The sequence below is a fragment of the Gigantopelta aegis genome, chromosome 3 (genome assembly GCF_016097555.1).
Source record: "Gigantopelta aegis isolate Gae_Host chromosome 3, Gae_host_genome, whole genome shotgun sequence".
Classification (NCBI taxonomy): domain Eukaryota; kingdom Metazoa; phylum Mollusca; class Gastropoda; order Neomphalida; family Peltospiridae; genus Gigantopelta; species Gigantopelta aegis.
Genome location: NC_054701.1, coordinates 12095595 through 12167683, shown reverse-complemented (window position 1 = coordinate 12167683; position 72089 = coordinate 12095595). Strand labels below are relative to the sequence as shown.

The window sequence follows — 72089 nt, the reverse complement described above, 5'->3', positions numbered from 1 at the left end:
CTTAGTGGAATATTTTTACGATTAAAACGTTTGTTTTATTTAACGACACCGGTAGAACACATGTATTTATATATTAATCGTCAGTTATTGAATGTCAAACATTTGGTAAGTCTGGCACGTAATTTTAGTGGAAATCCGTTACATGTTTCCATTAGTAGCAAGAGGTCTGGGACGGGAAAAATATTGGAGAATGGGTCCACTGAGGGAGTTCGATCATGTGATCAAAACCTCTCGGGTGAGCGCTCTACCGACTGCGGTCCCGCCCCCTGTTTGACGAATATCCATAACATAATCATTATACACTTAACCCTGTGAACAAACAAAGTTACAGCTTGTGTTGTTTAACGACACCACTAGAGAACATTGTTTTATTAATTATCGGCTATTGGAAGTTACACTTTTGGTAATTCTGACATAGTCTTAGAGAGGAAACCCGCCACATTTTTCCGTTAGTAGCAAGGGATATTTTATATGCACCATCCCACAGACAGGATAGCAAATATCGTTTCTCAGAAACCATACACAACTCTCTGCCCCCCCCCCCCCAAACCGTCCTTGATTTAGTGGACTTGTTAGCAGTTTTATCTAAATTTATCTGATTGACTGGCCCCACCCTGATATCCATAATCTCAAATAGTAACAGTCTGTCAACGATAATTATCATTAAGGGCGGTTCTGTATGAACAGATGGGGTTGGCTGCAATCTTCTTGTTTTTTCAAGTTCAAGTTCTTTATTGCTTTAAGTTTTTACAACTTACCAGCATAATACAATGTACAATAAAGTAATAAATATATACAGGATATCTAATACACCATTAACAATATCTTTGCTTGAATAAAATAACGTAAAGCAGACTGGCGAGTGGTCAGAAAAACAATTTAGACACTGCTTGGGAACGAACGTTTCTCAGAATATTGTAAGATTTCTTTTTTTTTTTTTTTTTTTTTTTTTTTTTTTGAGTCTTATTTTTGTTCAATAAAATATACGTATGCTCATACAGAAAATAAGGATTAAAATAAAATAAGTTTATAATGGAAATAATAAAAACGAACATCTAATTATTAATAAAAATAACTTAGACTGTCACATCCATTGGCTATAGACGTCAGAGTTGGGATGTGGAGGGGAACAGCCCCCTCAATTCTGAATATAATACATTGTCCTCCACTAATGGAAGGGAAATTAATCTACTGTTACCCCCTACACTTGCTGGCATCGTCCGACGCTTATCAATTTGTATTGTTCTCACTTGGATGTGTTTATACAAACATTCCGTTCCTATCATTTGTGTATGTTATCAAACAGATATGTTTACAAATATAACATCAGACGCATTCTATTAGACAAGAAACCTACTAGCGACACATTGTTTTGATAACCACTGTCAACTATTTAACAGATTATAGGATAATTGGTTTTTAAAAATAATTTCTGATTTTAACACTAACAAAATATCTATTAAGTATCTACCGTACTTTTGAAACCATTTTTAGCTGTTTCAGAGGTTATATAGAGTAATGTGTGCGTGTGTGCGTGTGTGTGTGTGTGTGAGAGAGAGAGAGAGAGAGAGAGAGAGAGAGAGGAGAGAGAGAGAGAGAGAGAGAGAGTGTAAGGGGGATGGGACACAGAAACACACACACACACACACACACACACACAGAGAGAGACAGAGAAAGAGACCGAGTGAGTGAGTGAGTGAGTGACATAAAGAGTCAGATAAAGAGAAAGAGACGGAGAGACAGAGAGACACAAATAGAAAGAGATAAAATTCTGTGGTTCTAAAGTGGAGAGCCTAGTCTCTGCTCCTGGTTCCTACAGCCCTGTATCCAGTATGGTATTTCCGTAGGTACCGGGACAACGGGGATGATGTCAGCTAGACCGCCCAGGAACGGTCGCTAGATTGGTTTATGCGTTTCACTTTAAACCGAATGATCACACATGGGGAACCAGGTAAATTGTTTGCGAACGTTAGCGTTTCTCGTTTTTGCTGAACGCAGCTTGGTAACTGCTGTTACTGTAGATGATTGAGAGGCTGCCGGTGATAACCCTGTTTGGTGACGGTGTTTTGACAATCACGGTGTGTGGGTGACCGCGTCCCCGCTACTCGCTCAGTGTTAGCAGTCACCGGCCTGGCACACACACTGTATCAATAGTCAGGGGTCGTACACCTCTCTTACACGTTTTTTTTTTAATAATGTTATTTAATTTTATTCATTGATTTCTTCATTTTTCTTCTTCTTCTATTTATTTATTTATTTTATTTTATTTTATTTTTTACTTGTTTATTTATTTATATATTTTTTACTTATATATTTTACTTATTTTTATTTGTATTAATTTTTATAAATTATTTTATTTTACTTTATTTTATTTTATTTCCATCTTGCTTTGTACTACATGGTTATCTTTCTCAGTCGATATGAACTGTTTTTAAGATTGCTGCTATACCAATCAATCAACCATTCATTCATTTGACACATGCCTCTAACCACTAAAGGTTAAAGCATGCCTGTCTTGGGCACACTATCATCGGGAATTGTGTCCAAGACGTGGATAGGGGTGTGTTGAGGATGGATAAACTGTCGGATATAACGCCAATATGCATCCATGTTTGTCTGTTATAAGTATTTGGAAGACCTCGGTGATTTATTAAGTATTATATGTGGGTTTTATTTGGAGATTTGTTTGTGGTTGGGTCCCCCCCCCCCCCCCCTTTTTGAGGGCGGGACGTAGCCCAGTAGTAAAGCGCTCGCTCGATACGCGGTCGGTCCGGGATCGATCTCCGTCGGTGGGCACATCGGGCTATTTCTCATTCCAGCCAGTGAACCACGACTGGTACATCAAAGGCCGTGGTATGTTCTATCCTGTCTGTGTGATGATGAAGTGGCGACAACGGGTTTCCTCCCTCAATATCTCCCCTGCGTGTGCTGTAACCTCACCGTGGTCAAGGGGTGTAACATTCTCTTTGAGAATGGCCAATACAGCACAAAATTGAAGTTTTGAGTAAAATTCAGTATCCGTAAAATTCTGTGATATTTGTGTTTTTGCAGTTCTTTACACTGTTTTTGTTTAAGTCTTGAATTTTTATATTGATGTTGATCATCACTTTATTTATTTGCATTACCATAGTTTGACACCCAATAGCCGATGTATTTTTCGTGCTGGGGTGTCGTTAAACATTCATTCATTCCCTCAATATCTGTGTGGTCCGTAACCATATGTCCGACGCCATATAACCGTAAATAAAATGTGTTGAGTGCGTTGTTAAATAAAACATTTCCTTTCCAGACAGCAATGTGACAAACAGACAAATCTGACTGAATCCTCAATATCTTCTCTACCCATTCTGCAAATCAAACCTCGAGCGCACCACAATCGGCGATATGTTAGAGTATCGGCTAATACAGCGGTTTACTTTTAAACATCCATTTAGAAATGCCGGTATTACCTTCAAATAGTTGGTGAGATGTTTACTTTTATTATTTGTTTAAAATAAAGACTATACTACAGCTGTTATACAAAAAGGATCGAATCTTGACCAATACTGCATTATTTGTACAAACTGTATTCGTAACTCATCCTGCAGGCTTGAGCAAAAAAGAAAAAGGAGATGGTTTATTTAACGACGCACTCAACACATTTTATTTACGGTTATATGGCGTCGGACATATGGTTAAGGACCACACAGATATTGAGAGAGGAAACCCGCTGTCGTCACTTCATGGGCTACTATTTTTGATTAACAACAAGGGATCTTTTATATGCACCACCCCATAGACAGGATAGCACATACCACGGCCTTTGATGGACCAGTCATGGTGCACTGGCTGGAACGAGAAATAGCCCAATGGGTCAACTGACGGGGATCGATCCTAAACCGACCGCGCATCAAGCGAGCGTTTTAACACTGGGCTACGTCTCACCCCCATTGCTGTCTGAGTACAGCATTGATTTGGTGTTGGAGAACTAATATTAGCGTGGAAGAAAACGAAAGACAGTCAGGTTTGTTTGAAGTTTGTGCGAGTTATTCCCCTTAAAGGAACTGTCCTAAGTTCGCAGCTATTATAAAATGTTTTCCACTAACAGAGCGTTTCTGGTGCCTAAAATTACATGCATTTTAGTGTTCAGAATACCAGTGCCTGTATATCCAATATGTCGTGCGCTAATGGTTTTAGTAGTCTTTGCTTATGGTAAAATCCGCTTTGGGCTACTACAAACATTACAACAACAAACACCTTGTTTATACAGACACTGATATTCTGAACAGGAAAATATCTTTAATATGTAATTTTAATCATCAAAACGACTCTGTTAGTCAGAAACATTTAAGTCACTGGCGTAAAAAGCGGGGGTGGCGTGGCAAGGGTTCCCTTAGATACGATAACGTAGCGCTGTCATCGACACGGTAACTCAGATGTAGCAGCATGAATTGTTTTCTATATATTTATACAGGAATATATGTGTGTGTGTGTGTGTGTGTGTGTGTGTGTGTGTGTGTGTCGCCGCCCTCCCCACACACCACACACACTATTTGGCACCTCCCTACGCCTATGATCTTACAATGATCAAATGTTTCTCGAATGCTGTTATTCACGAAATATACATACTAGGGTTATTTATGTCTATTTACTTTAGGTTACGAGTTATTTAGTTGATCTATTACAAATCCCAATCGCAAAAGAAACAAGACGTCTATTTCTAAATGTTTATTTCATAATTCGCAGCCGCGATAAGTCAATACATTGATTAAATTAATACACAGTAAAAATAAATAACATTAAATGCATTTAACACACTTAGTGATCAGTTCGGTGTTAAAACATATCATCATTATAAAATATAATAAGGAATTTATTTTCTAATCTTATAGTGTAATATATATTACATTATGTATTACATGCTTAAATAAGTTGAAACGTAAATGAAATGCCGGTCTTTGAATTAACTCGGTCTACAAAACATATTTTTTCCTATTAGAGAAATAATATCAATACACAAATACTTAATACATTACTCAATGCAAATGATTATTCGGTTAAGCCTTTGTCATAATGAATCATAAGATATCCTTTTGTCCATTGGTGACACAGAGTAATATCTTTCTCATAGAACATTAAGTTCAAGGTCAAGCTCAATTACTCCACGTGCTAATGAACGTAATCTGTTTTAGAAGCTAGTGTCTGAGGAACTGGGCCACTGTTTGTGTTCGGGTGTCTGACCTGGGTGTGTTGCCATTGAAACATGTTTACAACATAAGTATTCAGAGCATTCTTTGAGGACTTAAATTACATATAAAAGATACTGTATTGTTTAGAGTACCTATGTCTGAATGTCCATGTGTTAAGGCCGTTTCACACTTACGCCGAAACTAAACCGAAAACAAAACGAAAAAAATTAGAATCCTTTAAACGTACGAGGGCTTTCCGTATGCCGAAACGAAAACACGCACGATTTGGATTTCTAATTATTTCGGTTTCGGCAGCCACAAATAGCCATAGTTGCCAGGCACTGCAGCATCACACACGCATATACACCACAACGTGTGTTGACCGTATATAAGTAATTTAATCATGGAAACCATGAAAGGTTTTTGGCATCTAGAGTTGATTTCATGTACCCACATTCTTCGTCGTCGACGTTTTTGTCTCTTTAAAATAAAATACCCCCATCGCGAGCATTTCATCTTCGCTGTTGTCAGTATCTACATGCATATTCCTCGGTTAAATATCACTGCATTCCAATATTTAGTCTATGCAAAGTACATGTGATTATAACAAGATAGTATTACATATTGAACAAACCGTTATGTTAACACAAGTATTTCATGGATTTCGTTCATGTACATTAAGAAGAATCGGTTCATATGTGAAAGGTCTGCCGAAAACGAAACGATATAAATCGTTGTTGTTTCGTTTTCGGTTTCTTTTCGGCGTTAAGTGTAAAACGGCCTTTAGCGGTCATGTGTTAGTTTTTGTAGTAGTCAATATTCACTGTACTTTGTAATATATATTTTTTTCGTTCGTACGAAATCATTGCCAGGTAAAATACGGTTTGGGTTATAACGTTAGGCACAACCAACAAACACATTGTCAAACATGTTCACAGACCCTGTGCGGAGATACAGACTTGATTGTGGATGATGGTTGTGTTGTTCAGATTCTAAACAATGAAATATGTTCTAAATGTCATTTAAGTTATCAAAAAGACACTGTATGTCGTAAACATTATTTATTACAATGTCAACAAACATACCCTTTCAGTACGCGAACACTAATTCAGTATAGCATATAGTTATCTCCTGGAGTGGTGGGGATCTCCATGGTGGTCCCTCGCGGTAGTTCAATCTCCTCCATCGTGCGTTCTAGCGTCGAGTGATCACTCCCGTGACGGCCTTTAGTGATGGCGTGATTCACCGTGAAGTTCAGATCGACGTCATTCGTCACCAGCGCCACCTCCGGCCTCGTGTGGGAATCTCTTAAAGCCACACTCTCCTCGAAACTCATGTTGGCCGTCAGAGTCATGTACTCTCTGAATCTCGGCGAGCTGGCTTGGTGGATGTCAAACATGTCAATGTGGCCGTCAACGTCATCTAGTTCATCCGTCCTCTCCCTAATCCTCTCCATTTCCGGCAGTACCAACTTGTTGACGCCACTGGTGCTGGCGGCCCGACTGCTGGCGTCCCTAAACACGATTGGTTTGTCCGACCTGTCGCTCTGACGTCGCGAAACCTTGGCGTACAGACCGTCAAGGTCGCCGTAAGAGGCGATGGTGTGCGCGCGCTTCAGGCCTACGTCATTTCCGTCTCTGACGAAACCAGCCGATGGGACCGAGATGACGCTGAGGGTGTCGCCTCTGATGCCTGTGCGCATGGTGTTGAGCGAGTCCCAGTCGATGTCAGACATGTGGTCGGGGTAGTAGTTGTAGGCGTTACTCCAGCGCTGGAAGCGAGTCGGGATCATGGCTCCGGAAAACAATTTCCCGGATTTTTTAAACTTTGATTTTAGCCATTGCCTGTAACAAAAATAGTGACCGACAATAGTCGTGATGGTGATGCATCAGCTGTTAGGACAGAAACTATGTATACAAAAAAAGTTATCTTTATATTCTTTGATAAAATTATCAAAAAACTTTATAACTAATCAGTATCTTGGAGTCCTCTGTAGAGGGCGATTATAAGCCGTTAGAAATTTACTGAAGTTAAGGAGTCTTAAAACACGATTTTGTCAGCATCATTCAGTGCTATTTTCCGCAGTTTGTACTTATGTGAAACTACCCCCATGATTCCTGTCTTTCTTCATTTGGGGTACACACTGTCAGAAACCCCTCTTGATATCTTTATTTCTATGGAAATTCTGATTAAAAATAGAGCAGGTTTCTTTTCTGCTGTACTACAAACCTGTGTCTGCTGTATCCGATGGTGAGAATGGCACACAGAACGATGAGTAGGGCCGCAATACTCGCCGCAATGATGGCCGCCAGTGGGAAACTACCTGTAACAAGGATAAACGTCGTTGACGAATGAATGAATGAATGTCTAACGACACCCCAGTACAAAACTACACATCGGCCACTGGGCGTCAAACAAAGGTAAGTATATGAATATGACTTATGTAACAGGCACAAACCCGAATATAAAAGGCACCGATGTTATTTACAAGGCATCGATGTTATTTACACGTGTATGCGCTGTCGATAGGCTTCAAGTACCCGTTATAAACTGGTTGCAGTTGAACGTTGAGCTACATATGGAATATCTGTTTAAGGACATCTCATTACATTCTTACTCTGCTTTCAACATATTGTAGAAAATGATATTTTATAAGCGTTTTAGATGAGATTATAACGTGATACGTTACATGAACATATAACTATGAGGGACTACAATCAATCAATGAATCAACTGGTCAATCGACTGACTGACCAACCAGCCAATCAACCAACCAATCAACCAAGCAATAGTCCACCAGCCAACCAACAACTGACAAACCAACCACTCACCGACCAACCAATCACCAAGTCAATCAATTAATCGACCAGCCAGCCAGGCAACCAACCCATCGATCAACCAAACGCCCACCCACATAACTGTAATGTATATAGCATTAATGCCAATAGCGAAATAGAAACCATTATCGTTTAGTTACTATTACCGGAAGTGCCAAGCAGACGACAAGTCTGTGTTCTCAATATGAATAAAAGCCACTATCATTTTTGAAACGAGTTTGTTGAACCAGAACATTACAATAACCAATGAACCAAATAAACAACCAACCAACCAGTCAATCAATGTACCAACCATTTTTCAGGTACTTAATCCACTGAAAGTTCAAACATATCCCTCTTAGGCATATCCGTGTAGTACCCTGAGAAACGATTCTAAAAGGGATCGTGGGGTTCGAAATCTGAAAATGTTATCATTGTGTTTTGTAGCATAAAAGTAATAAATCGCCTCGTGTGACTTTAACAGCGAACCACATACTGGTGGAGTTGTAAAAGGGAGCTGGCGTCTCGGTGTCGTTTCTCGGGGTGGATGTTGACTGTGGTGGGGGGACGATGATGGGTCTCTGTGTAGTCCGGATGGTCCACGGACAGACGAACTCGCTAGCTGTGCTGTCCTTTGGCGGAGACTGACGTTCAACTGTGACGTGCAATTACAAAAAGTACACCATAATTAATAAAATTTCTATAATTGCATCTTTATAATGTGTGAAACACAAATAATTGATAAAAGCAGTTCAGGCAAATAATGTAGGCCAAATATAATAAGCAAACATATAAAGGTACTGGGTTTTTTCTGGGGGGTTTTCTGGGGGGGTGTTTTTCTTCTTCTTTTTTTTTTCTTTTTTCATAAAAATATATTTCAACAGTTTTAGTCAAACACATCATAAGAAGTAGCATATTTAAAATATCAATTCAGCATTATTGTTTGGTTCCATTTAAATTTAGAGGCAATCCTTTCAAATATCCAAAATAATTAGAATTCTTACAAACCCCTTGGTGAGAACATCATTCGTTATTTTTGGTAACACATACTTGTTTATATATGTACGTATATTAACAATTTCAAGACATATATGACTGGCTGCCCCTAGGTGATGACCAGGTCACCAATGCCATACATCCAATAAAAAAACAGCACGGTCGAAATCGATTACACTTTGACGTATAGTTAACCCGATTCATTTGTCTGTGACGCGTAAGTTGGTTACAAGTGAAAGGGCTGAAATAACGTTTAATCGAAAAAGATGTTAAAATTTTCATAAACCTATTTTAGCGAATATGCAAGAAATAGAATAATGCATTCGTGTTCGTTAGATACCATTTATCTTACAACTCGTTGTTGAAAAACGTATCAAACTCGCTTTCGTTCGTTAGATACATTTTAAAACAACTCGTTGTAAGATAAATGGTATCTAACGGCCACTCGTGTATTATTCTTTATTTAGCCACCAACTGATAATAAAATGTATGCCATTATCCCATCGATGAACATAACTATTTATTAAGAAGAAATTTGACGTCAACTGCTATGCAATCGTGTTTCCGGTCTCTCCCTACTCACCCGCTTGGCAGACGAAAGGTTTCCTGGCGTCACACCTCGAGTCGCTCCAGTCCCAAACCGATCTGGCGGTGTCGTAAAACATGTGTCCACAGGCGACCTCCCTCATGTCGCCTGCCTCGTCCACGGAGAGGCTGTCTGAAACAACGTGACAGACCACATTCAACAAAACAAACACCCACCTAAACCAGTGTATCTATGTCTGTATTAACAAAAAAAATGAAACAACGAAATTAGTCATTGATATTTCAAAATATCGTCCGTGCGTCTGTCAGTATGCCTGTGTCGTCTGTGTGTGCCTGTCTGTATGGAATGAATGAATGAATGAATGAATGAATTAATTAATTAATTAATTAATTAATTAATTAATTAATTAATTAATGGATGCATGGATGCATGGATGGATGCATGGATGGATGCATGGATGTATGGATGAGTGGAAGGATGGATGGATGGATGGATGGATAGGTGGATAGGTGGAATGATGGATGGATGAATTATTAACGACACTACCACGCGACAAATATATTGATTAGTTTGCGTCAAACAATGATAAGTATATGAATGGGTGGGTTTGTCTGGAATACAAACAACAATATATTGTAAACAATGATCTCCTAAACAACATGAGAACAAATTGAAAAACAAATCATGACTATTCGGAAATCAAATAATGTACATTGGCGTATTGAGTAAAACCTTTTAGACTTTTGACTTCTGACTCTAACAAGAGTATAAGACTTTAACGCTATGGCAGCGCCATAAAATTTTTATCCGTGTGACATCATGAGAGATCTGAATCTAGACTCTAAAGTTGTATAAACATGGGCCTAAAATCAGACCAGAATAATACGTATATGGCCTTCCGCAGCGAGACAAAAATGACCCTTTTAGACTTAACCCGGACACATTTTGTATTTTTCGGGAATGGAACTGGCCTCGTTCCAACCATCGGTAGTTATGGTCCTCATAAGCGTATGAGACAGGAGGGCACGGGGACAACACCCTTGGGCTGGAGCAAATCCTCAAATTCAATTAAAAAAAAGATAGAGAAATTCGGACAAAATAAGCTTGCCTGAAACCTTATCACCATATATTTCTATCGTATTAGTTGTAATTTATGTAAAATTGTGCAGTGATTTCTTCACACCCTTGTATAGCTGTTTGGCAGTAATGCTAATAGGAATAAATATTTTAGTTTTCGGGTAAAAATCAGTTTGCCCGTTAAAAAAATGGGAGCCCGTACGCCTATGATGATGCTGAATCGTGGTCCATCGTGTGTTACATGCAGTGATACCTGACTGAAATTCCCAGATGTGATTGAAGGCGCCGATCCAATGATTTCTCTTCGTCTTGATGTAAGGAAGGATCTCGAACATGTCCAACAGCTGATCGACGATCAACAAGTCGCCTCCCCTCCTAATACAGTCCGCCCTGGCCGACAACCACGTAAGAGTGCTCGCCCCTACAAACACGCAGTTGTCGTTGAGGGTGAGCGTGCAGGACGACGTGGAGTTTCCTGAAAAGAAATACAAGTGATGACCTTCACCTTTAGATGTGATAAGAGGTGTAATCATATCTAGATAAACATCCAGCAGAGCCAGAACGTTTAGCAGTATTTTCTTACCTACCATAGTGGTGGTGGTAGTAATTGTTGTAGTTGTACTAGAAGTAGTAGTGGTGGTGATGCTGGTGGTGGTAGAGTTAACAACAACTCTTACGTATTTAATGTAAACACTCTCACATCGATTTCGCATGAAGCACTCACCTAGATTAGAGAGGTAGGGATTTCGCATGAAGCACTCACCTAGATTAGAGAGGTCGGGATTTCGCATGAAGCACTCACCTAGATTAGAGAAGTAGGGATTTCGCATGAAGCACTCACCTAGATTAGAGAAGTAGAGATTTCGCATGAAGCACTCACCTAGATTAGAGAAGTGGGGATTTTGTATGAAGCACTCACCTAGATTAGAGAAGTGGGGATTTCGCATGAAGCACTCACCTAGATTAGAGAAGTGGGGATTTTGTATGAAGCACTCACCTAGATTAGAGAGGTAGCGATTTCGCATGAAACACTCACCCTAGATTAGAGAGGTAGGGATTTCGCATGAAGCACTCACCTAGATTAGAGAGGTAGGGATTTCGCATGAAGCACTCACCTAAATTAGAGAAGTGGGGATTTCGCATGAAGCACTCACCTAGATTAGAGAGGTGGGGATTTCGCATGAAGCACTCACCTAGATTAGAGAGGTCGGGATTTCGCATGAAGCACTCACCTAGATTAGAGAAGTAAGGATTTCGCATGAAGCACTCACCTAAATTAGAGAAGTGGGGATTTCGCATGAAGCACTCACCTAGATTAGAGAGGTGGGGATTTCGCATGAAGCACTCACCTAGATTAGAGAGGTCGGGATTTCGCATGAAGCACTCACCTAGATTAGAGAGGTAGGGATTTCGCATGAAGCACTCACCTAAATTAGAGAAGTGGGGATTTCGCATGAAGCACTCACCTAGATTAGAGAGGTAGGGATTTCGCATGAAGCACTCACCTAGATTAGAGAGGTCGGGATTTCGCATGAAGCACTTACCTAGATTAGAGAAGTAGGGATTTCGCATGAAGCACTCACCTAGATTAGAGAAGTAGAGATTTCGCATGAAGCACTCACCTAGATTAGAGAAGTGGGGATTTTGTATGAAGCACTCACCTAGATTAGAGAAGTGGGGATTTTGTATGAAGCACTCACCTAGATTAGAGAAGTGGGGATTTTGTATGAAGCACTCACCTAGATTAGAGAGGTAGCGATTTCGCATGAAACACTCACCCTAGATTAGAGAGGTAGGGATTTCGCATGAAGCACTCACCTAGATTAGAGAGGTAGGGATTTCGCATGAAGCACTCACCTAAATTAGAGAAGTGGGGATTTCGCATGAAGCACTCACCTAGATTAGAGAGGTGGGGATTTCGCATGAAGCACTCACCTAGATTAGAGAGGTGGGGATTTCGCATGAAGCACTCACCTAGATTAGAGAGGTAGGGATGTCGCATGAAGCACTCACCTAGATATCACGGGTAGGGTTTTCGCGTGAAACGCTCACCTAGATCACACAGGTAGGGGTTTCGCGTGAAGAACCCTCCTAGGTCACATAGGTAGGGGTTTCGCGTGAAGAACCCACCTAGGTCACACAGGTAGGGATTTCGCGTGAAGAACCCACCTAGGTCACACAGGTAGGGGTTTCGCGTGAAGCACTCGCCTAGATCACAAAGGTACAACTAGATCACACAGGTAGGGGTTTCGCGTGAAGCACTCACCTAGATCACACAGGTAGTGGTTTCGCGTGAAGCACTCACCTAGATCACACAGGTAGGGGTTTCACACTCACCTAGATCACACAGGTAAGGGTTTCACACTCATCTAGGTCACACAGTTAGGGGTTTCACACGCACCTAGATCACACAGATAGGGGTTTCCTGTGAAGCACTCACCTAGATCACATAGGTAGGGGTTTCACACTCACCTAAATCACACAGGTAGGGGTTTCGCATGAAGCACTCACCTAGATCACATAGGTAGGGATTTCACACTCACCTAGATCACACAGGTAGGGGTTTCACACTCACCTAGGTCACACAGGTAGGGGTTTCACACTCACCTAGGTCACACAGGTAGGGGTTTCGAGTGAAGCACTCACCTAGATCACACAGATAGGGGTTTCACACTCACCTAGATCACACAGGTAGGGGTTTCCTGAGAAGCACTCACCTAAATCACACAGGTAGGGGTTTCGAGTGAAGCACTCACCTAGATCACACAGGTAGGGGTTTCCTGTGAAGCACTCACCTATGACACACAGATAGGGGTTTCACGCTCACCTAGATCACATAGGGGTTTCACACAGGTAGGGGTTTCGCGTGAAGCACTGACCTAGGTCACACAGGTAGGGGTTTCACACTCACTTAGATCACACAGGTAGGGGTTTCACACTCACCTAGATCACACAGGTAGGGGTTTCACACTCACCTAGATCACACAGGTATGGGTTTCGCGTGAAGCATTCACCTAGATCACACAGGTAGGGGTTTCACACTCACCTAGATCAAACTCACCTAGATCACACAGGTAGGGGTTTCGCGTGAAGCACGTTTCGCTGGAGAGTTCCTTCACGACGTTGGTCTCGACGTTCACGGTGCCGCACAGGGCTGCCGTCCTCCTTAGCGCCTCAGAACTGTCCAGAGTTATTGCTTTACCTACAAAATAATACAATTATACACAATAAGCATATTGCAAGAAAAACAATGGCGCCTGAAAGTGCCAACAACTAAGAAGGGTGAGGGTAACATTAATTCGCCTTTCAACTGCGGGGTGGTGACATATATTCTGGCCAACTCAGCTTCAGAAATATGGGACAGTGCTCTCCTTGCCCCACTTCACCCACCCCTGCTGACCCAAACATATTTATATTTCTCAGTATCTCAACGTTTACGGAATGAAAAAGTCCTGTGTTTTATCACAAGATTTTATTTTTGAAATGTATTATGGTTTTGATTTTTAACAAATGTAACTATTTGTTACTTAGCAGCTAAATAGCAGATAGTTAAAAAGAATCTGTCATAGACGATTAAAATTAATTTTATATTTAAATTTAAATTAAAAAAAAAAAAAAATTAAATAATTAAACGAATAAAGGAAATGGTGGATGAATAAATAAATTAATGAATGGATGGATGTATGAATGAATGAATGAATGAATGAATGAATAAAACAAATGAACCAACGAATGAATGATGAATTCCACCCACACCCCCACCCCCACCCCCACCCCAACCACACACTAAGATATACTTGCCTAGTATCGGGAAAAACGAGAAGATCCAGAGATTGTCGCTCTTCTCCTCCCTGTACGAGTAGGAGGGGCAGGGCGTGAAGAACCGCGTGTCTACCCCCACCCCCACCCCCACCCCACCCCAACCACACACTGAGATATATTTGCCTAGTATCGGGAAAGACGAGAAGATCCAGAGATTGTCGCTCTTCTCCTCCCTGTACGAGTAGGAGGGACAGGGCGTGAAGAACCGCGTGTCCACCCCAACCCTCACCCCATCCCCACCCCAACCACACACTGAGATATACTTGCCTAGTATCGGGAATGACGAGAAGATCCAGAGATTGTCGCTCATCTTCCTGTACGAGTAGGAGGGGCAGGGCGTGAAGAACCGCGCGTCCACCCCCACCCTCACCCCCACCCCAATCACACACTGAGATATACTTGCCTAGTATCGGGAATGACGAGAAGATCCAGAGATTGTCGCTCTTCTCCTCCCTGTACGAGTAGGAGGGGCAGGGCGTGAAGAAGCGCGCGTCCACCCAGAAACTGCACCAACACAGCGGGTTCATTCCAGTGTGCTGGTAAACAAAACATAAATACAACAACAAACTTCTAATACATATGTTATTATGTCTTATGGTTCCGCTTTTATGTACTTCAAGAAAACATCAACCATCTAATATATACTGAGAGACATAAAATAATAGATAGAATATGTCACTGAATATTTTCTAGAAATGCCATATAATATGCATTAAACATGTGAACAAATGGTGTATTTGTAATGATTGTAATCCAGGAGAGCTGGAAAAAAACCCTGTACAGTCACATATATATACATTATTTGACATATATAAATTTTACATTTCCACATCAATTCTGTACTTAATAGATCGCAACTGACATTCATACTGCGTTATGTAAGTCTCTCAGTATTTATTTACTGTTATTCTGTCATAGCTCAGCGTCCGAATGACGGAGTTATCATAGTAGTTTTTGCTGATTTATTCTTTCTTTAAAAGGACTCTTTCCTCTCGGATAATGTGAGTAATATATGTGTAAAATACAATTCGTGATTGCGCGTGGACTAGGGTGACTGCACGTGGACTGGGGTGACTGCGCGTGGACTGGGGTGCACTATAAAAGTGGCAGTCCTCACACAGACGGAGTCACCTCCCCGTCGTGGATAGAACTCTCCTGGGAAGTCATAGGTTGTGCCCACGACCGGCGTGCTTGAACAGTTCTCTGATGGTCGCATGCCAAAAGCATGCTGCTGCTGTTGTGTCATTGGATTTGTTTGTTTTGTTTGGGAAATTAATAGAGTTTTGTGTTTCTCATGTTGTTGTTGTGTTGGGTTTGTTGGTTGCTGTTTTGGGGATTTATGGTAGGTAGAGGGTGTTAAGAAAAGTTTAAACTCTATAATGGTTTTGTGATCTGGACGACGTACCTGCAGCACGGAATACGGCGCTCCGATAGACCGACACACGCTGACGCAGTAGTCGACGCTGATGTGCACGTCCATGACATCGAACGTCGGCTCAGACAGCCCCACCGTCGTGTTGGTGCAGCTCAACACCGGGTTCAGGAAAGAGCCTAAAATATTAACAATCAAATTCGCCACATTCTAGTAACCATAATCAGAGAGAGAGAGAGAGAGAGAGAGAGAGAGAGAGAGAGAGAGAGAGAGAGAGAGAGAGAGAGAGAGAGAGAGGAGAGAGAGAGAGAGAGGGAGGAGGGAGGAGAGAGAGAGGGAGGAGAGGGAGAGAGAGAGAGAGAGAGAGAGAGAGAGAGAGAGAGAGAGAGAGAGAGAGAGAGAGAGAGAGAGAGAGAGAGAGAGAGTACCTTTTTAACACTCCCCTATACCACTAAGGTTTCGGGCAAAAGAAAGAAGGATAAATAATGAAACAAAGGGAGGAAATAAGAAAGAGAAAAATAACAAAAGAAAGAAAGACTAGACAAGATAAATCCCGTCAAATCTGACTCACACTTTCATTTATATTCCTCATCTATAACATTCTGCCTATCATTCTCATTAATTTACTAAAGCTGGTCTGACCTACGGCACTAACTAACGACCGCCGGCAGTAGGGGAGTATGGTAGGTGGCTACAAGTATCTCTTTACGATGCTAGAAGTAACTACTGAAGTGGGATAAATAAATAAATAAACCCACTATGTCGTAAACGTACCGTTCACCCACATCCACTGCGGACTCCATTTACTGGTGGTTCCTATCCAAAAATTGAGGTGCCCGGATGGAACGGACCAGAGACAGTCACGGAGACTCTGTTGCGTGAGATCGACGTCATCCATCATGTAGAGGGCGCCACCTTGGCTCTCACACACGCGGGCAGCCTCGTTCCAGTGCTTAGCCTCGTTGTGGTAGATGAGGCAGTTCTTGGACCCGGGTAAGTTAATGGCATTTTTGTCATCGCAAGGATTATCTGTGAAAAGAGAATCTTTAAAATAAAGTCAGATTCTAATAAATGAAAACAAAAATCTCAGAATATAAATTTATTTTACTGGATAACTATGAGGTGAAGAAAGGGTACGAGACTTTCATAGTATGATAGACCCTGTTCTATCACATCGTATCGTGTAGAGTCGCCTTTAGAAAAATGGTTGAAAGGGATTTATTGTAATATAAGATATCTTAAATGAACTTTATTTTACAGTTCAGCCATAGTCTACGTCATATAAGAATATTTACATACAGCAATCAATATAATTAGTATAAGAAGATGGTGGGTGTACAATAATGTGCACAAGAATGAAACTACACAGAATATCAGACAGAAATGTTTTTAAATATTCATAATAAGGACCTGTAGTAAAATATTTATGTTTGATCCACGGTTTAAGCTGTCGTTGGTCAATAGCTAAATGCGGTTTAAAGTAGAATTTTATTGCTATTAAAAAGCTAACAACGGGTTTTGATATGATGTTTTACATGATGCTGGACCCATATTCACAAAAAGGTGTAAAGTTACGTCTACGTATAGCACTTACGTCTGCCGTAGATTTACGTTTACGTGCAAGGAGCAACTTATTCTCGAAGACGGTTGTAAACGTAACGTAGTTGGACGTAAATCTACGAGTGTAACTCTCACCAGTGAAATTACAAAAAAAAACATTAGAAATGTTTGTTGTCGGCTAACAATAACATCGCTGTCTATGGAATATGTGCTGATGTCCGTTTCAATCAGTGCCCCACAACTAAATTGAGTTGACTGGTACTCTCTCTCTCTCTCTCTCTCTCTCTCTCTCTCTCTCTCTCTCTCTCTCTCTCTCTCTCTCTCTCAACCAATAGTCAAAATAACCATATGCTACACAACCAACAGCCGAGGTTTAACTATCGTTAAACAAATATTCCTTTCCTTTCCTTTCAAAATAGTGTTCCAAAAAGCGCTGTATACTTTAACAGACCTGTTACCATTGCTACTTCCTTCTTCGTTTAAACTATACACCTTACCGGGAACAGAGATTGTAACCTAGTAATTGTTTGTTTTGCGGATGTTCACCATTTTCATCTTTAAGGTCGAATTTCAACATACCGACAGCTTCTTGTACAGATAATAATATATTAGCCCATACTCTCTTTGATCATGCAATTCATGTACACGTAATGTAAATTTACCTTTCAAAACAAATACTTCACTTTTGTAACAAGAGTCTACACTCACGTTTACCGGCCTTTGGTAAAAAGCAACTATGTTACTGTTACTGGTCTTAATTTTATACACACTAGTATGTGTAATGAAATATCTATGTTTAGACATTGCTTACTGCTGAGAATATATTATCTTGCTGGGTAATTTAGTGTTGAAATCACTAACAAGGTACATCATATATTTTTAAAGAAATGTCTATTAGTTGGACAATTTCACCCCGTAAAACCAACGACGTCTATTATATTACATAACTATATTCCGATATGAGAGTCAGGACGTATTGCTTCGAGTTAATATAAATAAATATATATATATATATATATATATATTTGGCGAGTTATTAAAACAATACAATGTGAGACAGGAGGGCAATAAGTACAATTAACGTCACGTTTGGTTAACTTATAATTTTGAATCTGTTGTTATTTAACAATATTTGATGTATGGGCCAACAATTTTCACTGACGGTGGCAAATGTCCACTTAGTAACGAGTGTGGCAAAATAAAAGTTACAGTGCCCATAGTTGTTATGTAATTCCATATTCAATAGGGTTATCCTTGTTAGTTTTGGGTTGTTTTTGTTTTGTTGTTGTGTTTTTGTTGTTTTTGTTGTTTGTTTGGGGTTGTGTGGGGGGGGGGGGGTTGGGGGGCACACGGTATATTAACATATGATGTTACCGTCACACGAGCCACTCCTTTTATAGCAACACTGACCAGTCATAAAATACACCGTTATTAGCAATGCATCGTGAACTATTTTAATCGAGTTTAAAGACACAAATCTCGGAATAATAATGTTAATTTCCCGACGAGATAATGACTTTGTAAGTTCTTGTAAATACTGCTGATTTATCCAGAATAAAAATTATAAAGTGAATGTTGTTTACCGTCTAGCTATCATTTGGTTTCATGATTGACCTTTGGTTTCTGTCCGACCTTGCAAGTCTACTAGTACTTTCACCAACATTACGCTATATAATATCATTAACGAGTTATTTTCAAACACATACAATTACTAAAACAAACAAACACTGTTTAATTAGAATGGATTACTGGTGTACAGGAAGTGAAATTGGAGGTATTATGCCCGTGTCACCCTACTTCCTTTGCTATTTCTTATATTCGTGTGTAATTAGTAATCCAGAAGTCTGCTATGGGAAAGCGAATATGAAGATCACATGCTGCTTTTTGGCCGGCATACCTATGTGGTGAAAGCGGGTTTTCTTTCTCATTGTCTGAACAAAATGTCAAAACAACATTGTGTCATACAACAAATAGCAGTTGTTTAACATATTGCGAGAGTCGTATATGCATTTCACACAGGCAGGCTATTTCCTTTCACAACGTCTAACAGCCACTTATATACACCGCAGGTGAGCTGTCTGTTTCCTTTCACAACGTCTAACAGCCACTTATATACACCGCAGGTGAGCTGTCTGTTTCCTTTCACAACGTCTAACAGCCACGTATATACACCGCAGGTGAGCTGTCTGTTTCCTTTCACAACGTCTAACAGCCACGTATATACACCGCAGGTGAGCTGTCTGTTTCCTTTCACAACGTCTAACAGCCACTTATATACACCGCAGGTGAGCTGTCTGTTTCCTTTCACAACGTCTAACAGCCACTTATATACACCGCAGGTGAGCTGTCTGTTTCCTTTCACAACGTCTAACAGCCACTTATATACACCGCAGGTGAGCTGTCTGTTTCCTTTCACAACGTCTAACAGCCACTTATATACACCGCAGGTGAGCTGTCTGTTTCCTTTCACAACGTCTAACAGCCACTTATATACACCGCAGGTGAGCTGTCTGTTTCCTTTCACAACGTCTAACAGCCACTTATATACACCGCAGGTGAGCTGTCTGTTTCCTTTCACAACGTCTAACAGCCACTTATATACACCGCAGGTGAGCTGTCTGTTTCCTTTCACAACGTCTAACAGCCACTTATATACACCACAGGTGAGCTGTCTGTTTCCTTTCACAACGTCTAACAGCCACTTATATACACCACAGGTAACAGCCACAAAGAAACAAATAAAATTAGTGAGCTGTCTGTTTCCTTTCACAACGTCTAACAGTCCACTATATTACACACCACAGGTGATGTCTCGCCAAACGCGTAACTCCTTTCACAACGTCTAACAGCCACTTATATACACCACAATTTAATTAAATTTACTTAGAAACGTGTGTTTACACTATATTTGTTAATCAATCACAAAGAAACAAATAAATTATTTATAATGGTGTTGTGTTTTCTACAGAATGAAATCGTATATTCGTATTAATATGGCGCATGGTGAACTTAAAAGTTCCTTAATAGTGCTATGGCTGAAAGCACTAAAAGTTATTAAGACAAAACAAATAAAATATTAAAAAACAAAACAAATTACATGCTATCTTTCTCAAACGTACCTTGGCATAATGAATAGCTGAAAAACGCAGTCGCTAGTAAAATCGCCAAACGCGTAACTCTCTCCTGTTCACCCGCCATTTTGCGATATCCACATTATGTAGAGATCCTCATCCTTACAATGATTAATGAAAAAAAGACGGAGATAATCTCCAGTTCTTAGCCTCAATCCTTGCTTTGACGCTCAGCGCCTTTCCTTTGTGTGTTTTGATGCTGATTCGAGCAGCCTTAGTGTTGACTTGCAGCAGACGAGAATATTATTGTTTGCACTTTCTCAATTATAGCTGGGTGGAACGGACTTGGCAAACAGTGGACGGTTTGACAATATGCGGTACTTACAGTGAAGCCGTCGGCCCCAACAGAAGCCGCTTCATAATGATGGGTACATGACAGTGGACCGACAACGTGGGCAAAATAGTGACGGACATATTATGAGAAGTCTGAAAAAAGCTTGATTCTTTCAAATGACCTCAGATCATTGTATGGAAAAGTTAAAATCGTTTCGTGAATTGCTCATACTAATGCGCATCACCTGTATGACACAACCGTTCAGTGATGCGCAAATATGTTATATATGTATATTTAGAAAAAAAACCCGGGGCTTTTGTTATGGCATTTGGAGGTGCATGTAATTATAAGCCATGAAGTGTGTGTGTGTGTGTGTGTGGGGGGGGGGGGGGGGAACGTTTAACATAAACCAAGGGGGGGGGTATTTCAAACTTCATATAGGTCTACAACCACGTGTGTACGTGCGTATGATTCACAAGACATTTAAGAAATAATCTAAAGTTAAAGTTTGTTTTGGTTAATGACACCACTTAGTCACTGATTTATTAATAATCGGCTACTGGATGTCAAACATTTGGTAATGTTGACATTCTTAGAGAGGAAACCCGCTACATTAGTGGCATGGGACTTTATATATGCAACACCTCAACTGATATAAACTTGAAATTTTAACATAAACCAAGTTTTATTGACCTAGAACTTATTGTTTGTGAGAAACTTATATAAACTTGAAATTTTAACATAAACCAAGTTTTACTGACCTAGAACTTATAGTTTGTGAGAAACTGATATAAACTTGAACGTTTAACATAAACCAAGGTTCATTGACCTAGAACTTATAGTTTGTGAGAAACTGATATAAACTTGAAACTTTAACATAAACCAAGTTGCATTGACCTAGGACTTATTGTTTGTGAGAAACTGATATAAACTTGAAATTTTAACATAAACCAAGTTTTATTGACCTGGAACTTATAGTTTGTGAGAAACTGATATAAACTTGAAACTTTAACATAAACCAAGTTGCATTGACCTAGAACTTATAGTTTGTGAGAAACTGATATAAACTTGAAACTTTAACATAAACCAAGTTGCATTGACCTAGAACTTATAGTTTGTGAGAAACTGATATAAACTTGAAACTTTAACATAAACCAAGTTGCATTGACCTAGGACTTATAGTTTGTGAGAAACTGATATAAACTTGAAACTTTAACATAAACCAAGTTGCATTGACCTAGAACTTATTGTTTGTGAGAAACTGATATAAACTTGAAACTTTAACATAAACCAAGTTGCATTGACCTAGAACTTATTGTTTGTGAGAAACTGATATAAACTTGAACGTTTAACATAAACCAAGGTTCAATGACCTAGAACTTATAGTTTGTGAGAAACTGATATAAACTTGAAACTTTAACATAAACCAAGTTGCATTGACCTAGGACTTATTGTTTGTGAGAAACTGATATAAACTTGAAATTTTAACATAAACCAAGTTTTATTGACCTGGAACTTATAGTTTGTGAGAAACTGATATAAACTTGAAACTTTAACATAAACCAAGTTGCATTGACCTAGAACTTATAGTTTGTGAGAAACTGATATGAACTTGAAACTTTAACATAAACCAAGTTGCATTGACCTAGGACTTATTGTTTGTGAGAAACTGATATAAACTTGAAACTTTAACATAAACCAAGTTGCACTGACCTAGAACTTATAGTTTGTGAGAAACTGATATAAACTTGAAACTTTAACATAAACCAAGTTGCATTGACCTAGAACTTATAGTTTGTGAGAAACTGATCTAAACGCAAACATTTGACGTTCACCTTTAACAACTTTATAACGCAAAATATTTGACGCCGTCGTCACCGCCGACTTGGGGAATAGTAATACACATACCTGGCTTTTTACTTAGGGCGAGACAAAAACCATGAGACACTTTCATGACATGATTCGTATATGGTATCTGAACAGTTCCCCTTATAAGTTACCAATTAAAACGAACTCATACGCAAATGGTAGCCCAGTGGTAAAGCGCTCACTTGATGCGCGGTCGGTTTGGAATCGATCCCCGTCGGTAGGCTCATTGGGCTATTTATCGCTCCAGCCAGTGCACCACGACTGGTACATCAAAGGCCGTGGTATGTGTTATCCTGTCTATGGAATGGTGCATACAAAAGATTCCTTGCTGCTAATCGAAAAGAGTAGCCCATGAAGTGACGACAGCGGGTTTCCTCCCTCAATATCTGTGTGGTCCTTAACCATATGTCCGACGCCATATAACCGTAAATAAAATGTGTTGAGTGCGTCGTGAAATAAAACATTTCCTTCTGTACGCAAATTAAACGAGATGTGAGGAGTGTTTGATAATGTCTTGAAAAATCAATTTATAATTTCATGGAAAACAGAAAACAAACAACAATATTATAACGAAACATGATGCCATGTATGCTTAATTTTATTATTTAGCTACCTTAGCGAATACATACAATTTACCAGCACATCGTATGAACAATACAGTCATCAAAGTACGTGGATATAAACAATAAAAAAAACATGCAAATGATTTATACACGTGCAAATAATAATGCTTTATTGTTAAAGGTGCCTAGTTTGAAACCGTGAAAACAGACACTAAATATGGTTAATCTACAAAACCTGCAACATATTTGGATAAAGTAACAGCGAAACAAAAGCATGTGATGATTATACAAGGAAATGTTGTTTGAAAATAACTAGAGCTTGTCTCGATAACCATTACTTCTCAGACGAACGTGCGTTTTAAAAAATTATGGTAAATACATTTTGGGGTGTAAAAATAATACTAGTGTAATTAATAAAATTTAATTTATACAAAAATGGCTTTAATAATGAAAAAAAATGTCGTATTGTTTAAAAACGAGAGTCTGTCGGTTTAAGTTATCGAGCCCTCTGTGACACCTTTGGAGTGTGTGTACATACATAAATAAATATTTGGCAAAGGAAGACCTTAAATCTCTGCGATGTATATTCCAGTGCCGCGCATATTTCTTCAGATCACCTTCGATGCCTTGTAGGACATTTTAAATCAATTTTGTTTTCATTTTTAAAATCGGAATGTCCAAATATAGAGGGATTAACGCAAACCTACTCGTACCAACCTAACCACACCCATACCCATATCCATATCAATACCCATACGCATATCCAAGCTCTAACAGCTCAGGGCCCCAATTCAGAAAGCTCATCGTCCTTGCAATGTTTTTTTCTTATTATTAATGTTGTCGTTTTTTTATCACCAGACCTTTTTGCGGCTTTAAATGTTTACTGGAAATGCTTTAAGAAGCAGGATGGGGATTTTCGAAGCTATTTTAGCGCCAAAAAAAATCATAAAACCATCGCAAGCTATGCCGTCACTATGACGTGTGCTGTAGCGTAAACTCTATTAACGTGCCTCTATCCATTTAAGGTTCAGGCACGTCTCTCCCACACCCAATCTCTGACACGTGTGCTCCCCCCCCCCCCCCCCCCTCCCCAAACACAACCACCCATGCTGTAGTAATGTGGGTCCAGATCGCCAAATATATTATTATTTGCAGATCATCACAGTCAGAACAAGAGGAGATATTAACAGGTGATCAATCGGGCGTCGACTGAGAAGAAACCAGTACGTAAACACCGTGGTCTGGTAATCTCTTCAAAAGTGAGTCGTCTCAAACTTGTCGCTGTTTTGGGCGATTTGCTCCCAGTTAATGTTATCCACGCCCTCGATTAACTTCTCTATCTCCGACTTGAGATCGTCATCAGGGGAGACAACTTCCACGTTGAACAAGATCTTCTTGGACCGTGCCCAGCTAAACGTGTTGTCGAAACAAAGATCATCTGAAAACAAAATTATAAATAATAACCTTGATATGATTTTAAGTATGATTTAATACCAGCTGAGATTTAATATAGTCGGACTAAAGATATCTCGAAAAGGTTATTGGTTGTGACAAAACTAGTTGAGTAGAATTTGGGGATGGGTCATCAAGAACAGAGCCGTTATCGAATTCACAAATATGTCTAACAAAAACTGTTTATAGCATGCATTAATCATTATACGAATAAAGAAAAAATCAACACTTCAAAAACATTTATGGCATTCGGTGTTTTGTAAAATGCGTTTATCATGAACACCACATCAGCGTTAGAAAACAAATAATTTGTTAAATCATTGCATGTTATCTCGTTTTAATTTAACTTTGACACATCTTTTGTTGGCATTATTAGTTGCATAATAAATCGTAATATCCATGTTTCTCTTTCACTTTCAGGCGAAAGCCCATCAGTGATGCATAACACATAAATACAATTTAAGGCCGGTAAGCTGGGGTAAGTCGTTAGCTAATGATCCTACTACTATATCTTGCCGACTTGTACTGAGGGACATTGATATTGGAGGTGGTACTGGTAGCATGCACATAAAAAGCCATCTTTAAACATTAACAGGGCGATTTACGAAGCGATTTTAGCGCTAAGATCATATTAGTGCATAGCTACTTTTTGCACTTAATGTGATCTTAGAGCTAAAATCGCTTCGTAAATGGGTGCCCAGGACACCATGGTTAATTGTACGGTAAAGCATGCTATGTGAGTTGGAAACACCTGCACCAGAAGGATTACTTTAAACTGACATCAACCTATTGTGGAGAGGGACTACATTGCCAATATAGCCTGCCTCCTGGAACGACTTGTATTAGATAATGAACCTTCTTTTTTCGCAGATAACTGTATTTATTGTCAAAGTGAATGAAATCTGAAACAAAATTGTATACACATCATGACGTATTTTGGTTCAGAATTCATATTTTCTCAACATAACCCCATTCCACATGGGCAGACAGCTCCAGAAAGTATGTGGTATATATATTCAGTAGTATTAAATGGTTTAAGAATATTCTGGCCTTTGTTGACAAAACTCTCGACCAAATTATAATATAATATGGCTGACATTAAATTATTGACTCTAACGACTAAATTGAGTCTTAATTAGTAAAAATTCAATTTAAAAACAAATATGGGATCTGGTCTTATTAATCACACTAGTAATGGACTGTGAAATAAATTAATTTATAAAATGCATATTGGTGACACAAACATAATTACAACAAAGATTGATTAATTGATAAAGAAAGCGGTTAACTAGCCAAGGTGCTTCTAATAAAATAACTTTATTTTAATTTTTTCCACCCGCTGGTCATGCTTGCGGACTACCTAGAAGTGGGATGGTGCGGAAAGACCATAAAAAATATTTTCTTTGAACGTGTTTTGTTTTGTCGTTCTTGAGAAGACCCTGTATTACTGTGTTCCGATCACTTCCGCTGTCCCATCGTGCAGACCAGCTTTAACCCTATAATATATTTGTAGTATTGGCTCAATACGTAGGACAGAACTATATGGCTTAGTTTTGTGAATCCACTGCAACATATTAATTATTTAATCATCATTCATCACTGATCAACGTTGTGGTAACAGTAACGCACAGTTTGGTGTAAGTGAAGAGATTGCTGGTGCCCACCACTGAGGTTATTAGTTTCAAACTCGAGTTAAAGCAGTTAGAGGATATCTTAAATGTGCTATGTCAAATTTGCAACAATGGAGGTTCAAGCTAAAATATTTATAATTTGTTGCTTCGAAACATAAAATGCATATCTTCAACTATATGCCTATAAGAAATTACAACTAAATAATTCCATTTACTAGTAGAATTTTTTAGAGTGTGTCACACGCATTAACTAGTGACGTTATTGCTTGATGCGTACACATTCAACACACTTATCCTAAGTTTGCTCCATTGTAAGATGTTTCCGACTAATAAACTATTTCTAACAATTAAACTTACATATTAAATATATTTTCTTGTTTAGAATATCAGTATCTGTATATTCAATCTGTTTCTGGTCGTCTTAATATTTCTAAGAAGCCCAAACTGGATTTTGTGTTCAAATAATTTTGTACGTACGAAAAAACAATATTTTAGGAAATAAAATGAAATTTAACCTAGTACAAATATTAGAACGATCAGAAACACGTTTAATATACAGCCACCAATATTTTATGCAGAAAATATATTTGATATGTAATTACAATCGTTAAAAAGTCTCTGTTAGTCGATAACATCTTAAAAATCGAAGCAAACTCAGGAATGTCCCTTTAAGTTTTTTCTATAATTCTTTTCAGACAATTGACAAAGGAACAAAGATGGTGACTATGCTATATTTAGCCACAAATCATTCGGGAAGTCACTCGTGTCGTCCAGTACAAGACTTTTTAAAAATATTACTCTTGAGTTAATTATTGAAATATTATGCGTGGGATCGATTAATGTGTAGTAATTTATTACAAATAAATGTGAAATAACGAAATATTGTAGTTTCAACTTTAACGGTTTCAGAATGAGTGCATTTGACTGGTTAATGTAACAGCCCCTAATCTATAATTGAGAAAAGTAGAAGTGACGTCTTCTTTCCCAGAAGAAAGGGGAGATTTGTGCGATAAAAATAGGCGAATTGATCATTTATCGGTACATATTTAGTAATGTTTCGTTATGTTCGGTATTTATTCGAAAAGGCTCTGAAATAGACACTTGGTTCGAATTGTCATATTTTGTTATCAAAACTAGTACTTCCAGTTGTCAAATTTAAGCAAAAGAATTTTTTATAGATTAAAACACTATAGTATTAAATAAAATTATAATTAATATGTCATTGTTAAAGTAATAATGAGTATTTTCTGGCATTACTAAAATGAATTTGGTCGAGAACTAGACTACGCTAGACTCGTCACTGCCAACGGCGTGACATGTGTTGATGTATAGTTTTCATTGTATTTAATGAGTTGTGTTTGGTTGCTGTGGACACTGTAAGAATCAGCGTATTTTATAGATTAAAGAGTTGTGTTTGATTGCTATGGACAGTCAGAATCAGTGTATTTTACTGGTTAAAGAGCTATGTTTGGTTGTTATGGCCACTCACAGGTCCCGACGTCGTCACAGGTGAGGCTGCCGTCCTGCGGCACCATGTGGCTGTTGACCCTCTCCACGGGCATCACGGGGACCCGCCGGCCGTCCTTCACGAGGAAAATACCGAACCCGATGTCGTACTCGTCAGTCTTGAACTCCCACCTGGAACAACAACGTGCATACATTTCTTATCAACAACGTGTATAATACATTCATTATCACCAACGTGCATACATATAGTCTGCTATATTTGCTGTTTGTCTTTATTTTTGTTTGTTTTGCTGTTGTTGGTTTGGGTTTGGGTTTTTTGGCTTGTTTATTGGTTGGTTATTTTCGGTTTTGTTTTGTTTTGGGATTGCTGTTGCTTTTGTTTTGTGGGTTATTTTTCTTGGGGGTTGCTTTATTTTATGTATTATTACCTGATAATAATTATTTTTAATTAAAACTGTTTTTACAGACAAAAATAGTGTATGTTTTTTCTTGTTTTCAAGTACAAGTTGCTAATAAAAATATAAACCTGAAATTAATTGAATATCCCTATACAAGTACACGTGAGGAGCGAGGAGCTTATCGGAAATAAATCTAGTATACCTAAAAACAGTATGGTTGTCACACGTTTTCTTTAAATTTCAACATTTATTTGCTGGTATGGTTGTGTTTTTCTGTGGCAAACATTTGTTTAGAACATTATATTATGTATCAGTTTGAAAAGTAGTACCTAATAATGCTTCCTGGTTTTTCCACCACATACGGGAGCACCAGCTTGTCTCCTCGACCAATAGATTTACTCTCCATGTTGTCTAGACATTGCTTGCCCGCGAGGTAGTAACTTTGCGGTACTTCACCTCCTTGGACGATCTGACAAAAACACCAAATATACACACACACATATGACAATTCTGTTTAGATACCTTATAAATATTTTAAAAAGTCAAAAATTCACACCATAGCTTTATTCAAATGAATATGTCGCGATGTACGTAGTAATACCATCAGATCTAGCTGACAAAAAGAGAAAAAATAGTTTTGTTAACAGAGTTGAGTCAGTAATATTTTTATGTTGGTAGTTCTTGTCTACTTGTGCAAAATATAGCGTGTTGTTTTTATACTCATTATCAATATCGGTTTCAGAGTTTAGTCAATCTGAACGACACAATCGTAATATATGGTCAGAGCCGTATCTCTGCACAATGCAGAGTCGAAAGGTCTTTTAGCAAATTAGTGGTTGATTCCATGAATCTCTAGTGCCTAGTCTATAGGAGGATAGCAACTCTCGGGGAGATCCGTTACTGGACATGTCATCCCTCTTGCACATAAAAAGAAGACTGCTACTCCCCGACTTGATTACGAAATCAAAACTAGCACTGGACAAAGCTCATTGACACATATACAGCTGTAATGACATGCGCTCATGAATCACTGTCATAACTGTCAATACCGGTTTCAGAGTTTAGTCAAAGATGTCGTCTTAATATTTAATATTTGGCATTTAAAGGGCAGCTATTTTCAATACATAGTAATCAGTGTTAACTTGCAAACTGTAACAATACACACAAAAATAATTGTTACTTAGACAGACCTAATGGCTGTGTTACTGATAATAATCTAATTTATAAATGACTGAGTAGTAATGGGTCGAATTTACAAAGACTGTCTGGGTCTTACACACGTGTAACTACACACATTTACAATGCTTAAACACCCGTGTTTAACAAAAACAGGTTTCGTAAATTCGGTCCAATATGTTTAATATTTAAAGCCTCAACGATAGCCAATAGTTAGTCAGTTATATCAAGTACAGAAAATCGGCTGTGTATGCCCATTTGTTGTTGATAAAATATGTTTTACCTTGGTAACACAGCGTGGATTACCATCCGGGTCAGTTAGTTTCCCGCCAAGGTAAGCTGGCAAATTGTTCTCATCCACGTACTTCAAAAGCGTCTCCGTGAAGTTACCTGCAACAACCGTTTGAAATACGTGTCTGTCACTGACATATGTTATTTAAAGTGGTTAATACCTATAAGGTACAATTATGAGAGACGTACACCATTAAATAAAATAGTTTGGAATTCATCAATGCTGCTAAATTAGTGATTTATATTATTTATCAGATTACTATCAGATTAAACAAATTTTGTTTGATGACACCACTCGAACACACTGATATATTTATTATTGGCTACTGTATGTCAAACATTTGGTCATTTCGATATATAGTCTTAGAGAGGAAACAGGCTACAATTGTCCATTATTAGCAAGGAATCTTTTATGTGCAGCATCCCACAGACAAGATAGCACATACCATGGCCTTTGATATTCCAGTCGCTGGCTGGAACGTGAAATAGCCCAATGGGCCTACTGACGGGCCCACAGACCGCACACCAAAACAAGCGATTTACCACTTGGCTACGTCCCGCACCTCAGATTGAACAAGGACATATTCTAGTATGATACATATTTTAAAACCATTAAAAGGTACCTCCTAAGACATGAATTTTGTTTTTCATGTCTTCACTGATCAATGGACGACAGATCTTGTACAACACAGGGAAAATCCTCGGTGCTGCAAGAAACAAATGGAGAAAGGTTATAAAACAAAACATTAAATATGTATGTATGTATGTATGTATGTATGTATGTATGTATATATTATATATATATATATATATATATATATATATATATATATATATATATATATATATATATATACTCTTCAAAAAAAGAAACGCAAAAGGGTACATTTGGGTTATAACTCCGATTTTATGTTTCCTACCGGTTCATGCTTTGTGAATATAAGGTCATTGCATGTCCCAAACACATTCCCACGGTTACATTCGATAAAACGCAGCTACTGTAAAATAAAGTTTCAAAATGTGAATATTCGCAAAAACGCAGCCACGTGCAAACCATGTCACCACTGCACGTGCGTTGTCTGCACGTGCAACATGAACACCGACAGTATAAAAGTGCAGGGTGTTCGCTTGCCTGGCCTCTGTATCTGGCCGACAGTTGACAATCCAGGACATGCCACGTCTCAGTGAACCGCAGAGAAACAATGCCATCGGCCGACTAGACGCAGGCGAATCCAGAACGGCCGTTGCCAGGGCATTCCATGTATCCCCAAGCACCATCTCCAGACTGTGGGACCGTTACCAGCAACATGGATCAACACGTGACCTCCCTAGATCCGGTCGACCACGCGTCACTACCCCCGGGCAGGAACGCTACATCCGGGTACGCCACCTTCGGGAACGATTGACTACTGCCACCTCCACAGCCGCAGCAATACCAGGTTTGCGCAGGATATCCGACCAGACCGTACGGAACCGCCTACGTGAGGTAGGAATTCGTGCCAGACGTCCAGTTCGAGGTGTCATCTTAACACCACAACACCGTCGACTCCGACTGCAGTGGTGCCAGATTCATCGACAATGGCCTCAACTGCGATGGAGACAGGTGTGGTTCAGTGACGAGTCCCGATTTCTGCTCCGACGTCATGATGGAAGATGTCGCGTGTATAGGCGTCGTGGTGAACGTTATGCGGCAAACTGCGTGCAGGAAGTGGACAGATTCGGCGGGGGTAGAACTGACCTGGTCCACGTGCAGGGCAACCTGAATGCACAAGGCTACATTGACCAGATCCTCCGGCCACACATCGTTCCAGTTATGGCCAACGCCAACGCAGTGTTCCAACATGACAACGCCAGGCCTCACACAGCACGTCTCACAACGGCTTTCCTACAGAACAACAACATTAATGTCCTTCCTTGGCCATTGATATCACCGGATTTGAACCCAATTGAGCATCTATGGGACGAGTTGGACCGACGCCTCCGACAGCGACAACCACAGCCCCAAACCCTGCCCGAGCTGGCAGCAGCCTTGCAGGCCGAGTGGGCCACCATCCCCCGGGACGTCATCCGTACTCTGGTTGCTTCAATGGGCAGGCGGTGCCAGGCAGTTGTCAACACACGCGGAGGCCACACCCGGTATTGACTCCAGATGACCTTGATCTTGGTGGTGTGTCCTGACCTTGGTGGTGTGTCCTATCACTTACTCACAATGGACTAGAGTGAATTGTGAACAATCCTGCAACATTTGGAAATTATCGGACTCAACATTCAATAATTAAATCAATTCTCCAAATGTTACGACAATGTGGTTTTGCGTTTCTTCTTTTGAAGAGTATATATATATATATATATATAAACTACGTTTTAAACAGTAATTTCACAGAAACACATAAAATTCAAAACGTAAACCTTGTGGTAATAATGACAGTCTTCTTGGTCACAATCATTACAGTTATCACTAAATGTATATAAAATGTTAAACATGACATGATTTAGACAATATACCACAGTATATTTTGATTATTTTGATTAAGTACAAATTCAGCATACCGTTAACAACAAACAGCTTCTTCATCATCTCTGGGTAGTTATCTTCCAGTACGGTTACCAGGTGAAGATACATCTGAATTCCTGAACAAAAAGAAACACGAAGCTACATTTTCCATATAATCTGAACGACCAAACTGTAATACATGATCAGCTAATATTACACATAAAACAGTGAAATGGTATTGTACAAAACTTACAAACTTGTAACAGTGCTTCGAATCACGTAATTCAGAATATGTTTCGCGTCGCTATTAAAAAATATTTCATTGGGATCAAATTAAATTGTACAATAATTATTAATATTGCTAACAAACTGCATTATAAAGATTGTGGTTAGTAAAATGTCAAATGTGTGCTAAATTTTCTTCTTTTTCTTCGTTTTTGCTTTAAACCAACGAAATATGTTTAAAGATTATCAAAGACATATTCATGGATTTAATATTTAAGTAAATACTACGATAACACATTTCAAATTTTTAAGCTGGATAATACATTTTTAAGTTTAAATATTAAAGTAAACCCCTATCAAAGCTATTTTTAATAACTCGGCAAACATGGCCAATTCGTTTCCCATCACAACGTTTTAAAGTAATAAGGGGTTGCATACAAGGTGATCAACTATCTCCATATGTGTTTATAATAGCTGTTGAATTATTAGTAATACTAACCACACATTCTAATTACATTACTTGTATAAAATATTGTCGATAACAAATTGTATATATCCCAGCTTATTAACGAGAAAACCTTCACCTAAGATGTTCAAAGGCACTAATTAAGCTTTTAGTGCATAATACAAATATTGATATCGTAATTAAGTACCTGGTCGCCATAGCACCCTGCTGCTGACACCTTCCATGTCAAAGATTACTGTGAGACCGTCAACACGTCGACCAAGCTATAGATAGATAAAGGTAAAATAATATAAAAAAAATAAACAAATGATAATAAACGAGTTACCAGTACGCCTAATTATCAAATTTATATCACTCTTGAACTAATTTTCATTTGTCAGGAGCTTTAGTGATTACAAATTAAAACATATTTTATGAAACACATAAATTATATCACAAGCTGATTCACAACTTGTACCGAGTAGGGTTGTAATAACTGCATAATCAGAAACAAGTACCACACACTGGGTTTTTTTTTATGAAATACTAGAATATGTCCCTTTAACATTAAACTTAAAGAGTAAATTACAAACCTTCTGGCTCTGCTGCTTCCAGTCGCGCACGTGTCTCTCACACTGCAGCAGTTTGGTCTTCTCCAGGTCGACAGTTTTCGCCGAGTACATGAGACCCTTCATGTCCAGGTGTCCGTACAGCTCGATCCGCACGGGCGACCCGTCCTTGTCGTGGCCGCACGTCCCGCCTGTCATGTACTTCTGCAGAACCTACACACGAATATGAACACGAATATGTTTATTTGGATTACCTATCATTTCACAGCGTGTTCCACACAATGCATATACATAAATACATATCTAGTTAATTAACATTAATGTCAAAAGTGAATATACAGACATTGGAATATAGAAACAGGGCCGCGTCTAGATTAATATAACAGTGGAGCAGCAAGATTTATACTCTTGTGTCAAAGCAACGCCTCATTTTGCTGTTATTTAAATAGCAATATACCACTTCCACAGTTGTTGGCATTTGGTTCTAAAAATAAAACGTAACTTCAGAACAATGGATTATTTAAACACTATAGGTGTTAACCTACCTGTATTCGACAAGGAAAGATTTGAAAAGGCATATATGAAGACCCATTTCCAAAATCGGACTATATTAAATTGTGGTGTGGTGTCTTGAATCACTCAGTCATAAAGCCTGGGTAAGTGGTCTGAGTGACTGTACCCATACAATTCTGAAAAACTGCCTCGTTTTGGTATTCTGGCTAACCCCCCAAAAAGAGGCATTTCTCTGTTAAAGGGATACTTTTTCATATTTGTCTGAAACGTAACTTCATTCCTGCCCCTCCCACTAATTATGGCCGGGAGAAACGCTATTGGAATACTTTTCAAATGGTGTTGTTTTATCTGCTGGTGACACAATGTTATAATAAAACGACTCCACTGCAATGGAGGAGGGGCGGGATGTGGCCCAATGGTAAAGTGATCACCTGATGCGCGATCGAGCTAGGATCGATTCCCGTTGGTGGGTAATTTTAATCATTGGCTATTGCTTGTTCAGCCAGTGACCCACAACTGGTGTAAGAAAGGCCATAGTATGTACCATCCTGTTTGTGGGATAATGCATAAAAAATATCACTTGCTGCTAATCAAAAAGAGTAGGCCGTGTGTTAGTGGCAAAAGGTTACCTATCTCTTTACCTGTGTGGTCCTTAACCAAATGTCCCACAACATAAAACCTTAGACAAATTAAGGTTTTTACTATAGGATTCATTATAGTTGTTTTAGTTGTATTACTCCTCAGTACTTACCTCTGGTGGTTCGTATTCTTCAAGAAGTTTATCAACATTCATCTTTTCTCTGAACTCCATACTCTACAAAAAGGAAAAATAAAAAGTATAATTAAGTGAATTTGTATATTCGTCAAAAAGAATCAACTATGCTAAAAAGGCATATATACAAAGAGTTTGCGAATTTTCGTTCGAGGAACAATATAATTCTTAACTCAGTCTCATAAAATGCGCGCATCGCACATACAACGTTTATGTTATCAGAATAAGGTCTACACGAATACGTATTTATTATAATAATAATAATATATAAATAATAATTTTCGAGTATATTCATGTAGCGTAACCTACATGATATGTGTTCTGGAGGGCTAACGCTCGCGGTTGCTAGCTAGATCCTTTTTTTTTTTTTTTTTTTTTTTTTGCTACTATCGTTAAATGAATGTGATAGGATAGAAGACGATGGTACTGTCACGTCCAATCGTTTGCGAGCGCTCGATCTTCTGAATACATCACTGAAAGCTCTGCAGACATATACAGTGAAACCTCCCAAAACCTCCGGAATTCCCTCAAAACCGGATATTTTACAGTCCCTTTTTAAATATCAGTACAAAACAGAACCTCTCAAAACCAGACACCTCTTTTAGGTTGTCCCGTGTGTGTCCGGTTTACAGGGGTTTTACTCTATATTCAAATCACATTTCAAAGGCTATGGACATCTGATGTGGTGATTGCGTGCCAAATATTATTAGTGCGTGTGTTTCACAATATTTCCAATGCGTTTGTCTTAAATCGAATGAATACAAATTTGATTTATTCATTCTTTGTATAATATTATACTTACTGCACGAAACATTTGTTCTGCCTTTGATACATCAAACTGTCGAGCTGAAAAGAGTACAACACGGTTTTAGACAAGACTGAAGCTATTACAATAGCTGTACAAACGCTAGTTAGTTTAAAGTCGCAGACCCTAGTTTCAATCCGTAAAAATGGCAGTAATTATTTTTAATATACCAACCAGTAACACATTTAGATAAAGTTACAACAGAGTGAAACCAAAGCCTGTGATGTTGAAACAAGGAAGTACTTAGTACTCATAAAAAGTAGACCAGAGCTCATCTTCATAACGGTTATTTTTTACAGCTACGTACGTTTTTTTAAAATATGAAAACTGCCTTTTGCAGTATTGGAAACACCAGGATGACTAGAAACACTTTGGATGTACGTAGATGGATAATCTAAACAGTAAAATCTCAGTAATGTCCGATTTGAATGATGAAAAACGTCTGTAATAGTGGTAAGTACTCTGTAGTGTTTAAAAACTGTTCCTAAGGTCTGTCACTTTAACCGGTGGTTATCTGAAAAACGTCTCTAATAGTGACAAGTACTCTGTAGTGTTTAAAACCTGTTGCTAGGGTCTGTCAATTTAACCGGTGGTTATCTGAAAAACGTCTCTAATAGTGACAAGTACTCTGTAGTGGTTAAAACCTGTTACTAGGGTCTGTCACTTTAACCGGTGGTTATCTGAAAAACGTCTCTAATAGTGACAAGTACTCTGTAGTGTTTAAAACCTGTTACTAGGGTCTGTCACTTTAACCGGTGGTTATCTGAAAAACGTCTCTAATAGTGACAAGTACTCTGTAGTGTTTAAAACCTGTTACTAGGGTCTGTCAATTTAACCGGTGGTTATCTGAAAAACGTCTCTAATAGTAGCAAGTACTCTGTAGTGTTTAAAACCTGTTACTAGGGTCTGTCACTTTAACCGGTGGTTATCTGAAAAACGTTTCTAATAGTGACAAGTACTCTGTAGTGTTTAAAACCTGTTACTAGGGTCTGTCAATTTAACCGGTGGTTATCTGAAAAACGTCTCTAATAGTGACAAGTACTCTGTAGTGTTTAAAACCTGTTCCTAGGGTCTGTCAATTTAACCGGTGGTTATCTGAAAAACGTCTCTAATAGTGACAAGTACTCTGTAGTGTTTAAAACCTGTTCCTAGGGTCTGTCACTTTAACCGGTGGTTATCTGAAAAACGTCTCTAATAGTAGCAAGTACTCTGTAGTGTTTAAAACCTGTTACTAGGGTCTGTCACTTTAACCGGTGGTTATCTGAAAAACGTCTCTAATAGTGACAAGTACTCTGTAGTGTTTAAAACCTGTTACTAGGGTCTGTCAATTTAACCGGTGGTTATCTGAAAAACGTCTCTCTATAGTAGCAAGTACTCTGTAGTGTTTAAAAACTGTTACTAAGGTCTGTCACTTTAACCGGTGGTTATCTGAAAAACGTCTCTAATAGTGACAAGTACTCTGTAGTGTTTAAAACCTGTTACTAGGGTCTGTCACTTTAACCGGTGGTTATCTGAAAAACGTCTCTAATAGTGACAAGTACTCTGTAGTGTTTAAAACCTGTTACTAGGGTCTGTCAATTTAACCGGTGGTTATCTGAAAAACGTCTCTAATAGTGACAAGTACTCTGTAGTGTTTAAAACCTGTTCCTAGGGTCTGTCAATTTAACCGGTGGTTATCTGAAAAACGTCTCTAATAGTGACAAGTACTCTGTAGTGTTTAAAACCTGTTACTAGGGTCTGTCACTTTAACCGGTGGTTATCTGAAAAACGTCTCTAATAGTGACAAGTACTCTGTAGTGTTTAAAACCTGTTACTAGGGTCTGTCACTTTAACCGGTGGTTATCTGAAAAACGTCTCTAATAGTGACAAGTACTCTGTAGTGTTTAAAACCTGTTACTAAGGTCTGTCACTTTAACCGGTGGTTATCTGAAAAACGTCTCTAATAGTGACAAGTACTCTGTAGTGTTTAAAACCTGTTACTAGGGTCTGTCACTTTAACCGGTGGTTATCTGAAAAACGTCTCTAATAGTGACAAGTACTCTGTAGTGTTTAAAACCTGTTACTAGGGTCTGTCAATTTAACCGGTGGTTATCTGAAAAACGTCTCTAATAGTGACAAGTACTCTGTAGTGTTTAAAACCTGTTCCTAGGGTCTGTCAATTTAACCGGTGGTTATCTGAAAAACGTCTCTAATAGTGACAAGTACTCTGTAGTGTTTAAAACCTGTTCCTAGGGTCTGTCACTTTAACCGGTGGTTATCTGAAAAACGTCTCTAATAGTAGCAAGTACTCTGTAGTGTTTAAAACCTGTTACTAGGGTCTGTCACTTTAACCGGTGGTTATCTGAAAAACGTCTCTAATAGTGACAAGTACTCTGTAGTGTTTAAAACCTGTTACTAGGGTCTGTCAATTTAACCGGTGGTTATCTGAAAAACGTCTCTAATAGTAGCAAGTACTCTGTAGTGTTTAAAAACTGTTACTAAGGTCTGTCACTTTAACCGGTGGTTATCTGAAAAACGTCTCTAATAGTGACAAGTACTCTGTAGTGTTTAAAACCTGTTACTAGGGTCTGTCACTTTAACCGGTGGTTATCTGAAAAACGTCTCTAATAGTGACAAGTACTCTGTAGTGTTTAAAAACTGTTACTAAGGTCTGTCACTTTAACCGGTGGTTATCTGAAAAACGTCTCTAATAGTGACAAGTACTCTGTAGTGTTTAAAACCTGTTCCTAGGGTCTGTCACTTTAACCGGTGGTTATCTGAAAAACGTCTCTAATAGTGACAAGTACTCTGTAGTGTTTAAAACCTGTTACTAGGGTCTGTCACTTTAACCGGTGGTTATCTGAAAAACGTCTCTAATAGTGACAAGTACTCTGTAGTGTTTAAAACCTGTTACTAGGGTCTGTCACTTTAACCGGTGGTTATCTGAAAAACGTCTCTAATAGTAGCAAGTACTCTGTAGTGTTTAAAACCTGTTACTAAGGTCTGTCACTTTAACCGGTGGTTATCTGAAAAACGTCTCTAATAGTGACAAGTACTCTGTAGTGTTTAAAACCTGTTACTAGGGTCTGTCACTTTAACCGGTGGTTATCTGAAAAACGTCTCTAATAGTGACAAGTACTCTGTAGTGTTTAAAACCTGTTACTAGGGTCTGTCAATTTAACCGGTGGTTATCTGAAAAACGTCTCTAATAGTGACAAGTACTCTGTAGTGTTTAAAACCTGTTGCTAGGGTCTGTCAATTTAACCGGTGGTTATCTGAAAAACGTCTCTAATAGTGACAAGTACTCTGTAGTGTTTAAAACCTGTTACCTAGGGTCTGTCACTTTAACCGGTGGTTATCTGAAAAACGTCTCTAATAGTAGCAAGTACTCTGTAGTGTTTAAAACCTGTTACTAGGGTCTGTCACTTTAACCGGTGGTTATCTGAAAAACGTCTCTAATAGTGACAAGTACTCTGTAGTGTTTAAAACCTGTTACTAGGGTCTGTCACTTTAACCGGTGGTTATCTGAAAAACGTCTCTAATAGTGACAAGTACTCTGTAGTGTTTAAAACCTGTTACTAGGGTCTGTCAATTTAACCGGTGGTTATCTGAAAAACGTCTCTAATAGTGACAAGTACTCTGTAGTGTTTAAAACCTGTTACTAGGGTCTGTCAATTTAACCGGTGGTTATCTGAAAAACGTCTCTAATAGTGACAAGTACTCTGTAGTGTTTAAAACCTGTTACTAGGGTCTGTCATGTCACTTTAACCGGTGGTTATCTGTTCCTAGGGTCTGTCAAAACGTCTCTAATAGTGACAAGTACTCTGTAGTGTTTAAAACCTGTTACTAGGGTCTGTCACTTTAACCGGTGGTTATCTGAAAAACGTCTCTAATAGTAGCAAGTACTCTGTAGTGTTTAAAACCTGTTACTAGGGTCTGTCACTTTAACCGGTGGTTATCTGAAAAACGTCTCTAATAGTGACAAGTACTCTGTAGTGTTTAAAACCTGTTACTAGGGTCTGTCACTTTAACCGGTGGTTATCTGAAAAACGTCTCTAATAGTGACAAGTACTCTGTAGTGTTTAAAACCTGTTACTAGGGTCTGTCAATTTAACCGGTGGTTATCTGAAAAACGTCTCTAATAGTGACAAGTACTCTGTAGTGTTTAAAACCTGTTGCTAGGGTCTGTCAATTTAACCGGTGGTTATCTGAAAAACGTCTCTAATAGTGACAAGTACTCTGTAGTGTTTAAAATCTGTTACTAGGGTCTGTCACTTTAACCGGTGGTTATCTGAAAAACGTCTCTAATAGTAGCAAGTACTCTGTAGTGTTTAAAACCTGTTACTAGGGTCTGTCACTTTAACCGGTGGTTATCTGTAAAAACGTCTCTAACGTAGTGACAAGTACTCTGTAGTGTTTAAAACCTGTTACTAGGGTCTGTCACTTTAACCGGTGGTTATCTGAAAAACGTCTCTAATAGTGACAAGTACTCTGTAGTGTTTAAAACCTGTTACTAGGGTCTGTCACTTTAACCGGTGGTTATCTGAAAAACGTCTCTAATAGTACAAGTACTCTGTAGTGTTTAAAACCTGTTACTAGGGTCTGTCACTTTAACCGGTGGTTATCTGAAAAACGTCTCTAATAGTGACAAGTACTCTGTAGTGTTTAAAACCTGTTACTAGGGTCTGTCACTTTAACCGGTGGTTATCTGAAAAACGTCTCTAATAGTGACAAGTACTCTGTAGTGTTTAAAACCTGTTACTAGGGTCTGTCAATTTAACCGGTGGTTATCTGAAAAACGTCTCTAATAGTGACAAGTACTCTGTAGTGTTTAAAACCTGTTGCTAGGGTCTGTCAATTTAACCGGTGGTTATCTGAAAAACGTCTCTAATAGTGACAAGTACTCTGTAGTGTTTAAAACCTGTTACTAGGGTCTGTCACTTTAACCGGTGGTTATCTGAAAAACGTCTCTAATAGTGACAAGTACTCTGTAGTGTTTAAAACCTGTTGCTAGGGTCTGTCAATTTAACCGGTGGTTATCTGAAAAACGTCTCTAATAGTGACAAGTACTCTGTAGTGTTTAAAATCTGTTACTAGGGTCTGTCACTTTAACCGGTGGTTATCTGAAAAACGTCTCTAATAGTAGCAAGTACTCTGTAGTGTTTAAAACCTGTTACTAGGGTCTGTCACTTTAACCGGTGGTTATCTGAAAAACGTCTCTAATAGTGACAAGTACTCTGTAGTGTTTAAAACCTGTTACTAGGGTCTGTCACTTTAACCGGTGGTTATCTGAAAAACGTCTCTAATAGTGACAAGTACTCTGTAGTGTTTAAAACCTGTTACTAGGGTCTGTCACTTTAACCGGTGGTTATCTGAAAAACGTCTCTAATAGTGACAAGTACTCTGTAGTGTTTAAAACCTGTTGCTAGGGTCTGTCAATTTAACCGGTGGTTATCTGAAAAACGTCTCTAATAGTGACAAGTACTCTGTAGTGTTTAAAACCTGTTACTAGGGTCTGTCACTTTAACCGGTGGTTATCTGAAAAACGTCTCTAATAGTAGCAAGTACTCTGTAGTGTTTAAAACCTGTTACTAGGGTCTGTCACTTTAACCGGTGGTTATCTGAAAAACGTCTCTAATAGTAGCAAGTACTCTGTAGTGTTTAAAACCTGTTACTAGGGTCTGTCACTTTAACCGGTGGTTATCTGAAAACGTCTCTAATAGTAACAAGTACTCTGTAGTGTTTAAAACCTGTTACTAGGGTCTGTCACTTTAACCGGTGGTTATCTGAAAAACGTCTCTAATAGTAACAAGTACTCTGTAGTGTTTAAAATCTGTTACTAGGGTCTGTCACTTTAACCGGTGGTTATCTGAAAATTTCAAACCAAGGACTCACTTAATGCAAGTAATAACTGAAAGAATACTGCTGAAACTGGATTGAGAACAACCAAAAGTATCAATACATGATCAAATCTAAAGTTTATTTTGCTTCTGTGCACGAATAATTAAACTATTTTTTTTCAGACTAACCCAGGATTAATTTAGCTATGATTTAAACAACTGGTCCCAGGTCTGGTGTGTGTGTGGGGGGTGGGGGGGGGGGGGGGGGGGGGCTATTCTTTTCGTGTGAACTGTAAGAGTACTAATAAATCTCCAAACTCTCCAGGCATCATTTTATGTGGTATTATAAGACTACTTCATTTGCTGTCATCTGGGATAAAAAAAAAAAAAGAGTACACCCGAGGAGTTTGACATTTCGACCTGGGACAAGGCTTGCCAACACCACTTAACCATACATTAAAATGTGCATCGTTAAACAAAAAACACATTTTTTCCCACGTACCTTAAAATTAATAAACTGTGAATATCTTTATTTTTTCAATAAAGATATCATCAAATATTGATATAACTTAATGAACAATAATGATACAGCCAGGTTTCATAGTTTACATCTAACAATACCATTTTTTCTGCAGTATATTTATGGTATTGTCGTAAACTGTACATTCTGGTTAATAATAAAACAAAGACTATAGTGATATATACAGCAATGGGAGTTCCATCTTAGTAAGCAATCGTCAGTTTTGATTAACGTGGTCTAATGTAGCGGCAAAGAATATCGATTCCATGTGTCTGGGTTACACGTGTATACCACATAAAGGGTAACGGTTGTTAATCTGTGATCTCCGTACTAGCGATAGTGTGATTCCTGATTCAGTCCGACAGGTCCAATCTATTCACAGCGAACAGCATTTGGTTCTTGAGCATGGCGTAAACAACTCCACTATACCGTCTTTACAACAGAGGGCGGGATGGAGTTTACTGGTAGAGGGTTGGTTTCAGATCCGATACTTCTACTACTACAACACCGGCCTCGGTGGTGTCATTGTTGAGCCATCGGACTTGAGGCTGGTAGGTACCGGCTCCCACCCAGAGCGAGTCTTAACGACTCATTGAGTAGGTGTAAGACCACTACACCCTTTTCTGCTACTGCTGCTATTACTATTACTACTGCTATTACTACTGCTACTGCTGCTACTACTACTACTACTACTACTATTACTGCTACTATTTTACTATTTATACTACGACTGCTGCTGCCACTACTGCTACTACCCATTAATACTAGCACAACTACTACTACTAGTACCAATTATTACTAGTTGCTAAAAAGGCGGAATGAAGTTCACTGGTAGAGGGCTGGTTTAAAATCTGATACTTATACAACTTCAACTTCTACTACTAATACTAGCTCCTGCATTAAGAAGTGGAGTTTTTTAAGTGTTGTGTTTAAGACAACAATGGGTAATGCCCCGGAGGCCTCGGAGGTGCCCGGTTCGCGTCACATTACCGGCTCCCATTCAGTGTGTTTTAGCGGTCAGTAAGGAGGTTTACGGTCACTATAAAAACGTTTCTGTCACTAACGATTTAATCTAGACTAAGATAGTTGATATATTTGCCCAGGATAGTATACTTGAACCTTATTTCAATACGAGCATAAAAATCAATAAGAAGGAGGAAGATTAGAAGAAGAAGTTATATGTCGACTTTATTGTAAAATTGTGCTAGCTAAGATGAAAAGTTAAAGTTATTTTTGATTTATTAATCATTGGATGTTAAACAGTTGGTCATTTTGAAATAATAGTCTTTAGAGGAAACACGCTACATTTTTTCATTAAGAACAAAGGATATTTTATAATCACCATCTTTCAAACAGGACAGCACATACCACGGCCTTTGATATACCAATCTTGGTGCACTGGCTGGAATGAGAAATAGTCCAATTTGCCGACGGTTGAGCGCTTTACCACTGGCTACGTAGCTACGATGAGAACATGAATTTGGAGAAAAGAAATAAAGGATTTTCCAGAATTGATTACATGGGGGTAGGTTTGTAGCGCGAACCGCTATATTTGTTATTTTACGTCTTATCTGGTACATCGAAAAATTGATCTCCTCTAAAGTACTTGGGGTTTTATAGTTCCACACTGCGTCCCATGACTCGTACATTAAAGGTCTTGGGGTCTCCTCTGTCCTCTTTAAGTTAAGTTCATATAATGCTTGATGTTTTCGGTATGAGTACGTAGCCTAATGCTATGCTCAGGCTACCAACGATCACGATGGGGTTGGCTAACTAGTTGATCTTTCGACTTCAACGACAGTCTACTTGCTAGTCTGAGCGCACCCGTCGAAAAAGTTGGGAGTGGGGGGGGGGGGGGGTATTACAACGCAACTGTCGAGTTGGCCAACTGCGTCGTGACAGTTGATAGTCTGAAACTAGCAGTATACGTATCAAATTAATACAAAAGGCAGTCTCTCTCTCTCTCTCTCTCTCTCTCTCTCTCTCTCTCTCTCTCTCTCTCTCTCTCTCTCTCATATAATATATAATACATAAAACTGTGTTCAATTATCCCATATACAACTTCTTTACAGTGTATTACCTTTGAGCCATTTTGTTAAATAATAATCATCATATTCTGGTTTGAGTAAGTCTGCAATCCGTGACTTGAACTGAAATAAAGTAAAAAGATAATAACTAAATCTGCAAGCATTCATTTATTAGTTAAAATTAGGTTATCTAATATGTCTGTATTTATTCTACTAATGCTCAGTGCGACTAGTCAATAATAATTATGTTCTATGTGGTGCACTAAAAATGCTTTTACTAAGAACAAATCACTGCAGAATTACGTTACGTCATCGGGTTGCTACTTATTGTCCGTCCCACAGGGATCGCTTTTTTTCAGACTATGTAATTTACTACAAGTTATTTATTTCCGAGCCGATTGATTTGTAAATTGCACACACAAATTATATTTCGCTATTTCCAGAACACTTTACTTTTCTTCTTACGTCAAACCAAACTGAAATTATTTACAAAAAAACAAAAAACATTTTAATAGAATGATGGGACGGACTATAGATCTGGATAGAAGCAGTTTACACTGGTTATCTGACAATAACAAATACCTAAATGGGTTTGTTGGTTTGTTTTTAGATATGACAACATATTTTCCATCTATTACCATTTCATTTATTAATTTATGATTGGTTAAGAACGAATGGATTCGTTTAAGAATAGTGAGAATAGTGAGTGTTTACTTGGCACACATGACATCCATAAAACGTCAAGGTATTTTTGTGGCATAGGTATCCTGTATTACGCTCTGTATAATTATTTACAAAAGTGTCGACACGTATTTTGAGGAAAGCTTGCAATGAAATTAAAATGCATGTTACAAATTAAGTTAATTATTTAAATATCTAAATGTGGGTCACCTTAATGTACTGTTTTAACTTTAATTAGTTCCTTCCTTCTTTCATTGTGGACATATACAATTATAATCTATGTACACTTGTGACAGGGCTGAATTATTCACTAGACCGGTTCAAAGGGTTACATGTACATTTGTCATGGACACATTTTCAGAGATGTGAAATATTTGCACAACACAGAATACTTTCTAAATACTAGTACCCCCATCTACACGCATTAAAGCATCTTCTGTTTAACGACACCATTAAAGCGTATTGATTAATTATTCATCAGCTATTGGATGTCAAACATTTGGTAACATCGTAAGCCTAGTTTTGCACGTAAACGTAAATCTACGACTAAACCACAATTTTTATTACTATTATAGTACAACAAATATAGTTTAAAGAACACATATTTCTTTTTTCTTTTTTTGTCCTTAAAATACTCCAGATTCTGTAATGATGTAATCCTCTGCGTGAAATAGACGCCAAACACGTGTAAACGCACGACCGGTATAACTGCTAGTAGCAGACGTAAACTTACGATGTTTAGTGAAATGGGCCCCTGACACGTCGTCATCAGAGGAAACCCGCTACATTTTTCCTAATGCAGCAAAGGATCTTTTATATGCACTTTTCCATAGACAGGCAAGCACATACCACGGCCTCTGACCAGTTGTGGTGCACTGGATGGAACGAAAATAAACCCAAATCAGTTGAATAGATCCACCGAGGTGGTTCGATCCTACGTCGCAAGCACCTCGAGTGAGCACTCAACCGACTGAGCTCAATCCCGCCATATATCATGTACAAAGGCGTACAGGTCTATGCACATTTGTCATGGACGCATCCTCAGAGCAATTAATTATTTGCACAACACAGAGGACTTTCTAACTACTAGTATCCCCATCTACATATATCATAATTATACACATTAGATCCAAAAAACATACGTAAGGCGCAAATACAATGTGTCTGTAATGCGTATGCGTATAGTTATACGTAATCCACAATGTATAGAGGATCGGATACGCACACGGGTACGTAAGACGTATAAATGGAATCCACTCAACCCTTTGGCATAGAAAGTGATTGATTCGGATTACAAGTACGGATAACGTATGCATTAGCAGATTACAAAATGCGGTTTACGAATACATATAGGCATGCAGATTGCAAATTGCGGATTACGTATACATTTAGGCATGCAGATTAGAAACTGCGGATTACGTATACATATAGGCATGCAGATTGCAAATTACGAATTACGTATGCATATAGGCATGCAGATTACAAATCACGGATTAAGTATACATATAGTCATGCAGATTACAAATTGAGGTTACGTATACATATAGGCATGCAGATTGCAAATTACGGATTACGTATGCATATAGGCATGCAGATTGCAAATTGCGGATTACGTATACATACAGACATGCAGATTACAAACTTCGGATTACGTATACATATAGGCATGCAGATTACATATTACGGATTACGTATACATATAGGCATGGAGATTGAAAATTGCGGATTACGTATACATATAGGCATGCAGATTACGTACAAATAAAAATTTACGCCTAAAACTTACTTCAGTGAGAGCCGCCATCTTCTTGGTCTCCTTCGTAGACAGCACTTTTCCATTGGCAGACGACGTGTCGGTCTGGCTGTTCTGAAGATAAAATCGAGTCAGTGAAATTCAGTTACATTGATTATTCTTATTCGTGTAATATGATTTGCCCACTGCTAAGTCAGAAGTACATAAACAGGAGCAGACGACAACACAAAGTCTGACGTCTCCGGTATTAAGTGCCTCTCATTAAGTCAAATATCAGCGACTAGCTTTGACTAACGCAATTACATGGCTAACATAATACTGTAGTGTTTAGCACACTGACAACTTGACATTTACACCATTGCAAAATGATAGCTTATATACAACATGGCGTTATACTTGCAACCTACAAGAGGCAAATGTTTCAATGGTTATTTTGCTCTCTTTTTATTTTCTTGGTTTCTTTTTCCCTTTCTTTTTTTCTCTTTTTGTTTTGTTTTGTTTTGTTTTTTTGTTTTTTGTTCGGGGATGTATTAAAATGTAAATCTTTGAACAGTTACAGCATTGACTTACGCACTTACATGGCTAATATAATACTAGTGTTTGACATTAACTAAAAACTTGACATTCATGAAAGGTTTTTATTTTTAATCATTTATTGTTTGAAAGAAATATTTATCATTCCCAGCACAGTCTGACCATGCCAAGGTTGTGGAATCTTGATTTCCAGACCTTACAGCGGAATTTAAAAATATGTTATATACATGGCCATATTAAATTAATATTATTACGTTACGCATAAAATTAATATTTACCTTTTTCTTGAACATGGTGCCTTCAGTTATTGTCGACCCTCTAAAACGTCAAGAAGCGCTCTACAAGCTCGGCCAAATTACAGATAAATACAAATCCAAAGAAACGTCATCGTTTTGTTGGTCTCTCGCACCTGCAAAATACAAACCAAGAGCTTAATTTTCAGGAATAAATCTTCATCCTCTGTCTCCTTTGTTGCCGTTTCTGATTAATTATGTTTAAAGGCAGCTGTTTAATTAGTGCTTTGCCCGACACAGCCACACGGCTGTGAGGTGCTCACGTTATTTATGTTTCAGTTCATATCAGTCTGATGATTATGTTACCTGGAGAAAAGCATCGCACTTATATAACCTTAGCTTTTCCGCTTTGATATATAGCGTTGATACTTTCCATGGTCGCAGTAATGGGTTCAGTGACACCTCGGCTCCTTTTAAACTACGCCTACTTGATGTCTGGCATAGGTTCATTTCGACACTTGCAGGAGCGGATCTAGTGGAGGGTGCATGCGGTGCACACACTCTGTCCCAAACTGCAAAATGCCCCGAACATACAGAGTTTAACGTATTTCTGTTTAGCGAACATCTTCGTCGGTGAGCATTTCAGGGGGGAAATATCTTAATATACTTGATGTACTTAGGATTGCTGCAGGTGCCCTTGTTTACACTATCGAGACATGTTTCTCCGGAAAGGCCGTGGTATGTGCTATCCTGTCTATGGCATTGTGAATATAAAAGATCCCTTGCTACTAGTGGACAAATTAAGCGGGTTTCCTTTCTTAGACCATAAGTCAAAATTACCAAATGTTTGACATTCAATAGCCGGTGATTAATAAACCAATGTGCTCTAGTGGTGTCGTTAAAGAAAAATGTATTGAAAGAAAAGAACATTTGCTTGAGGAGGGAGTTTAAGCATGAAGCTCCTCAGTTATCTGGGGATTCTGTTCAGTACTTAAACAATAGTTAGAGGTTAGCGAGAGAGACGTCAGTGTAGGGGCGTTTCAGCTCACCCCCCCCCCCCCCCCCCCCCCCCCCAAAAAAAAAATAACAACACAAAACAACAACAAACAAACAAAGCCTATTCTGAGTGGGAGCATATACACGGTATTTTACCGATGGTCTTTCTTGTACGACCACAATTTGTAATTACCTTCCATTTCCCGTACATAACAGATAATGTAGTTCCTCATCTGCTCTGTAGGTGGTCTAAGCAAATCCCACCACTCCTCCGCCAACAGTCCTGCTCTAGTACAAAGCACTATTTGTATACTAAGTGTGAAACTCAAGATAACATAATACCAATTCATACTTACTCACACTGAGAATAACATACACCAATTATACTTACTCGCGTAGAAGATAACATAACATTAAATATACTTACTTGCGTGGAAGATAATATAACACCAATTTTACTTACTCGCGTGGAAGATAACATAACATTTACTCGCATGGAAGATAACAGAACACTGTGCAGTTTATACTTACTCGTCAGCCAGAAACCATATAAGTTTTATAACCAGATAATATTTTACACAATCAGTTTGGCTTGGCACAACTGGTTCGCTTTGACAGTGTGATTAACGATTTGCTTACATAAGCCAGCATAATGTACAAATAGGTGGCACGGTTGACATTAATAAATGCTTCATGGGAACATTTCTGAGATTTTTATGCATACATGTCTATCAATATCTCTTTAGATAAAATTGTTGCCCTGATTAAAATTGTATATACAAGCAATGATGTGTTTTATATAAAGAAACAAGCCATTGTGATATAAAATGCTTGATAAATGTACGTGGGGTTTTTTTTGTTTTGTTTTTTTAAACGGAGATATGCTGGTATAGTGCACCTAACCGTGCCCGGGGTATTCACTTTTTTTCTCTCCTTTTTTTTTTTTTTTTTTTTTTTGAGACGTATCATATATCTGTAACTTGTGGTAACTGTACGATTTTATCACTAATAGTATAACTGCTCAGGCGCGGTTCAGGGGGGTCATGGGGGTAAACCTGGATCTCCGCCCTCTCCTGCTGCTGCTGTTACTACTAGAACTACTAATACAAACACTAAACACTACCACTAATACTAGCACAACTATTATTTTACTATACTATTAAATTATTATTATTTATAGTACTATTATTACCGCTATTACTACTACTATTTTCTATTATTACTACTATACTACCATTACTACAACAACAACAGTAAAAATGATTACTACCACCACTACTACTACTACTACTACTACTACTACTACTACAACCATCACTATCACTACTACTACTACTGCTACAACCATCACTATCACTACTACCACTATTATCACTACTACTACCACTACCACTACCACTACTACCACTACCACTACCACTACCACTATCACTATCACTACTACCATTACCATCACCACCACCACTACCACTACCACCATTACCACTACCACCACTACTACTACTACTACAACCATCACTATTACTACTACCACTACTATCACTACTACCACTACCACTTCTACTACATGAGTATTCTCATAGAGAAATGATGGTTTGTAAGTGTTATGGGCCTAATTCACAAAGGTCTCTTAGGCTCTGCTAGACAACAAAGCATCCTCTTTGTAAATCTTTTAGCACTGCACTGCGAGATCGCAAAGTTGCGAGAGTTTAGTGAATTAGGCCCATGGTTGAGGAAGTAACAAGGAATAGTGCCCTGCCGCCTCCCCCTCCCCCTCCTCTCCAACCTCCCCCTGACACACACTCGTCTCGTGTAGTTCTGACATAAATATTCATTACAGGTATCCTATATAAAAAATATCGAAATCGGCGTTACTATGTCGTGTCTGCTATCTACGGAGATAATATGTTCATTTATGACCATACTGGTGAATAACTGATATATATTACCAACCTTACGTGAATACACGACGGACACCACCAAGTATCATGTTGTTTTTCTTTTCGCTGTGTGGTTTTAGTCCGACAGCAAGTACACATACCTGCTTCAAGGTCCGCATGTTTGATACTTACTACTTACTTACTACATGAGTGAACCCGTCACGGGTTGATTAGCATGCAAAGCGCAAACCGACGGTGAAAAGTTCAAGGGTACTTCCAGTATTTTAACATTTTGTTTTCTTTAACAATAACACTACAGCACATTGATTTGTTAATCATCGGCTATTGGATATCAAACGTGGCAATTTTTGACTCGTAGTCTTTAGAGGAAACCCGTTACAAGGGATCTTTTTTATGCACTTCCTCACAGATAGAAGAACATATACGACGGTATTTTATACCCTAGTCGTGGTGCACCTGTTGGGACAGGGGAAAACGCAATCAGAGAATGGGTTCAGTGAGGTGGTTCGTTCCTACGACGCCAGGACTTCGGGCGAGCGCTCTACCAAGTGAGCTCTATCGCACCCTGTAGTATTTTACGACCGATCTTTAGTACGCTGATGTACTATTATATTTATCTTTTCAAAACGTAAAACTCACCTCATCTGGGATTTGTGGCGGGACGTAGCCTAGTGGTAATGCACTCGCTTGATGCGCGGTCAGTCTAGGATCGATCCCCGTCGGTGGGGCCATTGGTATATCAAAGGCCATGGTATGTGCTATCCTGTCTGTGGGATATGCATATAAAAGAACAATATACTAATGGAATAATCTAGCGGGTTTCCTCTCTAAGACTATATATCAGAATGACCAAATGTTTGCATCCAATAGCTGATGATTAATAAATCAATGTGCTCTAGTGATGTCGTTAAACAAACCAAACGTTAACTTCATCTGGGGTTTAGCTGTTGGGTCCGTATTCTCGTATAGGCTGCTATCCAGCGCCAGGTTTAACGGATTATCTCTCATATTTAGTACCCATTAAACCACTGTCCTCGGCAGACAGACCAAATACCTGAGGTGTGCTCTGGATAGCGTGCTGGAACCTCATAAGCTCGGAAATCAAGCAGGAGAAGAAATAGTAGAAGAAGAAAAAAAAAGAAGATGTAATAGTAGTTGTAGTAGTAGTAGTAGTAGTAGTAGTAGTAGCAGCAGCAACAGCAGCAGCAGCAGCAGCAGCAGCAGTAGTAGCAGCAGCAGCAGCAGCAGCAGCAGCAGTAGTAGTAGTAGTAGTAGTAGTAGTAGTAGTAGTAGTACTAGCAGCAGTAGTAATAATAATAATAATAATAATATTATTATTAGCAGCAGCAGCATTAGTAGTAATATTAGCAGCAGCAGTGATAAAAATAATAATATTATTATTATTATTATTATTATTATTATTAGCAGCAGCAGCAGTAATAATATTATTATCAGCAGCAGCAGCAGCAGTAGTAGTAGTAGTAGTAGTAGTAGTAGTAGTAGTAGTAGTAGTAGTAGTAGTAGTAGTAGTAGCAGCAGTAGCAGCAGCAGTAGCAGTAGTGGTGGTAGTAGTAGTAGTAGTAGTAGTAGTAGTAGTAGTAGTAGTAGCAGCAGCAGTAGTAGTAGTGGTGGTAACAGTAGCAGTAGTAGCAGTAGCAGTAGTAGCAGTATTAGTATTAGTATAGTAGTAGGAGTAGTATATAGAAGTAGTAATATAGAAGAAGAAGAAGTTTTTATCCCCTTTTTGTACATGATTTAAAGTAAAAAATAGTTCGTCGGTGAAGAGTCTATAACATTTGTACATCAATTCCCTCCTTCACTCTCACTCCACCCCCACCGTGTGTGATTAATTCTGAAATATCCCTCACCTTGGTTTAGCAGACACTCTTGGACGTCTTCCCGTCTCTTCCGCGCCCTTTCCTAAGAAAAGCATAGCTGCGACCCTGAACCAAGTTACTTCTGAATGAAAATACAGTTACCCGTTTGCTCGTTGAGTCAAATCCCATGAAGGTTTGACACAATGACGTGTCAGTCTATTGTGTGTGCTCGCCCCTTCTGCCCCACTCCCGAAATCATCATTATCTCGACAGTTTGACGCAATATAGCCGCCGGATATATTTAACCCGAAACGTAGCGACTGTTTCGATTATATTCTTCCTTTTTAGTCTTGGTGAGTTGTTTCAAGACTACCATCTCATACAGCTTAGAGAGATTGTAAAGGATTTAATGGTTATGCTAGACCATTACGTCCATAAAGAAAACAAACTACTTTTGTCGTCTGTTTAGTATAATGGTGCTAAAATGGTATTAGAATAATTTATTCTGTACACTATTGCACTCAACGGCAATGCAAATTAGCAGGCGTGTACGCAAGAACATTCGTATTGGGGTCTAGACTTACGAGCGTAGTTTTTAGAAGGGTCATGATCCACCGATTTGTTTTAACATTCAACCGCAGCCACCTCACTCCTATTCCCCCACCCCACCCATCCTCTGCACATACGCTTGATTGAAGTTATTAAGGCATTTGCTGCGGTTTTGTTCGAATACCTTTTTATACAATATATCTCGACATTCAAATACATTGGACACATGTTATCTACTTTATAAATCCATCTCCTAATTACAAATCACACATTATTATAATGTCGGCGATAACTATGGCGAACTGTTGACAGAGAAAACAGAAGATTATTAATGCTGCATCAGCGCTTGTCTTTTGCACTAAAAGGCTCTCTGAAAACCGAGATAAGCGAGACAGTGTCTTATAAAAGCATTTTGGAGGCGAGTTGTAGCTCGGTACATGGTAGAACGCTCGCTTGGGGTGCGATAAGTCGAATGAGCGATACCAGCCGTGTGAAAGAAAGAAATGTGAACTGGGAACTGTATTAATGTGCCCACATCCTTTCGGTTCAGGCACGCCCACCCTGGACTCGGTCTCTGACTTCGCCAGTGGCCGATTCCATGTCGGGAGGGTGAGAAATGTTTTATTTAACGACGCACTCAAGGGTTATATGACATCAGACATATGGTTAAGGGCCACACAGATATTGAGAGAGGAAACCCGCTGTCGCCACTTCATGGGCTACTCATTTCGATCAGCAGCAAGGGATCTTTTATATGCACCATCCCACAGACAAGGTACTACATATCACGGCCTTTGATATACCAGTTGTGGTGCACTGGCTGGAACGAGAAATAGCCCAATCGATCCCACGCCGACCGCCGACCGCCGACCGCGCATCGAGCGAGCGTCTTACCAGTGGACTACGTCCCCCCCCCCCCCCATGCGTGTGAGCGGGATGGTGTGTGGGGGGAGTCGTGAGCAAGAATTCAGTGTAGTGGCCTACGTACTGATTCGTTAAACTCGCTTTGGATGGGACCCAATACCGGGATGTGAACCCAGTACCTATCAGCCTCAAGTCCGGTGATATGGCTTAACCATTACACCACCAATGCCGATAATCGATGTTTAATGATCAAATGTTATAACGGGAAAACATGTCAACATAACACCACCTACTAAACTTACTTAGGACAGAGATCTGTTATTTCGTTATTATTCATTGTTAAGACAACCAATCGATACCTGACAGTGAGACTCTACACACCTGGAAATGTGACACTGTGTACAGGTGTTATTTAACATTACAGGTGTCATTACAGGTATTATTACAGGTATTATGATCCATTGCCTACTGTCCTGTCACAAAATGTTCAGTGCATATTAAAGTCTTAATCAGGTACAAAGGAACACCTGGCACACACGTCGGAAGCTGACATAGGCCAGTAAAAACCGGGGAGTGGAGGTGGGCACAGGTCCCTTACTCGAAAAAAAGAGAGTAGTTTTTCCGTCCTATTCTATATAAATGAAGATCATAATATGGTTTGTCCCCTCGTTCCCCGAGGCTGTACCCACCCCTCCAGAAACAGCGTTCCAGCGGGCATGTGACAGCAACTCCGGGGGGAGGGGGCGACATATTGATTTTTCAACTGGGTGTTCAGGATCTATCGGTCAGAGTTCGGGATTAGCAGTGCCATTCTCCTCACCGCCTAAAAAGACGTGCCTGAAATTCGTTTGGAATCCTCTATCAGTCTTCTTCCAACAAAAATGGGAGTCTGTCGTAAGACCACGTGCTTTGTGTTAGTAAATGTGTAGTCGTCGTAATATTATATAAAGTAGCATGGTTGCGTGTAAAAGGATTGCTCCAAATGTGAGCACAAGGGGGGTACTCAATTCGTACATAAAGTTTATTTAAAGCATGTAACATTGTATGCATGGGATAAAATAAGAGGCAGATTCATGAAGCAAAATAACTATTATTACTAACAATCTCGCTCCCCACCCGTCCACCCACAAAGCAGGTACACCCACCCACAAATATCCTGCCCACCCTGGCATATGACCAAGTGCAAGAGTCCCAAATTGAGGGTATTGACACAGAAAGTAATCTGCAAACTGCATTCATGGTTCACAAAATGTAGGCTAGGTCATCAGTAAATAACAATGACATGTCATTCACGTGCTCAGTGATAATTGATGAGGCTATTATTGCATTGGAGAGCATACAGCAATGAACATAGATCGATTAAGTTTTTAAGCTTACAGAAATGTGTCCAAATAAACCTTACCTGTTGAACGTGCATGTCATATCAGCTATATTTTATACGTGTGTACAGCACTTATATCGGCTGACCATCCCGCCGTGAAGAAAGTAACTGTTATCTGTTTCGAAATGTACTATTGCACTGCACCATTGAACACGTTCGACATAATCCAATGTTAACAGTACGAAGCTGTCCTTTCACGCTTGAATTAAATTCAATTAGACAAACCACTGGTCAAGAGTTCAAGTTACACCTGCGGTCTTAGCCGGGTACATGAAAGTGATCTCCTCCCATGTCCCCCGTCACAAACATTCTCTCTCTCTCTCTCTCTCTCTCTCTCTCTCTCTCTCTCTCTCTCTCTCTCTCTCTCTCTCTCTCTCTCTCTCTCACACACACACACAGAGTTAAAGTTTGCTTGTTTAACGACACTACTAGAGCACATTGCTTTTTGGATTATCAGCTACTGGATGTCGAACATTTGATAATTTTGACAGTCTTAGAGAGGAAACCCGCTACCTTTTTCCATTAGTAGCAAGGGATCTTTTATATGCACCATCCCACAGACTGGATAGCACATACCACGGCCTTTAATATACCAGCCGTGGTGCACTGGCTGGAACGAGAGGTAACCCAATGAGGACATCGACGGGGATCGATCCCAAACCGACCATGCATTAAGCGAGGCTTTAAATACCGCCATACTACGTTCTGCCCCTACTCTGGATGAGAGCTGGTTCTGGGATGCGAAGCCAGTAAATAACAACCTCAAACCCTATGGTGTAATCGCTAATCGTTTTGAGTATTTGTTTATAATACGTGTTTTATCTACTGCTGCTCATGATGATAATGGTGATGATGACGTGGTGATGTTGGTGGTGGTTGTTGTTGAGATTCATGCTTATATCTAATTAATGTTTAAACGTGATGTCACTGGCATGCAGCTCGAATTCCTGTATTGAAGGTCTTGGGCAGATCACCATAGTCAAACCATAGGAAACCCGCTTAGATTATGTGTATATGTTTTATAACCAGTAACTTTTAAAGCACAATAACTGTGACACAGATCTGATAAAGGACAATAAATCTGAGATAAATTAGATGTTAGTTCATCCCACATCAAATATTCTTTCTCATTCATGATAAATGCTTTTTTATCGGTCCTTCCGAAAAACAGGATAACGCATTTAACACAGTTTTGCTTTTCCCACATTTATTACTATAGAGGTAATGAGAACTGAAAGCTTGGAGAATGTTGATGCATTGGTTTCATTTCAGTAGTATGGCCGTAGGTAGCGGGAGGAGGGGGCAGTTGCCCCCCCCCCCCCCGAAAAAACATTTCTACGATTAAATTCTTGTTCAGAATATCAGTGTCTGTATATGCAATGTGTTTCTGGTCGTCTTAATATTTGTAAGAAGTACAAACTAGATTTTGTCTTCAAATAATTCCGTACTACCGAAAATAATATATTTTAAGAAATAAACTGAAATTTAACCTAGTACAAATATTAGAACGATCAGAAACATGTTTAATATATAACCACTAATATTTTATGCAGAAACATATATTTGATATGCAATTACAATCGTTAAAAAGTATCTGTTAGTCAGTAACATCTTAAAAATTGCAGCAAACTCAGGAATGTCCCTTTAAAGAAAATTCTCTTCTTAACCGTTTAAGGAGTTTTAAACTAGTAACTACTCAGTTGCCCCCCCCCCCCCCCCCCCCCCACCAAAAAAAAAATCCTAGCTACGGCTCTGAGTACCGTATAGCATTTACACGGGAAGGTCAAGTAATCATAAATATATAAATAGGAAACCAATGTTTCATCCCATCAACAACCAAAAAATAATAAATAAATAAAATCTCGGTATGGAACCATATGCTAGTTAATTCTTTACTTGAAATTACATGTATATGCATATAATCATAATTAAGTAACTAATATTGACATTCATTAGGCGTACGGGCTCCCATTTTATTCTATTAGCACCGGCCTCAGTGGCGTCGTGGTTAGGCCATCGGTCTACAGGCTGGTAGGTACTGGGTTCGGATCCCAGTCGAGGCATGGGATTTTTAATCCAGATACCGACTCCAAACCCTGAGTGAGTGCTCCGCAAGGCTCAATGGGTAGGTGTAAACCACTTGCACCGACCAGTGATCCATCACTGGTTCAACAAAGGCCATGGTTTGTGCTATCCTGCCTGTGGGAAGTGCAAATAAAAGATCCCTTGCTGCCTGTCGTAAAAGAGTAGTCTATGTGGCGACAGCGGGTTTCCTCTAAAAACAGTGTCAGAATGACCAAATGTTTGACGTCCAATAGCCGATGATAAGATAAAAAATCAATGTGCTCTAGTGGCGTCGTTAAATAAAACAAACTTCTTCTTCTTCTTAGGTTAGCACAATGTTCCCGAATATCGCTATAATTTTTGCCCGAATTTGAGGATTTGCTCCAGCACTGGGGGGGGGGGGGGGGGAGCAGTTGTTCCCCCACCCCCTCCCGGTCTCGTACGTTTATGTCGGCATTCTCATAGTAGGTTTTAATTGTATTTTGGCATTTATTGACATTCCATAGTGCTGGGTCGTTTTGCCCTCAGTTATATTTGCCAAGAGTCATTTCGCCCTATGTCGCTTTGTTACAGAACATAGTTGTATACAAATTTAGGTCGTTGTGTGTTGTTTTTGTTTGTTTGTTGTTGTTTTTTTGTTAGTTTTCGTGTTTGTTCGGGGTTTTTTAAAGCTTTTAGGATAGGTTTTAGGGCCTGTGTGTGTGTGTGTGTGTGTGTGTGTGTGTGTGTGTGTGTGTGTGTGTGTGTGTGTGTGTGTGTGTGTGTGCATGTGCGTGTGCGTGTGTGTTGTGGTATGGCTTTTGGGGGGGGGGGGTTTGTGGAGGGGTAGTTTTTAAAAACAAAAAACTGGAATGATTTAAAAAATAGGGTCTATAGATATTTTCTTCAGTTAACACACACACACACACACACACACACACACACACACACACACACACACACACACACACACAACACACAACACACACACCCGCTTTCCCACCTCGCCGCTTCCGATGTTTATGCAATTCTGCTACAAAATTGTCTATATATTTTAATTTATTAACGAAGAAAGAAACATTTTCAAATTGTAATTATCGTTTAGTGCTAGATTAGTACCTGTTATATAAACATTTAATATTTACGGACAGCATTTATCGGGCTAAAATGAATAGGTATGTTGAGTCTTGGGACGAAATAACGCACTGTACATTGTTTCCCGTTACGCTCAACAAAACCTCAATATCACACTATTCATTCTGGGTATGGTGAACCAGTCCAGGTGTTGATCCAGATTCCTGAGTCTTGTTTTCTCTCAAAAGTAAATAACATGCAAAAAGTTAAAGTTCTCATGTTAGGACCCTGTGAGGTAAGAAATTATAGAAAACATGATTTAGGAGGAAATATAACTGTGCTTACAGTCAGCTGCTCAAATGTCGTTTAGGTCTTTATTTTCATAGAAAAGTCTTAATTTTTGTAGGTATTGTTCATATTTCTGTGTATTACCTTATTTCGTTTAGTAGCATTTCATTGTACAATGTTACACATTAGATGTTATTTATATTTATTTTACTGAGCTAAACAGCAGCTATTAATAACATTAATGCATTAAAAACAAAATGTACAAAAAAAACTAAAAAGTGCAACATCAGCAAGTTATATTTATATTTATATTTATTTGACTACTTAAAAATGAAATGTTTTCATTAATTTAAAATTTTTAAAAAAACAACAACATTAAACAGATATTTGGTTGTTAACAATAACAAAAAACAATTCTATAAATGATGAATATTCTTAATTTTGGAAGCTATCACATGATGTTACATGCTTGTTTGTACATAATCAAGTATAACTGGTAGAACTGTTTATCAAGTATAACTGGTAGAACTGTTTATTTAGTATAACTGGTAGAACTGTTTATCAAGTATAACTGGTAGAACTGTTTATCTTTCAGAGTGGCAAGACTGTTCTGTCTAACTTTTTCGCTGAAGCTACCGAAACATCTGGTGGAGATTACCATCCAACCCAAGGAGTGAGGTAAAACAACTGACGCCTATCTGATTAATCTTGTTAGATTTAATGTTACCTTTTTAAACTTGAGAAAAAATATGCATACATCATACATGTAGATCTAATAAATCATATGCAGATGATAAAGTTCCATTTCCACAAATTGATAATTTTATTACTATTAGTAACAGGCATGAATTGGGGGGTGGGGGTAGAATAAGAATAATTTTTCACTAGTCCACCAGACAAATACATCTAGAAATCTACTTGTCTGCCAATATTTTCACTTATCCAAATAAATGATTTGTTTTATTCAAGTACCAGGATGATGTTTTTGATTGCTCAAAATAAAATTGCACTAAAAATTTCGACTTGTCCACTGGACAACCACCAAGGCACATTTTGCTTGTCCAAATAGATTTTCAATTGTTGGGACAAACGGACAAGTGCTTATTTTGAAAACTGTTATCTGTTTGTGCATTGTCTAATAAATTTATACTTCCTTTTAAAATTATTGTTTTGATATTATGCAAATATTTAATATTAATAAACATTATTATTAAAATATATCTTAAAGTATATCCTTCTGTAAGTGTACATGACACCCACATGTACTCCATAATGCATCTAAAAGCTGAAAATTAAAAATAATTTTACGGGGGAGCATGCCGCTGAAGACCCCTAGCATTTTCAACCGCTTTGGGGGCTCAGTTTACATCAAACTATTCTGCCAACCCTCGGAACAAAAATCCTGGGGGAAACACTGGTATTCACCGCAAATGTACAACTTCCATTTAAGTAGCTGCATTCTCCCCCTCCCCCTTACACAAAATCCTGGATCTGCATCCGAGTACATCTTGAATGTTGTGTTTACTGTAGGGTTTTATATTTAGTTTTCTTTACAATATGCTTGATTCTGCTTAGAACTACAACTACATGTATGTACTTGTTAGTAAAACATATTGAACTTAAAACTGCTTATTTTCATTGATTTATTTTATATTTTGTAGAATCCTTGAATTTGAGGCAACAGCAAATGCTGGGAATAAAGCTGTTCCTATGGAAGTTGAACTGTGGGATTGCAGTGGAGACAAGAAGTAAGCTTGCTTGGATGCTCTTACGATTTCATGTTTAAAATATTTAGTCAACTTTTTAAGTTCTTAAACTTAGAGGAAAGGATACAATGGCCAATGACACAGACAAATGGTAAATGTACAAATTGGTTTGAATGATGATAAAAAGTAATTACAAGAAATTAGGGCAGGATTTAGCTCACTCACTTGAGGTGCTTGCGTCGCAGGATCGAACCACCTTGGTGGATCCATTCAACTAATTGTTTTTTTTCTTTCCAACCACTGGTCAAAGGCTGTGGTATGTGCTTTCCTGTCTGGGAAAATGCATATAAAAGATCCCTTGCTGCATTAGGAAAAATATAGCGGGTTTCCTCTGATGACATCAGAATTATCAAATGTTTGACAAACCAATAGCTGATGATTAATATTAATCAATGTGCTCTAGTGGTGTTGTTAAACAAAACAAACTTTTACAAGAAATTATTTTTACATTAGCTATTGTTTTAATAATGCTAAGAAGTATTTACAAGACATTAGTTTTATATTATCAGGGCTAGCTCTGTCACTTGCCAAATTTGCTAATTGTGAATTTTAGAAACAATTGGCTAATTTTTTTTTTTTGTCGAAATAATTTCATGAAATAATTGACATTTTGTCAGAAAATAACTGGGTTTCTGCAGTTTTTGAAGGGTTTTTTTTAGATAATTTGGCGAAATAATTTCATGAAATAATTGACATTTTGTCAGAAAATAACTGGGTTTGTGCATTTTTTAAAGGGTTTTTTGAAGGGCTTTTAGATAATTTGGCGAAATAATTTCATGAAATAATTGACACTTTGTCAGAAAATAACTGGGTTTGTGCAGTTTTTTGAAGGGTTTTTTAAGATAATTTGGTGAAATAATTTCATGAAATAATTGACACTTTGTCAGAAAATAACTGGGTTTGTGCAGTTTTTTGAAGGTTTTTTTTAGATAATTTGGCGAAATAATTTCATGAAATAATTGACACTTTGTCAGAAAAGAACTGGGTTTGTGCAGTTTTTGAAGGTTTTTATTAGATAATTTGGCGAAATAATTTCATGAAATAATTGACACTTTGTCAGAAAAGAACTGGGTTTGTGCAGTTTTTGAAGGTTTTTTTTAGATAATTTGGCGAAATAATTTCATGAAATAATTGACACTTTGTCAGAAAAGAACTGGGTTTGTGCAGTTTTTGAAGGTTTTTTTTAGATAATTTGGCGAAATAATTTCATGAAATAATTGACACTTTGTCAGAAAAGAACTGGGTTTGTGCAGTTTTTGAAGGTTTTTTTTAGATAATTTGGCAAAATAATTTCATGAAATAATTGACACTTTGTCAGAAAATAACTGGGTTTGTGCAGTTTTTGAAGGGTTTTTTTAGATAATTTGGCAAAATGTTCTGCTGACCCAGAGCTAGCCCTGTATTATGTTTTGATAATCTACTTCATTACATGTTTCTTTTATGTGTTTTGAAATTATTTAAAAAGCTATACAAATGTATTGTCAGTGTTGTATTTGTTTTACTTTGACCGGCCTCGGTGGCGTCGTGGCAGGCCATCGGTCTACAGGCTGGTAGGTACTGGGTTCGGATCCCAGTCGAGGCATGGGATTTTTAATCCAGATACCGACTCCAAACCCTGAGTGAGTGCTCCACAAGGCTCAATGGGTAGGTGTAAACCACTTGCACCGACCAGTGATCCATAACTGGTTTAACAAAGGCCATGGTTTGTGCTATCCTGCCTGTGGGAAGCACAAATAAAAGATCCCTTGCTGCCTGTTGTAAAAGAGTAGCCTATGTGGCAACAGCGGGTTTCCTCTCAAAATCTGTGTGGTCCTTAACCATATGTTTGATGCCATATAACCGTAAATAAAAATGTGTTGAGTGCGTCGTTAAATAAAACATTTCTTTCTTGTTTTACTTTGCTAGGTTTGAGGCTTGCTGGCCAGCCATAGCCCGAGACTCGGTGGGAGCGGTGTTTGTATACAACCCAGACCAAGCCAGTCATGGCAGACAGTTAGATATGTGGTGAGTGCAGTAGATTAAATCATATTACATCAGCCAGACAGGGTTCTTTATACACCCCTCTAAGATAGGTCGTATTATGGTATCATGTTTTCCGTAAGTCCGTCTGTTAACTTTTGTCTGGACCATATCTTGCATACAGATGCATGCAGGACCATCAAACCTCACATGTAGGAACAACTTGGGATGGTGGTGTGTCGCGTTCTATGACTAGGTCACTGTGACCTATGTTTCACGGTCTACTGCACATAACAGTAAATCTTTGTCTAGACCATATTTTGGTTACAGATCCATACAGGACCATCATGTACATCAAATCATAGTCACTTCGTACCCAGGTCATATCGTACCATCCATTTTGTACTGTGCTGCCTGGTCATTTCGTACCCTAATCATTTCGTACCTTGGTCATTTCGTACCATTGTCATTTCGTACCATTGCAATAAGTCATTTCGTACCCTAGTCATTTCGTACCATTGTGAAAAGTTATTTCGTACCCCAGTCAATTCGTACCCAAGTCATTTCGTACCCTAGTCATTTCGTACCCTAGTCATTTCATACCAGTATATAGAAAACAAATCGACTATAGCATAAAAGCAGTGGGGTTTGTTTTTTTATACAATATTTGGACAGTTTAAAAATCAGAACAAGTTGTTGTGCAGCATATCGTTATCGATAACCATAATACCTGTCAACTGTTATTTCCATATCTGTTAAAATTTTGCATAAGGAAAAAAAAAAAAGTTATACATGTATGCAGTCAGACCTCATTTTAGCTTGCAATAGCATAAACAAAAATTATACAAAGTGGCAATAATATTTAGTCTTTTGCTGATAAAATATTCCTTAAATGAAGCACAAATGTGTAATTTAATGTTATTTTGTAAAAGACACTACCAGGGTGATTGTTATAAATTGTTATGCCAGGGTACGATATGACTTTCAGTTATGGTACGAAATGACCAAGGTACGAAATGACTAGTGTACGAAATGACTTTTTGCAATGGTACGAAATGACCAGGGTACGAAACAACCACATTAGGTATGAAATGACTTTGGTACGAAATGACCATGGTACAAAGTGACTAGCAACCTGTACATCACCGGTACTCTTGTTTTCATTAGTAGGTGATGTCAAGTGTTTTATTCAAATAATGCTTAGTACCATAACTGAAGTATGCCTAGTGTATGCCGATTTGGCAGTGATAATAAGATACCTACAGTAATATTATGGTAATAAACATTTTGTTATATTCACCCTACATTATGGTTGTTTGTATTTCAATTGTGTCTATATTCTTTCATTGTAGAACAGTGATAGTGTAAAAAAACACAGAAACAAAAAACGGATATACACTTCAAGCAATACATAAATACACATATATGTAACGGGCAAATATTAAATAGGTTAGGTAACATTTTACCAGCACAAGCAACATTGTTGAAACAATCCTGCCATTTGAGAGGTTGCACATGCAAGTATACAATACGAAGAGTGATATGGATGAATAATGGAGATAAAACATGCACTGATACCTGTCGTCATGTATTAGTGTGTGTAAAGAGATTGTGTAGTAAAATTAATGAGAGTTGTAAACTTGATAAATGTCTAGCAACTTACAGATTGCTAGAAATGTATTTTATACAGGTGGTAACCTATACATATACTGATGGAAAGAAATAAAGGATCACATTGATAGCAACAAGAAATAATCATTGCATTAAAAATCAGTTCATATTGTCAGAAGTTGACTCGGAACATATAGGCAGCACATTCAACACTACAGACATTCAATCCCACATTACAACTTGGTATGAAATAAAGACATTGCTTACCAGTATTTCCATTTGCATAGCCAGGTTTTTATATCGGGGGAGGTGGGGGGACCTACACTGTCTTTTACATGTTATGGGGCATCGAGTAAATGTAAACGGTGATGTGAAAGATAAAAAGGGGGAAGGGGGTGATGAAAGAAAAGGGATGTTGGGGGTGGGGGGAGGGCTTGACTTATTTTCTGCCTGTTTAGACATAAATAGTTAGTTTTAAAAAGTGAAATGTTTATGACTAAACCTTTTTTTTTTCAATACATTACAATATGTTAAACGGACTAGATGACCTGTGATATATGTTTTAGGGCAAAGTATTTTGTGTCCGAGTGTGGGATAGCAGTCAAGTATTGCGTATGTGTTGCCCACCACAAACCATCCACCCAGTGTGTTACACGATTTAAGAGACGTAAGTAGCACGTGGTGGTGCTGGCTGCTCGCTGAAACATTGCTTAACATGGGTGCAGGCATTTTGTTGTGATGTCAGTATATTTGCATAAATATCGTTTATCTCACTCATATTGGTTGAAATTTGACTTCTACAGGGCTTCTATAAATATTTTTTATAAAATCCACTAGCCATAGGATCAGTGATTTAAAAAATTCACTAGCCCTACTTTACTTTAAGTTAATACAATTTTACTAAATAATAATAATAATCAGATACATGTATGTCACCTAAAGAGGGAGATAGAGCTTAAAAACACTAACATTGTGGGGTTGGGGTGGGGGCAGGATATTCATATTACAAAATATTCACTAGCTGTTGGGCATGACAATAGTAGTTATTCACTAGTCCAACATTGAATATCACAAGCCATGGGAGTAGGGCTACCATAATCTAGAAGCCCTGTCTGGCATGACAATAGTAGTTATTCACTAGTCCAACATTGAATATCACAAGCCATGGGAGTGGGGCTACCATAATCTAGAAGCCCTGCATATTACCAGAACAGTTAGCTGAGATGTCGTTAAAATGTTTCTCTCTTGGCTGGGACAATGACCTACATGATGCTTGTGCACTACTAGTGATGAGTATTATCAGAATGCTTGTATCGCAATATATCACAGTATTGTTTCCTATATGTGTATATCATATTTCTTATAATATGTCACATGTATATATATTTATAGCACTGTTAACCAATTTTAATAAAGGTATGAAAAAAGTTGAAGGTTATAATACTAAAAATTGCATTACAATATTTTTTTCACCTTCAGTTATATTTTGACAATGGTTTACCTTTATATTCTGCCATATATCCAGATGGAGCATTACAGCTATAAATGTGTGTATATATATATATATATATATATATATATATACATGCATACATGTGCTTTTTGTTGTGCTGGTGACTTTCATCATGTCACTCAAAACATTGTGTGACTAATCTAATTGTGTTTTAATATTCCTACAAGTTGGAAGAAAGTGAAGTGACATTACTGATCACCTGTAATTAGCTGCAAACATTCAGTGTTTTAGGAACCATGCGAATTGGTCGAAGGTGTAATCTCAAAGTTGCAACTTGTGAAGTATTTGGCTATTTTCGTATACATCTGTGATAGTCACAATTTAATCAGTCACACATATAATCTTTTGGCTATTTTTGCATACATCTGTGATAGTCACAATTTAATCAGTCACACATGTATATAATCTTTTGGCTATTTTCGCATACATCTGTGATAGTCACAATTTAATCAGTCACACATATAATCTTTTGGCTATTTTCGTATACATCTGATAGTCACAATTTAATCAGTCACACATATAATCTTTTGATAATTAACTCTAAGAATATCAACATTATAATGCATTGCCACTTGGCATAAACAGTGATTTCCTCTAGAATCCTTGATGAAAAATATAAAATACACAGAAAATCTACATCATCTATTGACTAAAATAGCTGTGATGTCATATGTAAACAGTTAACTTGATGGTCACCTTTAGTGGGTTTTGTAGTACCGGTAATATAAATTTGTAAATAGTAGTAAGTAATATTAAACAATATTTTATCCTGCAACCGCTGTTTCTGTTGACAGATTATGATGACCGATTAAAGCAAAGTCATAAACGTATACTAGTGGATATCACTTTTGATGTCACTCATATGACGTCACACGTATAGATACATTACAAAATTGCTCATTTGACCTCTAGGTCATCATACAATGTGTCTGAAATAACAGCTTTTGCCCATAATATTTATGGTCTGCAGGATAAAGATAATAACTAGTAAATGACATTGGACCAAACTGAAAATTCCCAGTCTTACCTTCACAGAATAAAGCAGATATCCATCATCATTAACTAGTTATTCTCTATTTTTAAAAAAATGGAAATAATAATAAAAACAATTGGTCACTATGCAACCGTGAGACCACCTCTTTAATGTGTGTGTTGTTGTGTGATGCTTGAGTGTCGGTGTTGTGTATGCAGGTATAGCTACTTTGTGGAGCAGCAGGGCCTCCGAGACTTCCAGTGTTGTGTGCTGGCCCACCAAAAACCAAACACTCCAGACCACGAGGCAGCAGAGATCCGTGAGTTAAAACCTCAGTTTAAACAAATACAGATATGTTTATTTGGATTGTAGATCCTTTCACTTCATGTTCCACACATAAATACATTACAATGCTTATACAGAAACTGACACGGGGGTTTTCTACCATTGTAACATGTTTCCGACTAATATAGCCTTTTTAATGAGAAGATGTTATATTATTTACATCTTTTTCCGAATTTTGACACCCAATAGCTGATGTATTTTTCGTGCTGGGGTTTCGTTAAACATTCATTCATTCTTTTTCAGAATATAACATGGGCATACATAGGGGGGTTCGATGGGTTCGACCGAACCCCCCCCTGAAATCGCTTTTTTTATAATTTAATATATCTGACATGGATATCTGACATTATTATATTTACTCAACATAGAAATATATGCCCAATATCTCTGCAATCTATTTTGGAACCCCCCTTTTCAAAATCCTATGTATTGGAACCCCCCTTTTCAAAATCCTATGTATGCCCATGTATGAGTGTCTGTATATACAATATTTTCTGGTTATCTCAATGTTTGCAGTACCCAAACTGCGTTTTACCTCCCAGTAATTTTGTACATATGAAAAACATGATTATATTCATTTATAAAAATTAAGTGCTACTAGTACATCTTAACAATGGCAGCAATCTCAGAACAGTGTAAGATTTAAGTGATTTACTCTTACAGGTAGATAAATCCAAACAATGTTACTTCTATATATGTATATAAGTTTAACTGTTTTAAAAGAATTGTGTTCCATGTAAAATTTAATTTAATCTCTATTTAAGAATTTTTCGTCAGTTGTAGCTGTTGTTGGTATGTAAATGTTCTTTTACTATTTTATGATTAATGAATTTAAGCATGTTTGCTCGACCATTTTACCAAATGAAAAAAAAGAGTAATTTCAGAGTTATTTCCCTTCCATCACTTAAAGGTAGGGTCAATTCAAACAAGAGCCTTATGTGTTGGAAAGATGCATACCCGGACCACCAACACATACTGACACTTTAACAAATGAAAAATGCGTAATTTTAGAGTTATTTCCCTTCCATCATTTAAAGGTAGGGTCAACTCCAACAAGAGCCTTATGTGTTGGAAAGATGCATACCCGGACCACCAACACATACTGACACTTTAGCAAATGAAAAACGCGTAATTTTAGAGTTAATAAAAAAAACATGATTATTCCTGCTAACTGGGGGCAGCCATTTTGTTTCGTTTTTGTGATGTCTGGTTGGATAGCTTGGGGCGAAGTGACGTCAGCTCCTGACCATCTCCTGTATGTACAATGTAAACAAAAGCAGTAATTTTCGACAAGGCCCTTCTCTTTGATCAACCTGACTTGTAAAACAGCATAAATGACGTAATAATATAATAAACTATTTAACTAAATATATTTCAAGTTGCATTAACGGAACAAAATGGGGATATAGTATTTTTCTCTCTTTAATAATCCAAAGGAAAAATGTACACTATTACGCCTATTGATATGCTACATTGGAGCAAAAACGACAACCCACGATACCCAAGTGATAATTTTCTTTTCTTTGGGACTAAGTAATTGGTCAGTTCTGTGGTTGTAGATGGAAAAGTCTACTTAATCAATAGTTTTACAGAACTATTTGCAGTAATAAACCATGTCCATTACAATTTTAGGGGCGACAGGTAATATTCCACAATACCGGTATGTATTTTTGTGTCTAGACAGCATCAATTAATTGGCTCGTCTGGTTACCAATCAAATACACACCTGCCAATCAGAAATCACAGATAGAAGCAACTAACAGCATAGACCAATTAACTAAGAAAACACTCCGTGTATCATTTCAGTACGTAGGTTAATGCATAGGAAAAACATTGTTAATTGTTTCGACTTGTTGTGTAGCCACTTTGACAATGGTATTTTATTTTGTATTAAAAAATAATATATATAGTGCTGGATATACTTACTGTTGGCTTACTGGGATGTGTATTATTACAGAACATTGCAATGTATGACTATTTATCATCCCGCAAAAACCAGGTAGATTGTGTTTCTCTAGTTCTAAGGCTCATTCCTGACGTGACGCGTTAAGTATTACGTAACCACCAGCTCGCCAGAGGGCGTACTCACTGAGATGGTACAAAATGGCTGCGCCCGTTATATATAATAGTCGTCACATTTAACCGTTTTATTAATTAACTATGCGATTATACGTGTAGATATTAAGCAATAATGTGCATTTTATATCGTTGAATATGCATACCAGGCCAAATGCCTTAATTGTCCTCTCCTTTAACATGTTTCGAAAATTATCCCATGGTTTTTGGCTGAAATCATTCCCTGCTCAAGCAAATTTCTGTTTTTCTCAATATATATTTTTGGAGAAGCATGTTTAATTTATAAAAAAACAAAATATATATATATCATTGCAGCAGATTTCCTCTTACTCTTTTGGCCAAATATTAAATTAAACATTGTTACACACCAATTATGTTAGACACCAAATAGCAGTAATTTAAAATGTGCTGAGCTGATATTAAACAAAGATTTGCTTCTGTCTTGAAAAATACATGTTTTTTTCTTCTTCTTCTTTTTTTTTTTTTTTTTTTTTTTTGACTACACATCCTATAATACGTTTTGTTTTCTGACTCTGCAGCACCCAGTCTGAGTAAGGTGCCTGTGATCCACACGAACATTGAGGAGGATGCCGAGGCAGTCCAGAAGGAGTTCAGTAAATACCTCGGCAAACTCGTGTCGGCCATGTCAGACCGGCAGGAGCAGGAGGAGCTCAGCATCATGAGCAGCCACTGACATTGACCTTGACCCCTGGCGTGTCTCATTTATTTATGTCCATTATTACTGAACACCAGTCATCATGAGCAGCCACTGACATTGTTCTTGACCTCCAGCATGTTTTAAATATTTATATTCATCATTACCTTATATCAGTCAGGAATATAAATCATAATGTCAAACGTCATAGACATAACACTTCACCACTGACCTTGAACACTAGTGTGTCTCAAATATTTATATTCATCAGTACCTTATACCAGTCAGGAATATAAATCATAACGTCAAGCCCCATAGACGTAACACTTCACCACTGATCTTGGATTCTAGTGTGTCTTGCATATTGTCATTAATACCTTTTACCAGTCAAGAATATAAATCATAATATGAAGTGTCATAGATATAAAACTTGACCATTGACCTTGAAATTTGACGTCTTGTGTATTTATGTTCATTAGTACAGTATACCAGTCATGAATAGGAATCATAATGTCAAGACCCATAAATATAACATGGAGTGTCTCACATATTTATATTTAGTGATACCTTACACCAGTCATGTGTATTATAACATCAAGCCCCTTAGATATAAAACTGTTGACCTCTGACCTTGAACTCTAGTTTGTCTCATATATATTTGTATTCATTAATTCCTTACAGCAGTACCTATGTATCATAACGTCAAGCTCTGAATATATAAAACTGTTGACCTCTAACCTTGACCTCTAGCACATATTTATGTCCTTTAATACCTTACACCAGTGAAATGTATCATAACCTTAAGTTCCACAGATATAAAACTATTGACATCTGACCATGAACTCTTGCATGTCTCGTATATGTATATATTTGTGTACACTAATTCCTTATAGCAATCATGTATCACAACGTCAAGCTCTGAATATATAAAACTGTCGACCTCTAACCTTGACCTCTAGCACATATTTATAACTATTAATACCCTACACCAGTGAAACGTCAAGCCCAATTGATATAAAACTGTTGACCTCTGACTTTGAACTCAAGTTTGTGTCGTGTATTTTTGTCCATTAATAGTATACACCAATCGTATGTGTATGAATTACATCATCAAGTTACATTGTTGTTAAATTCGACTTCTATATTTATGTCCATTAATACCTTACACCAATGGTATATACAACAAGGTCAAGCCCCATAGACATAAAAAAATGTTGACCTCTTGTGTGTCTTGTATATTAATATCCATTAAAATCTGACACCTGCAAGTCGTGAGTAACATATATATAAAAAAACAAAAAACAGAAATTTGTTTAGAGTAGGGCAGGTTTAAAAATATAAATCCCTTCCTCCCTCCTGCTGCACACACGCCTGCACCAAGACACAACATATATAATTTTATTTATGTCCATTAATAATTTACACCAGTCGTAACATCAAGTCACATAGTATTAAGACTGGAGTCTCATATTTTAAATTGTTATACGCATTAATATTTCAATCAGTCCTACCGGTATCTATCAAAGCATCAAGCTCTGTAGTTATGAAACTCTTGATCCAGAAGTAATGCAAATTGGTGACAGCCTAAATAGCCTTCCCTTTGTGTCGTATTCATCAGTGAACCTATTGGCCTATTTCTCACTCCAACCAATCCTCTATATATGGTGTAACAAAGTCCATGGTATCTAATATGCTGTCTGTGGGATGGTGCATATAAAAAAAAAAGTTTAAAGGGACATTCCCGAGGTTGCTGCATTGTAAGATGTTTCTGACTAATAAAATATTTCTACGATTAAACTTACATATTCAATATATTTTCTTGTTTAGAATATCAGTGTCTGTATATTCAATGTTTCTGGTCGTCTTAATATTTGTAAGAAGCACAAATTGAATTTTGCCTTCAAATAATTTTGTGCATACGAAAAAAAACATATTTTAGGAAATAAACTGAAATATAACCTAGTACAAATATTCGAACGATATGTCATTACAACTGTTAAAAAGTCTCTTTTAGTCAAAAACATCTTAAAAAGTGTAGCAAACTCGGGAATGTTCCTTCAAAGTTCCATCTCTAATCTCTCATTTCATTGTCATTTCTTACTGGTAGAGCAAGTTTGACTGTACAACTGTATTTTCATTAATTATTGTTGTTATTTGTGGAGAATAATAGCATAATGAATTATTACTATGTTCAATTATTGATTGTTTATGTATACTTAAGCATTCCGTCCATTTCTATGTTAAAAAATGGTGTAATAAATTATTTATGATTTTATTTAATGTCTTATTTTGTTTTATGTTGAGTAAGTAATTTGGTCTTATGTCTACGAGACGGTGGGCAAATCCTCAAATTCGGGTTTGAAACCTTTCCTCGATATTAGTTATAATTCACGTAAAAAGTCGCTGTGATTTGTTTGCAAACCTAAATAGCTGTTTGGCCGAAATGCTAATATGAATAAATGTTATCTAGATTCGGGCATTTTCATTTAATTCGGGCAATTCGGACTCTCTAAATATATTTAAGTGCCTCTTTTTTTCTGGCTTTTTAAAACGATTTTGTATTTGGTTGTCCTTTTCCCGAGTTGGCCCATGTACCTTTTTCCCTTTAGTCCTTCCCCCCCCCCCCCCCCCCGGTTGTTATGGGTTTTGAACTGTTTTACACACACCCCTCCCCTTCCAGCAAGCTGGACAACGACTCTACATCCCCCCTCTTCCATATAGTAAATATGTCTTTTTATGCCAAATGGGCAGAGTATTAGTTGGTGTTTTGTTTGCGACACACGACACATGTGCCTCATCCTCGTGGAGTTATTAAAAAACCCGATGAGATTCACAGGAGAGCAACTTTTGTTGTGGTCTTGTCTACCTTGTGGATTTGCACAGTTTATTATCTAATTCTACTGTATGGCCTACTATTATGGGTGATTACTTGGCCCTGACTGACAATGTCGTGCACCAAGTACAAAACACAATCTATGTATCTCTTAGGTTGGAATCCTGTCGATGCCGGCATTTCCAGACATGCGTGTTACCGTAAGAGACGCCGAGTGTATCTAGATCATCTACGCTTCAAAATGCATTACCATCCAAATTGGTTATTATGTCTGACACCATTAACGACAAACTGTCCACGTTTCTGAACGTGAGAATTCGCCCAGCACTGTTTTGATCATAAATAACAATAAGAATGCTGTTCTGTAAAAAAAACGAAAGAAGAAAACACCACGGCTTAATGCGTACATGTAATTACATAGACCGTATATCACTATTGGTATCAC

General features: G+C 38.1%; 2 protein-coding genes across 4 annotated transcripts; one reads left to right on the top strand and one right to left on the bottom strand.

Annotated features, from left to right (window-relative positions):
* Positions 1-23196: 23196 nt before the first annotated feature.
* LOC121369474 (retinal-binding protein-like) lies at positions 23197-50047 on the bottom strand. 3 transcript variants are annotated; one of them, XM_041494578.1, is made up of 14 exons: positions 49950-50047; positions 47046-47176; positions 46267-46347; positions 43853-43922; positions 35431-35474; positions 34608-34670; positions 33368-33556; positions 32983-33058; positions 32161-32241; positions 30234-30317; positions 29603-29709; positions 28473-28612; positions 27768-27916; positions 23197-24633 (listed from the first exon to the last, which is right to left on the bottom strand). In XM_041494578.1, the coding sequence occupies exons 2-14, from the start codon at positions 47058-47060 to the stop codon at positions 24449-24451; spliced, it is 1284 nt and encodes a 427-aa protein (XP_041350512.1). In that variant the 5' UTR covers positions 47061-47176; positions 49950-50047; the 3' UTR covers positions 23197-24448. The 3 variants fall into 3 exon arrangements, with proteins under 3 accessions (XP_041350512.1, XP_041350514.1, XP_041350513.1); XM_041494580.1 differs by lacking the exon at positions 49950-50047 and adding an exon at positions 48460-48478; XM_041494579.1 differs by lacking the exon at positions 49950-50047 and adding an exon at positions 47367-47421.
* A 7781-nt stretch (positions 50048-57828) lies between these two features.
* LOC121367526 (intraflagellar transport protein 22 homolog) lies at positions 57829-68898 on the top strand. The gene is made up of 6 exons (XM_041491753.1): positions 57829-57920; positions 58509-58591; positions 59575-59661; positions 61585-61683; positions 65954-66054; positions 68696-68898. Exons 1-6 carry the CDS (start codon positions 57882-57884, stop codon positions 68848-68850), a joined length of 564 nt encoding a protein of 187 aa, XP_041347687.1. The 5' UTR covers positions 57829-57881; the 3' UTR covers positions 68851-68898.
* The last annotated feature ends 3191 nt before the right edge of the window (positions 68899-72089 follow it).

What these genes read in the sequence shown, in the direction of transcription:
- LOC121369474 (XM_041494578.1), bottom strand. An exon ending in TTTAACAAAATGGCTCAAAG is followed by an intron (nt 35,475 to 43,852) that starts GTAATACACTGT and finishes TACTCTTTTCAG; the next exon opens with CTCGACAGTTTGATGTATCA. An exon ending in CAGGGTGCTATGGCGACCAG is followed by an intron (nt 32,242 to 32,982) that starts GTACTTAATTAC and finishes CTTTTTGTTCAG; the next exon opens with GAATTCAGATGTATCTTCAC.
- LOC121367526 (XM_041491753.1), top strand. Translation starts at nt 57,882, where the DNA reads ATGCAAAAAGTTAAAGTTCTCATGTTAGGACCCTGTGAG. An exon ending in TCATGTTAGGACCCTGTGAG is followed by an intron (nt 57,921 to 58,508) that starts GTAAGAAATTAT and finishes TTTATCTTTCAG; the next exon opens with AGTGGCAAGACTGTTCTGTC. An exon ending in CCACGAGGCAGCAGAGATCC is followed by an intron (nt 66,055 to 68,695) that starts GTGAGTTAAAAC and finishes CTGACTCTGCAG; the next exon opens with CACCCAGTCTGAGTAAGGTG.